This window comes from Mirounga angustirostris, unplaced genomic scaffold (assembly GCF_029215605.1).
Source record: "Mirounga angustirostris isolate CCGP_5_RB_7025 unplaced genomic scaffold, mMirAng1.0.hap1 SCAF_4, whole genome shotgun sequence".
NCBI lineage: Eukaryota > Metazoa > Chordata > Mammalia > Carnivora > Phocidae > Mirounga > Mirounga angustirostris.
In genome coordinates, this window is record NW_026991712.1 from 153,651,055 (window position 1) to 153,706,694 (window position 55,640).

General features: G+C 49.3%; 2 protein-coding genes across 9 annotated transcripts; both read left to right on the plus strand.

Moving 5' to 3' along the window:
• The first annotated feature begins 256 nt into the window (after positions 1-256).
• On the plus strand, positions 257-45,966 carry MKNK1 (MAPK interacting serine/threonine kinase 1). Of its 8 annotated transcripts, none has more exons than XM_064589202.1 (14): positions 257-365; positions 10,525-10,695; positions 17,135-17,189; positions 20,606-20,707; positions 23,633-23,730; positions 26,655-26,734; positions 28,306-28,379; positions 30,943-31,047; positions 34,405-34,460; positions 37,919-38,014; positions 39,716-39,910; positions 40,593-40,757; positions 42,009-42,052; positions 45,890-45,966. In XM_064589202.1, exons 2-14 carry the CDS (start codon positions 10,531-10,533, stop codon positions 45,900-45,902), a joined length of 1,248 nt encoding a protein of 415 aa, XP_064445272.1. In that variant the 5' UTR covers positions 257-365; positions 10,525-10,530; the 3' UTR covers positions 45,903-45,966. The 8 variants fall into 8 exon arrangements, with proteins under 8 accessions (XP_064445272.1, XP_045753719.1, XP_064445270.1 ...); XM_045897763.2 differs by lacking the exon at positions 45,890-45,966 and adding an exon at positions 43,361-44,684; XM_064589200.1 differs by lacking the exon at positions 45,890-45,966 and adding an exon at positions 43,422-44,684.
• Positions 45,967-47,425: 1,459 nt separating this feature from the next.
• KNCN (kinocilin) lies at positions 47,426-54,877 on the plus strand. The gene is made up of 5 exons (XM_045895427.3): positions 47,426-47,590; positions 50,236-50,503; positions 51,589-51,657; positions 52,344-52,418; positions 53,230-54,877. Exons 2-5 carry the CDS (start codon positions 50,353-50,355, stop codon positions 53,307-53,309), a joined length of 375 nt encoding a protein of 124 aa, XP_045751383.1. The 5' UTR covers positions 47,426-47,590; positions 50,236-50,352; the 3' UTR covers positions 53,310-54,877.
• Positions 54,878-55,640: the final 763 nt, after the last annotated feature.

Below are 55,640 nucleotides of genomic sequence, written 5' to 3' on the forward strand. Positions count from 1 at the left end.
CTTTAAAAATTCCATCCTGGCACACGGAAGCTCTCAGAAACTCTCGGTAAAGGGTAATTACACCTGCCGCCGCTTGGCCGCCTCCCTCCTGGCCCTTCCCCGACTTCGCGACCTTCACTCGGAAAACACACAGCGCGGAGAGAAGCGAAGCTCCACCCCCCGCCCCAGCAATCTTCCCGCCCCTCTCTAGCGCGTCTTCTCAGTTTACTTAGCTCGCCCCCACCCTTTCGCGCGGCGTAGCCATCAGGGCGCATGCGCAACTCCGCCCCTCTCCGGTCGGGCCCGCCCCTCGGGTCTAGTACCGCCTCTTCCGCGTTCTCGGAGCGACCTGCTGGTGGGTGCGCGCGACCGGTCCCGCCGCTGAGGTAAAGGCGACGCAGCGAGGTATCCCTCCGAGCAAAATGGGGCGGGGGTCTGTGAACGAGTCGGTGTGCCCGGGACAGGGCAGTCAGGGCCTTCAGAGTGGCCCGAGGTCACGATCCGATCGTGCTGCGGAGTGACCGTCGAAGGGAACGCTTCTTTAGGGCTCTCCTCAGGGACCCCGTCTGTGACCTGGCGGGGTTCCGTCTGTGGCGAGCTCAGGACGCGGCGTGATGCCCCCGGCCGGGGCTCAGCCGGTACCTGGGGTCAGGATTAGGTTGTGACAGGTGTCCGAGGTCGGAGCTCAGTCAGTGGCCAGTGTGAAACTCAGTCCCTCCCATGCTGTATGGCTGGGCTCAAGGCTCACAAAGTCCAACATCACGAATAGATTTTCACATGAGGAGTTTATCATCTATGTGCACTACCTTATTTTAAAGGTAACTGTTTTCATCCAAAAGCTCTTGACATGTGTGGGTTTGCTGTACAGTGAGGAGAGGTGATGCTGGGCGTATTCTCTTCTTAGGGAGTTTCCAGGTTACCTGTCAGATGGTCAGTGGCAGATTAGAGCCCTGCGCAGGTGACACGAATGAAATGTTGGACGTGCTTGACTTTGGGTTGGGTAGTCCCGGGTTTAGCTCTCCCCTCTGCCACTTCCTAGCTGTGTGCCCTTGAGTCATTTCCCCCCTCAGAGCTTCGGTTTGTCTTGTATAAAAAGGGCATAATAAGGGGCGCCTGGGTGGCTCAGTTGTTAAGCGTCTGCCTTCGGCTCAGGTCATGATTCCAGGGTCCTGGGATCGAGCCCCGCATCGGGCTTCCTGCTCGGCCGGGAGCCTGCTTCTCCCTCTCCCACCCCCCCTGCTTGTGTTCCCCTCTCTCTCTGTGTCTCTCTCTGTCAAATAAATAAAATCTTAAAAAAAAAAAAGGCATAATAAGGTCATTGTGAAGGTTGACTAGGATTACACGGGTCACCTTGTATGGCACCCATCACCAAATGGGTGTCGAAGACATGGCAGGTGTGATTTCTAGGAACTAGGTCATTTTGGATGGGAGTACTTTAGAGAGGCCCCTGGGGAAGAGTTGAGGTGCCCTAAGTCTTTTTTTTTTTTTTAAGATTTTATTTATTTGCGAGAGAGAGAATGAGAGACAGAGAGCATGAGAGGGAGGAGGGTCAGAAGGAGAAGCAGACTCCCTGCTGAGCAGGGAGCCTGAGGTGAGACTCGATCCCGGGACTCTGGGATCATGACCTGAGCCGAAGGCAGTCGCTTAACCAACTGAGCCACCCAGGCGCCCAAGGTGCCCTAAGTCTTGAAGCCTCCTTGGACTTTATAGTGGAACTTACCTTGCAGAATGGGAAGGGAACTAGTGCTTATTGCCCATGGCTCATGTGCCAAGCACTGCACTGGCTCGTTGATGTATACTGTCGCACTGGATCCTCAGCCATCGGCCATCGGCCTCAGCACCAGCCATCGGCCTGGTGCTTTCAGTCTCACTGCCCTTTGCTTCAGCCCCTCTGAAAAGGACAAGGCTGGAAGTGATGTAGAGACCCAGGATTGGGTTTTCATATGGAGCTGAACCAAGCTGGAGGCTTTGGCGTCCCCTTTCCCAGTTTCTCCCACCTCAGCTCTTCCCTTTCTGTGATCCCAGAGTCACTTGGGTTCTTGACTTTGGGAAACCTGTTACTCTTGTGCTGTAGCAGATTTTGATGGTTAGAGGGCTGGCAAGAGAGCACCTCTTAAACTTAGATTGCATGAAGCTGAACCTTGGCAGAGAGAAGCTCTGTGAACAGGACCTGTTGGATTCCAGCACACGCTTAGGAAGTGTCTGTGGTCTCCTGTTATGTGGTCTCACAGTAATCTAGTAATTTGGTTCCTTTTGCATCCTTTTCATGGGTGCCATGTGATCTTCCTTAGACAATGTTCTCATCATGTTATGTCTCTGCTCAGAAACCTTGGCAGGCTTCCTTGCCTACTATATAGAGTCTGGACTCCTCAGCCGCATAGACAAGTTCCCCCATAATCTGTTCCCAGACATCTCTCCTGCCTTGTTTCCCTTTGTTCTCCCAAACCTACCCTGTGCCTCAGTCAAAATAAACCGTTTTTGTTCCTTAAACACTCCCTCCATGTTCCTTTGCTTGCACTCTCTTCCTGACATTCCCTCTTCCTTCCCGTCTTTCAAGGTCAGTGTCTCATGTGACCTTCTCAGTGAAGCTTCTCTGATCCCCTTGCTGGATTAGTTGCCCTCCATCCCATTTTCTGTAGGGGGCGCTGAACTTCGGATATAGCTCTGATGACTGTCTACCTTGGGGTAGGTTACCCCATGTGTACTCTGAGTACACTGGCTAAGGGACCATGTCTGTTTCATCCCCCCTCTTCCTGGCACATAGTAGGCCTTTGCAGTGTTTGTGGTTGAATGAGTCATTAACATTTTTTATTTACTCACTTTGGTCTTTGTTTTATGAGCTTTCAGGTTCAGAGTGGGCCTTTGTGTTTTTCCTTCTCTTTGTGCCTAAGGAGAGCCCTAGTTTAGATTGATGATGCCCTGATTACAGGCATCAAAGGCAAGAAAGTGCAGGAATTCTGTACAAGGCAAGATTCTTCATTGCTGTTACTCTTCTCTTGCCTTTGCTGTGAGTTTTGTTGGAAGGAAGGTTGTGCTCTGTTCAAGGACCTGAACTGAGTGTGATACAGTTCATGCAGGGGAAAACTCACAGGTGGTTTATTAATCTGTTGTTCTGCCTTTGGCCTTGGTATTGGCCCTGGTCCTTCTCATTTGGGAACCTGCAACTACGAATTCACATTTTTCCTTGCCAACAGCTTCAGCATGTGGAACAGAAGGTTCTTTGATGATCATAGAGAAATACACATCGTTGATAGTAGAAGGAGCTTGGGAACCATCTGGTTCTACCTCTGATTTTACAGATGGGGAGAGGCCCCAAGAGGGGAAGGACTTGATTAAGACTGCACAAGGAATCAGTCAGTGGTGGAGATAGTACTAAAAGTGAGATAGTACTAAAAGTGAAAGTCCTGTTTTTTCCGGTCCGCTACCTTTTTAATATAATATCTAACATTTATTGAGCACTTACTATACAGCAGATGCTGTTTTCATGCTTTATATGTAACACCTTAAAATTCTGTTTGTAGGCTTGGAAACTGAGGCAGATAGAAATCATTCAGATCTACTTTCTGATTCCACAACTCTGATTTTTAATATGGTGGAAATGGCAGTCATCTCCTAACCAGTGGGTGGGAACAATTCTCCAGAGAGCTTGCTCCCAGATCATGCTACCTCTGTGAGTAAGAGATGTCCTCCTGGCAATGTCCCCCTGTATCCTGGGGAGATGTCTTGAGAGGAATCCGGAGTGCGTTGAAAGAATGGATGAAAAAAATGAAGCAAGCCAGTGAGTATTAGTTTATCATGTTTATCAAATGCAGTTTTAGAATAAACTTAGTCCAGGATCTTTCTGTAAAGATTCCCAGTCAAGGGTGACAAGATTCAATTCAATAAACACATATTGAGCTCTTGGTATGTACAAAACCCTGGTATTGAGAAGTATACACACAGGAAAACAACACATTTCCTGCCCTCCAATAAGTAATTGTCTTCTCAGAGCCTTCTCCCTCCAGTGTAGTTGGGAAGATAGAGAAGCACATAAATAACTGAAATCAGACTGACTGTGGTAAGGAATGTAAACAAAGTGGGAGTTTGGGAAAAGGAGAAATCAATCCCAGCATGACCAAAGGGAGTCTAGAAAAGGATTCCTGAAGATGGAAATTTTGCTGGGCTTTGGAAGAAGCTCATTCCTATGAGAAGCTGCAGTCTGAGCAGTGGTCTAGAGGTGGAAAGGAGGTGTGTGTGTGTGTGTGTGTGAGAGAGAGGAATGGAGCAGGTGTGTGTGTGTGTGTAGGAGAGGAATGGAGCAGGTGTGTGTGTGTGTGTGTGTGTGTGTGTGTGTGTGTGTGTGTGTAGGAGAGGAATGGACTTGGTAAAGAGAGGAAATAAGCTGAAATGGTAGGTTGTGGCCAAAATGTAGAGGGGAGTTGGGAGGAAAACATTAACATTTTTTGAGGGTCTGCTCTGCATTGTGGCTTACAATATGTTAGATGCTTTGCACACTATGATTTATTTAATCCTTACTATCCCACAATATGGGGATATTTTTCCCCGATTTAAAGATGAAGAAGCCAGGCCTCAGCAAGATTAAGGTGACTTGCCCAAGGTCAGGTAGTAAGTAAGTGGCAGAGCTTGGTCCAAACTTAGGGGTGTTGGATTTCAAAGACCTATGTTCTTTCCATTATGCTGCAAGGCTCCTAATACCATGACTAGGACTCTGTTTACTTTGGCTGCATAATGGAGGCCAGTCTGGAGCAAAAAAGTCCCAGAAGGAGGACATCAACGAGGAAGCTGTTGGAATAGTCCAGTTAAGGCTTAAACTGTGAACCACCAGCCTAATATGGAAGCTGCCTGGCCCAGGTGTGCTTGATTGGTTTAATGTGTGAGCATTTTTGGCAGCTGCTGTAGCACCATCAACCAAGTGCATTGCCATCTTTTGCTAGTAGAATTTCAGAATCAGTTTACAGAGGCTGCTGGCATCCTTGTGTTTCAGGCATAAGTTCTAATTGAGATTAGCAGTTCATTACAGAAGGGTCTGGGGAAAGAACTCATTTGGTAGATACCATTCCTTCATTTTCTCACCCTCAAATTCAACGAGAATCTATAATTGAGGAAAGAGATCCACACTTGGAGTTACTAGGCTGGTTCATTCAAGTCCTGGTTCTAATCATTATCATCTGTGAGTCCTTGATCTCAATTTCTTTCTCTGTAATATTAGGTCTATATGGGTTCACTTCTGAGATCTCTTCTCTTGCTAATGTCATGTGTTGCTTTGCTCTTCCTGGCTTGGGGTAGTGTAAGGAAGTGGCTGGGAATATGCACCTTGGATTCTGAGAGATTAGGCTTTAAATTCCAGCCTCTCATCCTTCTTCTGGATTGACAGTAGCTAGGTTATATATAGACTCCAGAGTTGGACTGGCTAGGTTTGAGTCCTGGCTCTACCACTTGCTCTGTGTGATTGGGGCAAGTTATTTAACCTTCCTGGCTCTCAGTTTCTTTATCTGTACAATGGGGGTACAAATATTACCTACCACATAGCGTTGTTATGAGAATTGATATAACTTATGTCAAACACTTAGCACAGGGCCCAGCACATAGTAGGTGCTCAATGAAAGTTAGCTTTAATAGTAATCATATTAACAATTATTATTAATTGTATATTTATTTGGGCAGTTTTCCCTACTGTCTTACTCTATCGCTGCCTTCTCTTGCCTTCCATTGCTTCATCAGGAAACTTTGAAATAATACATTGTTCTATCACAGAGCTGCAAAGTGTAACATGACAGAAAGTGCCTGCAGGAAAAGGATCAGTTAAGAGTCAGTGGCTCATTAGAAAATCTTACCTGACTTGTGTTTTCACTCACCTCTCTCCATAGTAAACAGGAACAGAGCAGCATACTTAATTCCCTTTTGCACAGCCTTCAACAAAAGTGCTAAGACCCTTCCAATTCACTTGCCAAAAAGTACAATAACAGTATCTCTGGAAAAATGGTGCCTAATTTGGTTCTTCTTTCTCTCCAGCTTAAACCCCTCTGACCTTAACTTAAGCCATTTCTTCTTGTTCCATTTTCCATTAATATGGAAAATTTCCTTCTGATTATAAAGGCAGGATGAGATCAAGATTTTCTCATGAGAACCTTTTGTGTACTTAAAGCCAGAATCGAGTTAGGCCTCCTCTTCTCTTCTCCAGGCTAAGCAGCCTTGGTTTCTTTTACCTCACTCTTAAAACCTATTTTCCGTTGCTTGGATCACATTGGTCATGCTTCTTTTCTTTCTTTTTGGTTTTTCTGTTTCTTGGCAGTGACCCAGACTGCTTAGTCTGCTAATAAGAGTCCAGCTAAAACAGTTTAAGGGAAGAATAACTTCAGGTGTTTTCATTCATTCATTAACATTTATTGAGTGAGTGCCCCGTGCCAGGCACTGTGCTAGGTGTAAGGTACCCAGAGAGGAATCATAGTCTGATCTCCCCGGCTCATAGGCTAAGGGGAGATGTGCAATCACATGTTACAGATGCTGTGATTGGACTATGCAGAAGTGTGGAGAGCTGGAAATTGTCGAGGGCAATTAGGTAGAAACAGATCATCCATTCGGCCTGGACTGTAGGTCAGGATTTCTGTAGAGGAATGGTAGGACATAATGCAGGAGGGGTAATCTGGGGCAAGGTTGTGGAGGCCCTGAGTGATAGCATAGGGGCTTGGTTATTCCAGGCAGTGAACACCTATTAGAAGTGTTGGAGCAAGGCAGTGACAGGCTTTTTTGGACCAAGGACAGAGATACCACAAGCCTTAGTCTTATCTGCCCTTCACGGATATTTTCATATTATTTGAAAATAATATGATGGATCCCTTGTTTGTATACAGGCTTTTTTGCTCTAAAACTTCTATAGAAAAACTAGTTCTTGAACTCTGGAAAAATTTCATTCCATATACAGGCAGGAAGTTCAGAAGAAATGAGAGGAAACTGGGTTCCCAGCCTATATAAGGCCCAGTGGCAGGCCGCTATGTGTAGGTGTGGTTTGGCCACATTCATCCTTTCCCAGCCGTATCCCAGGAAGAGGTCCAGGAAGGAGAAGAGGGCTCCAGTGCTCATTGGGGTATTTGGTAAGTGATGCTGAGAAGATTTAGGCAGTGTGAGAGTCAGAAGTTCTTTCTAAGGAGGAAAACAGACCCAGAGGAATTTGAAATGGTACCAGAAGGAATCAGGGCCAATCAGGCACTTAGAATCCTGGGTCATGAATCTGAAAACCTCCAAATTCTCTCTCTCTGCCTTTGTACTTTGCTGTCAGTTTATTCCTTCTGGTGCCCAGTTTTGGTTTATAGAGTGCGTTCCAGGGCCACACTGATCTGGGGAAGCCATATCTCAAGCTAGAGTCATAATTGCTATTTATTGAGTGCCTACTCTATGTGCCATTGTGCCATGAACTTGGAATACATTAGCTCATTTAATTCTCACAATAACCCTGCAGCATAGGTGTTCTTGCCCCCATTTTATAGATGATGATGGTGAAGCAGAGCAGTTAAGTATTATGTCCAAGACAACCTCATTAGTGAATAGGAAGGCCGGAGTCTGATTCTAGGCCCTCATGGCTCAAAATCCCATGCACTTTCTACCTCCCCAGCCCTTGAGTAGTTCCAAACAACAGAATAACACAAAATCCATAAATAAATTCTGAAGGTTATTTTTACTACAGGCCTGCTAGAGGTGGAAGTGAAACGAGGTGCGTTCGTGTGTGTATGTTCATGGAGTTGGTGAGGAGGGGAAATAATCTGGGTTGGCCTACAGGCTGTATCTGGCTTTACCACCTGTTTTGTATGAACTGCAAGCTAAGAATACTTCTTACATTTCTAAATGGTTGGGGGGAAAATTCAAGAGAAGATTAATATTTGTGATGGGAAAATTATCTAAAATCCAAATTCCAGGGGCGCCTGGGTGGCTCAGTTGGTTAAGCATCCAAGTCTTGCTTTCAGCTCAGGTCATGATCTCAGGGTCCTGAGATTGAGCCCCTCATTGAGCTGCATGCTCAGCAGGGAGTCTGCTTGAGATCCTCTTCCTCTCCCTCTGCCCCTCCCCCTCTCATGTGCTTGCTCTCTTTTCTCTCTCTCTAATTAATTAAAGGGGCGCCTGGGTGGTTCAGTCTGTTAAGCATCCGACTCTTGACTTCGGCTCAGGTCATGATCTCAGTGTTGTGGGATCAAGTCCTGTGGTTGCAGCGTGGAGTCTGCTTGTCTCTCTCCCTCTGTTCCTCACCCCACTCGTGCTGTCTCTTTCTGTCCCTAAAGCAAATAAATAAAATCTTTAAAAAAAATAAATAAAATCCATATAGAAACATAGCCACAATCATTCATTTACATATTGTCTATGGCTGCTTTCACTCTACAAAGGTAAAATTAAGTAGTCACAATAGAGATCATGCAACATAGAAAGCCTAAAATATTTACTATCGGCCTCTTTATAGAAAAAAAAAATTGGCCAACTCCTACTATAGGCAACAAGAAGGAACCTGTGGCAAGACTAAAGGCAAAGAGTTAAAGCTCAAAGGTGTTCAAGGTTGTCCCTGGAGATGTGGCCATAAGGAGAGGGAGTGTAACCTGAGCTTCTTTGGGCCCTGGAAATAGTTTCATTGGGCCACAGAGATTTGTTGGTGAATAAAAAGCACAATAGGAAAAATAATTGTGTATGCTAACACTCTCTATTGGACAATAAAGAAACATTTTATGGATGAAGTAATGTAGTCAGATATCTACTAGAGCCCTTTTTGAGCCAGATACTCTGTTAGATACTAGAAATACAAACATGAAAAAGATCCATCCCTGCCTTTGAGGAGCTTACAGCCTAGTGGACAAGCCACATATGTGTGTGAATACCCAGCTCTGTGTATTATCATAGCATGCCATGGATGTGATGAAATGCTGGGTGAAGTAGAAAAAAGTCAAGGACTGCTGTAATTTGTGGGATCACTTTCAGTAATTCGTGAGGGGCCCTGAAGGATGAATAGGTGTTCTTTTCAAGAAGCAGCATACCAGGCTGAGGGAAAGCCAGACCGTGTAAGCATTTGGAACGACGAGGTTGGAGGAGAAAGAGACAGTGGAAATGATTCAAACGACCTGTGTGGCTGGGCCCCTGGCAGGGTGATATAATCTGATGGAGAAGAAGGGAAAGGAGGAAGGATGAGGGTTGGGACAAGTCGAGTTTGGGACACATGATTTGAGGTCATGGTGAAACATATCCGGCTTCCAGTTAGAAAACCAGTTTAGAAATGTTAGCACAAGGGCCCAGAGTTCAGATTTTTTTTTTCAAGATTTTATTTATTCATTTGAGAGAGAGACAGAAAGAGCATGAGCAGGGGGAGGGGCAGAGGAAGAGGGACAAGCAGATTCCCCGCTGAGCATGGACATGGGGCTTCATCCCAGGACCCTGAGATCATGACCTGACCTGAGCCAAAGTCAGATGCTTAACTGATTGAGCCACCCAGGTGCCCCAGAACTCAGATTTAAACTGCATGTTCAGAGCTTTTCCACTGGAGAAAAGAGAAATAGGTACTCGTTTTGTAGGGAAGTTGGCAAATCACCTTTGACATATGATAGGTAGAGTCGAAAGATTGAAAATTACAGTGGACATATAGAAAATGAAGTTATCACATGGAAAACTAGCAATAATTATTCATTGGGCCTAAAACCTTGTTCGTGTTTATACCACCTGCTGTTCTTTGCATCTACTTTATCTTTCTGGCTCTGTTGCCTCCTGCCTGTGAGACCTGGACCTGGCCACTAAGAGATGGAGCCAGAGTTCATTCATCTCTAAAAACATGGATGACGGGTGCCTGGGTGGCTCAGTCGGATAAGCCTCTGCCTTCTGCTCAGCATGATCCCAGGGTCCTGGGATTGAGCCCTGCGTCGGGCTCCCTGCTCAGTGGGGAGCCTGCTTCTCCTTCTCCCTCCACCCCTCCCCTTGCTTATGTGCACGCACTCTCAAATAAATAAAATCTTTATTTTATTTTTTTTAAAGATTTTATTTATTTATTTGACAGAGACACAGCGAGAGAGGGAACACAAGCAGGGGGAGTGGGAGAGGGAGAAGCAGGCTCTCCACAGAGCAGGGAGCCCAATGTGGGACTCGATCCCAGGACCCTGGGACCATGACCTGAGCCGAAGGCAGAGGCTTAACGACTGAGCCACCCAGGCGCCCATAAATAAAATCTTAAAAAAAAATTAAAATGTCGATGACAGAGAATGTCAGCTTTTACCTTCCGCAGGACACTCCTCAGTGAACAGAGCTGTCCAGATCTGTCCTCCAGGTCCAAGTTTGGACTCCCACAGCGGAAACAGAATCTGAAAACTTTTACTCAGACCCTCGTTAAATCTTCAGATGTTTAGTATCAGCATTTTCAGATGCTCAAATACCTGATTTTAAAGACGGGAAATCTGTGATGGTCTTGTGTATATCTACTTACTGTGTGACACATAGGTTTGGGGGACACATAGGGTGATCTTTACCTTCTCTGGTCATTTTAAAGAAGTCAGATTTTTGTATCTTTTCTATTTCTGCTTTTTTAAGATTTTCATGCCAGATGAAGCAACAGCCAGTGGGGAAGTGAAGAATGCCTGCTACCTACAGAGACTATTGAAACACTTCCTGGAGCTGGAAGACAGCAGCCCTCCGACAGGAGCATTATCTCATTATTTCATTTCAGTTTACAGAGGATTTACTTCTCAGAAGTTGGGCAAGGTAAGATTGGATGCATATTTTGTTTAACATTTTAGATTGCTTTGGGTTGAAATTATCTGATACTTCCAGAGGAAAGGGTGGGTGGGAGATTTCGGTATTCAGTAGGCAGCTAGGATTAGCTGGGCTGCCTGGTGTGCCTAAGATAGTTATGTAGTAGGGATGAGCACATTTCTACCAGAACACAATGGGAGAGAAGGTCGTAAGGGAAACTGTGCAGTAAGTAAAACATATATATTTACTTGTAATTATAAAAGTAAAACAGCTGTGCCATAAATAACAAAATCAAATACAACAGAGGTATGAAAAGTATAATTCTGTACCTACCAAGTTTCGTTCTCCCAAAGTAACCATTGTTAATAATGACTTGAGATGTATCTTTCCAGGTTTTTTTTAACTTGTCATATTTGTGACATATATGATGCTCTTTTGAAGTGTTCTTGAATGCCTGAGGCTCCATCATGCCTGGCAGGTTAGAAATAATGCCTTAGTTGTAGGTTGGGTCAGATGAGGGTTGGGTGAGGATGGTTTGAGTCTGATCTGTGAGCCTTTTTACTCCTTTGCTGCTGTGTGTCACCCTTCTTCATTTTAGGTTCCCAGTGACACACCATCTTCCCCTCTCCCCATTCCTAACTAGCTCCCCTTCCTGAATTCTCCCCTTCTTTGATTTTAGTTCATAAACATATATTGAGGTCCCCCTCTGTGCTGGCTCCCTGCTGGGCAGAGGGGACAGAGAGATAATAGGCCCCGTCCCTGCCTTCAAAGAAGATGGACATCTCTGACTCCTCCACCATCTCCAGTCGCTCGGCAGGACTAAGACCAGTTCTGCCTCTGCGGCTTCATCCCCTCATCTCTTTCTCTTCCTTCCCACCCCTGCCTTAGTTACAGGCCTTCCTTGCCTTCTTCCCAGCCACAGAAGCCTCTCCTTGCTCTCCCAGTCCCCAGCCAGCTGCCCATTGGTTCTGCACATCACAACCGGTTTCACGGCCTAGTCCCTCCCCACTGTCTAGAATGGTGGTTCACAAGTGGGCTGTGCGGACCTTGGGGGTCCTTGAAACCTTTTCAGGGTATCTACCAGGTCAAAACTGTTTTTGTAACAGCACTAAGATGTTATTTGTTGTTGCAGAGCAATAGTGCCTTAGCATGAATCAAGGCAGTGGCCTGGAACTGTCCTTGCAGTCATTGTATTCCTCATTGCTATACTCTTAGTTTTCTTTGTTTTTTTTTTAAAGAAGGTCCTTATGAAGCAGTAAAAATTGCTAATTTTAGTGAATCTCAACCCTTGAGTACACATCTTTTTTATATTCTGTGTGACAAAGTGGAAATGCTCATAAAGCACTGTGTGCATACCGAGGTACGGTGGTTGTCTCAACGAAAAGCGTTTGTGGGATTGTTTGAATCACAAGCTGAACTAGCCACTCTTCATTTTTACTTGAAATAATGACTGAGGCTTGGTGAGGCTGCAGAGCCGATAGGGACCAGATGTTGGAAGGCCTTGTGGCCACATTAATAAGGTTGGGTGATCTGACTTCAGCCTGCCTTTTTCATCTTTTTATACTGTCCTGCTCACACAAATACAGTCCTTCCCTCTTGCTTGCTCTTTCTAAAGCACATACTTCTTTACCCGCTCTGTCCTTCCTCTGATTATTCCTTCCGCCAGGAGATGTGCTGACAGCTCTGAAGAGTCAGAACAGAGGAAGAAGATGGGCCTGACTCCAGACTTTTTCCCTCTGGAAATCTTGCTATCCCAGCCCTGTCTGAGGCCTGTTGTGAATCACCACCCTGCCGGCACTCTTGTGGGCCTCAGACTGCCAACTCTCACTGTAGCTGTGTGAGATACTGCAGTCTGCCTCTTTCTGGCTAGCCTGCCTACACACAGGACTCTTGGGAGAAACCTGTGAAATAGCCTAGCCCCCTGGAATCACACTCAGACTGTCCTTTGAGTGAGCTGATTACACAGGTGGCTCCTTTCATCTATCATGCCTTAAAGTTGACTAGCTTCTGTTTGAGTATACTTTTTCCTTGACCTTGTCCCCTACGTAGTAATGATACCATCAGAAACGACACCAACCAACCAATAGGTCAGATAGAAGAATGTAGCCTTGTACCTGATACCAGAACCTCCGTGAAATAATGTGGTTGGACTGGTTTGTAGCTCATCCTCCATAATATGCCAAAACACAAAATACAAAGTTATCTCCAAGTAAGACAAAGAAACTTCTGATAAATCAGATTTCAGATTAATATAATAATGGTAATGTGGTGATAATGCCTTTGTATTTGTGTAAGCTAGAGCAGGGCTGCCCAGCCTTCTTGACATCATAGCACACACAGAAAATTATATTCTTCAGCCCCATGAGGGGATCAGTGTCTCATTCACAGCACATCAGTAGGGAAACTCTGTGCTGAGGCTTCTAAATAAAAGCATTCTTTTTGGTGCCTGGCTAATTCTGACTGGCTACCCCTCCTGCCTTTCAGCATGAATGCCTCAATATAATATTAATAATAGTTGATATATGAAATAATATTAATAATATTAAATATACTACTAGTAACGTAATAGTTAAAAGCTTGGATTTTAAGCCAGTCTGTCTAGATTTAAATCCTAGCTCTGCCACTAACTAGCTTTGTGACCCTGGGCAAATTAATTACTTAATCTCTTTGTACCTCAATTTCTTCATCTGTAAAATGTAAAAATATCTCATAGGGTTGTGAAGATGAAAGAAGTTAGGATACGTAAAATGTGTTTGTAGGGGCGCCTGGGTGGCTCAGTCGTCAAGTGTCTGCCTTTGGCTCAGGTCATGATGCCAGGGTCCTGGGATCGAGCCCCGCATTGGGCTCCCTGCTCCGCGGGAAGCCTGCTTCTCCCTTACCCACTCCCCCTGCTTGTGTTCCCTCTCTCGCTGTGTCTCTCTCTGTGTCAAATAAATTTTAAAAAAAATGTGTTTGTCAAATGCTTGGGACATTGGCATCTGGTGAGCCCTGTGTGTGTGTGCTGGAGCTGGTAGCACTGTGCACTGCTCCTTCAGAGAAGTAAATGTCTATTTGTTGCCATTCGAACTGGTGTAAGGTGGTATCTCAGTGTGGTTTTGATTTGAACTTCCCTGGTGGCTAATGATGTTGAACATTTTTTCATGTGTCTGTTAGCCATTTGTATGTCTTCTTTGGAGAAGTGTCTGTTCGTGTCTTCTGCCCATTTTTTGACTTATTTGTTTTTTGGGTGTTGAGTTTGAGAAGTTCTTCATAGATCTTGGAAATCAGCACTTTGTCTGTAGTGTCATTTGCAAATATCTTCTCCCATTCCGTGGGTTGCCTCTTTGTTTTGTTGACTGTTTCCTTTGCTGTGCAGAAGCTTTTTATCTTGATGAAGTCCCAAAAGTTCATTTTCACTTTTGTTTCCCTTGTCAAATTGACAAGGCAAGAAACAACAAATGTTGGAGAGGATGTGGAGAAAGGGGAACCCTCTTAAACCGTTGGTGGGAATGCAAGTTGGTACAGCCACTTTGGAAAACAGTTTGGAGGTTCCTCAAAAATTTAAAAATAGAGCTACCCTATGACCCAGCAATTGCACTACTGGGTATTTACCCCAAAGATGCAGATGTAGTGAAAAGAAGGGCCACATGCACCCCAATGTTCAAAGCAGCAATGTCCACAATAGCCAAACTGTGGAAGGAGCCCAGATGCCCTTCAACGGACAAATCAATAAAGAAGATGTGGTCCATATATACAATGGAATATTACTTAGCCATCAGAAAGGATGAATACCCACAATTTGTATTGACATGGATGGAACTGGAGGGGATTATGCTAAGTGAAATAAGTCAAGCAGAGAAAGTCAATTATCATATGGTTTCACTTATATGTGGAACATAAGGAATAGCATGGAGGACATTAGGAGAAGGAAGGGAAAAATGAAGGGAGGGAAATCGGAGGGAGAGATGAACCATGAGAGACTATGGACTCTGGGAAACAAACAGGGTTTTAGAGGGGAGGGGGGAGGGGGGATTGGTTAGCCCAGTGATGGGTATTAAGGAGGGCACATATTGCATGGAGCATTGGGTGTTATACCCAAACAATGAATCATGGAACACTATATCAAAAACTAATGATATACTGTATGGTGACCAACATAATAAAATTTTAAAGAAAAGAGAGAAGTAAATGTCTGGGCTCCGTCTTCCCCTCCTCATTGCCTCCTCCTCAGCCTCCCATTTCTCAGTCTTGGCTCTTCCTTAAGAGTGTCTGCCCCCTTCCTTTGATTTTGTCAGGTCTCCATTATTTGGGGGCCTCCACCAGCTGGCGACTGAGGAGGTGACACAACAGATAATTGTACTCCTTAGGTTGTTCTCACCACTCTTCCTTCTCTGGAAAGCCCTTGTGACTGAGGGAAATAACTCTTATAGGTTGGGAAAAGGAGTGAACCATAGACTTTGAAAAGAACTCTGGAGGACTCGGGAAAGGAGCATGAAGTACATTTGCTGAGCTGAGTTAGCCAGCAAAGTTGTGTTCTTAGGGGGAAAATGATCATCTTGGGTATCACATGCCAGATGCAGGAGCTGCTCAGTTCTCTATAGGCTCCACCAAAACATGGAGAACAGATCTGCTGCTTTGGGGGGCAGTGTGGCTCATAAGACTTTTTGGAGAAGTGACAGTTCTTTCAGAGGTGGGCCTTGGGGTCACCGGTGGGGAGAACAGTGGATGAAGGGTACTTAATGTGTTGGGAATATCTGTTGCTATTGCAGTCCCACTGCGATAGGTGAGACTCCTCGGCCCCTCCTCAACGGCTCTGGGAGTTCTCTCGAATTCACACTGACCGGCCATGCTGCCTCTCTTCAGCCTTAGCACACGCTCTTTCTCCGTCCTTCTCCCCAGGCCTCGCCCTGGCCAGTTCCCACTCATCCTTCAGATGGCAGCTTAGCTGTCCCTTCCTCTAGTTACTAAGCTGAATTTGATGCCTGTCTTCTGCTCCACAGCACCTGGTACTTGCTGGCCATAAGGCACTTGTCCCACTCTACTGAAATTGTTTTATATGTCAGTGGATTTAAATTCCTAAGGGCAGAGAGACTGTCTTCTCTTGTATTCTTACTGTCTAGCACTGGACAATCCATAGATGCCCAGTAAATACAGTATTTGTTGAATGAGTAACTCATCAGTGCTTTCACATCATGTCTTCTTTGACCCTCACCACAGCCTCGTGGTGCAGGCAGCCCAGGCCTCTGACCTCTTTTGGTATCTCAAGAAACTGATACTTAGAGAAGCTAAGCAAGCCGCCAGAGTGCACACAGTGGTGGGGAGCCAGGATTTAAACTGGTATCTTGCAGGCTCAAATGCTCATTACATCATTTTGTTTTTTTACAAGGTTTTTCCTTTAAAAAAAATAGCATTTAAAAAAATTAAAATTAAAATAGTGTTTGTTGTTTTCAAGGCACCAATATTCCTGAAATGTTTTTTCCTCACTGATCATTGGATTTCAGTAGAGAGAAATCTAGATATGATTTTAAATACCGTATATTCAGATTCTAAATTCCAGTGTCTATTGGAGAAAAATTATTGTGTATTTTATTGAAAATAAAACTTGGCTAAAATAATAATAGCATTAAAAAGTAATACATTTCATTGTATCAAATTTGGAAAATGCTGAAAAATATAAAGCAGAAAATAAAAATCACCCCATCACACGAAGAAAACTACTATAGATTAGAAATGTCCTGGATGCAAAAGGTAGCATTGAGCTTGAATCCCAGTTAAACCACTGGCACTAACCAGATGTTTGGTGTTTAGTAGATTGTTTAACCTCTGAGCCTCGGTTTCCTCACCTGAAATATAACAAAATATTTACCTTGAGGGATTATTGTAAGAATTAGAATTATTATAATGTATGTAAAATACATAGCATGGTGCCTGGCGTATATTAGGCACTCTTTCAAGTTGTAGTAGTATTAACATTTTTGTGTATTTCTGTCTAATATGTCTACATACCTGTGCATACTCATAATTTTTAAGATGTATTCATTTATTTTAGGGAGAGCAAGCGAGTAGGGTGGGGAGGGGCAGAGGGAGAGGGAGAAAGAGAATCCCCAGCAAACTCCCCGCTGAGCGTGGAACCCAATGCGGGGCTCGGTCTCACGACCCTGAGATCATGATCTGAGCTGAAATCAAGAGTCGGACGCTTAACCAACAGAGACACCCAGGTGACCCATACATATATGTTTCTCCTGCACATTTATATCAGGTATGTCATTGGGTCCTCACAGGGTTGCTGAAAAGGGCGGATATTATTTTAAAACCTGTTCTGTAGATGAGAAGGCTGAGACTCTAAGAGGCAAAGTAACTTGGCATAGCCTTGGTGCCATGTCTGCTAATATCTGAGGCAGGATTTTCACTCTGGTCTCCTGTTGCCAAGCTCATGTCCTTCCCTGTCAACAGTGTGCTTCCTTTCCAGCTCCACCTCCACCAGTACACGGATGGTAGACCACCGAGTCCTAACCAAGGGGAAGGTAAGGACTAGAGGTAGTAGAAGTACTGGGAGCCTGCACACCAGCTGGAGTCTGTCTGAAGACTTAAAAGAAGTGCTCGTTTCCTCTTCTGAAATCACAAACACATTGCCCAATTCTATAGCAGAGACCAGGCTTCTGGCTAGAAAGTCAAGGGCCACAGGGCTTTTTCTTAGGAAGAGTTTGTCAGAGAACTCATAGAACAGAATAGCCTCACTCTGCAGTCTGTAGGGCAGAGGTGGACCCACATTTCTTTCGGTGCATGCACTTGTTACCTAAAGGGCTTGGGTGACATGCACTGCAACTAACACTAAGTATGTGCAGCATTTCCTATCATTTCATTTCAGTGCACATTTTCTGAGGGTTGGTATGTATCTGACACTGTGCCATGGCTTATAGGAGATGCAGAGATGAACAGGCAACAGTCCTGGCCTTTAGGAACACTGGGGAGAGAGAGCTCAAGGCCAGATCCCACCAGTGCTCTAATGGTACTTCTAGCAGGGTGTTTAGGAGCAGAGGAGGAGCACTATTAGTTCTGTGCAGTGAAGCCATCTATTTGCCTGGTACCTAACTGATTTCCAAAGTGTTTGTACAAACTGAACTCGTTCAAAGGGGTGGAGACTGGGGGTGGGGGAGCAGAGACTTTTGAGCTGGGTTGTAGTGGTTGCAGTGAGAGGAAGTCTCTGGCCAAGGGAAGGAGGTGAGCCGAGGACCAGCTTGATTGTGGAGCCTTATGCCCCGAGGGAGCTTTTTTTTTTAAGATTTTATTTATTTATTTGACAGAGAGAGGGAACACAAGCAGGGGGAGGGGAGAGGGAGAAGCAGGCTTCCCGCAGAACAGGGAGCCCGATGCGGGACTCGATCCTGGGACTCTGGGATCATGACCTGAGCCGAAGGCAGACGCTAAACGACTGAGCCACCCAGGCACCCCCTGAGGAAGCTTTCATCCAGTGTTTGCATGCTTAATAAATTAAGGTCCCATAGACCCTGCCAGTGGACTGTCTGCAATAGAATAGAGATTATGGACAGGCTCCAGATGGGGAACCTATCAACCCCTTGGTAAGATTATGACACCACTCCCTCTCCCCTCCCCCCATGTAAACAGGGAAGTTAAACATGGTTTTTTTTTTTTTCCACTTCACTGCCTTCCTACATTTTTTTCTTCCTAGTTTCAAAAACAACTCTCCTTCAACAAGTTCTGTTTCCAAGGAAAATCTTAACCATTTGTCCCTTCTGGCGTACCCTCTTCCATTGAAATCCATGCAGAATAGACCAGGTACTCTATTTTTTTGTGTGTGAAGCCATAAAATCTGATATTGAATATGCGGCAGTGCTCAGAGGTACGATTCTTCCACAAGAGGCTCCCTCAGCCCTGCTGTGGTAAAAACCAAGTATAAATTGCCTCTAACAGGGTTTTCTAGCTAGAGTCGTAAGTATGTCTGAGCATCCCCTGTGAATTATAATGCTTCCAGCTCTCTTGCTGCTCCTCTGCATTGCCTACCTTTTGGCTGTTTTGCTTGTCCTTAGGCCCTCCGTCTGAGTGCAGGCAGAGGAAGGAGAAAGAGAAGGGAATCCAGAATCAGTCCAGTCTGCACTTGCCTCGCAGCCCTGAGAAGAAAACGGATTGGCACTGGACTGCACACAACGGCAGGGCGAGAGGGACAGTGGCCCCTCCTCCTCAGCCTGCTGTCCCAGTGGCCAGTGCCCCTCCCTGGGCTCCTGAAGAGCCCGCTGGGTTTCATTTCTGTAGAATTTCTCACTGTGTTGGGCAGCTTTTTCCCTTTAACTCACCTTAGTGAGGGTGGATATTGGGTGCTGATATTTAAGTTGGATTCTTTGAATTCATAGTGTGTTGCTGTCCCCAGATAGATCTTGTGTTTGAAACTATTGGCCAGAGTAATATTTTGAGATCCTCTGTGGATTCCTTTTATCCACGTGCTTATTTGTTCTCTAAAGTATAATTGAAAATCTGCTGTCGTCAGATCCAAAAATGAGAGGAAGAATGCACCTAAACTGAGCTGTCAGACACTTGGCTGCCTAACCATACTTTCTGGATTATGGTGCGGAAAGTGCCATCGTTCTGTGTGCTCTCTCCTAATGGATGTTGTGTACTTGCTTCTGAGAACACTACAGAGACGTGCTTCGGCCCTAATCAATCTTCCTGAGCAGACTTGCCATTTTTCTGACCGTGTTCAGCCAGGGTCCTCTGAGAAGAAAGTGGGCCTTTCCCCTTGATGGGCAAAGAGCCAGCTTCCATTTCAAAATCTCTTAGAAAAAAAAAATCCAACAAGCCAGAGCCTGTGTTTATTGAAGGTTGGTCTAAAAGTCTCTCACACTGCATGCCCCATCAGCACCCAAGTGCCTCTATTTTAGAAGGATGTAAAGGTTTAATCACCCTGGTGGGGATTTAGACCCAGAGACTTCAGAGAAATCTTAATATTTCTAACTGCAGGCAAAGAGTATTAAGGCTCACTCTGGATCAGGGGCATGACATGTTCTATAAGTAATTTATCTTTAACAGGGGAAGGCCCTTACTAGAGTGTCTTAGAAACAGTGCCCTGATTGGGCCCTGGTTCCCTGTTCCTCCTTTCTCTTTCCCCCTCTCAGTCTCCTGTTTATTCTTTCCATCCCTACCCTTTCCTGCCTGGTGTGCCCAGTGTCGAAATGTCTGCCTCACAAATCTGCCCTTTAACATGGGGAGCCTCCCTTTAACCTGCTGGCCAGTGAGAGATAGTAATGTTTTTGCAATAAATGACCTTATCCAGCAGCCCGATGTAGACCTGTCAACTGCAGACTTCTCAGGCTTCTGAATAGACCCTAACTGCATCCTCTCAAATAAGAGGACGCTCGGGCTTCCACAGGTACTCAGGTCTGTGTTCCTAGACCTGAAGTAATTTAGGGCCATCCTCAAAGCCATCCCCTGCCCTGTTGTACCTCCACCGAAGGCCTGTGAATCCCTGTGCACATCCACTCGGATGTCCCTGAGCATATGATTTCATTTGCATGGGCCCCTCCCAAGCCCATGCCCTTGCTTAGCTCCCTGGGTCTTGCCTTTCTGGTGCTGAGGCAGGAGGACGTCACAGGTGCGATTCTGCTTATGGCTTCATTGTTTTTGTTGGGAACTACAGTTTGACTGGTGGCAGATCTAAATCCATATACTAATGAGCTTGGTTAAAGCAGGCTCTGCTATCCTCTTTTAATCTAGCCTGTCTAAGTTCCTTTCCACAGTTAATGATCTCCAATAATGGCTTTGCCTTTAGTTTTGCCTCCTGGGTCAAACAAATCAATAGTTCTCACAGATATTTAAAAACCATCAGTGTAAAGCTCCTGGGTCCCCCCACCCCCCTTTTTTTCCCTTCTGGGTGAACTTATGACTTGACCGGTATAGTGATATTTCCCTTATATCTCTTTTTCCCCAGAGATGGGCAGCAGTGAACCCCTTCCCATTGCAGAGGGTGACAAGAGGAAAAAGAAGAAGCGGAAGGCCCGGGCCACTGACTCCTTACCAGGGAAGTTTGAAGGTTGGTCACACGACTCCTCAGATCTGGGCCTGTGGCTCCCCGAGCACGGGAGGAGCATCCAGGTGGCCCATAGGTCTAGATCAGAGCATGCGTCATCTGAGAGTCAGCTTGTGCTTATCTGTGTGACAGAGATGAAAGGTGGGATGACAGAGCTCTCGGATGGTGCACTCTGAATGGTTTCAGCACTTCACCAGGGGATAGAAAGACCAATCCGTCACTTTGGATATGGCGTGAGATTACTTGGTGCAGTTCGGCCCTTTTCTGATGTGATCTTTGTCCCGGCTGTTCCTGGAGGAGCTGCTGAGAGGTAGAACCACTGTGTAAAAGGATGAGAGAACACCAAGGGCCATGGCTCCAAATGAAAGTTAAATCTTCTAGAAACAGAGGAGTTGACTCCTAGAGATCACAGCTACTTGTGCTGTATGCGTTTGACTCCATTTTTTTTTTTTTAAAGATTTTATTTATTTGACAGAGAGAGACACAGCGAGAGAGGGGAACACAAGCAGGGGTAGTGGGAGAGGGAGAAGCAGGCTCCTCCCACGGAGCAGGGAGCCCGATGCGGAGCTCGACCCCAGGACCCCGGGACCATGACCCGAGCTGAAGGCAGACGCCCAGCGACTGAGCCACCCAGGCGTCCCTCCATTTTTTTTTTTTTTAAGATTTTATTTATTTATTTGACAGAGAGACACAGCGAAAGAGGGAACACGAGCAGGGGGAGTGGGAGAGGGAGAAGCAGGCCTCCCACAGAGCAGGGAGCCCGACGCGGGGCTCGACCCCAGGACCCCGGGACCACGACCCAAACAGAAGGCAGACGCCCAACGACTGAGCCACCCAGGCGTCCCTCCGTTTTTTTTTTTTTTTTAAGATTTTATTTATTTATTTGACAGAGAGAGACACAGCTAGAGAGGGAACACAAGCAGGGGGAGTGGGAAAGGGAGAAGCAGGCTTCCCGCCGAGCAGGGAGCCCGACGCAGGGCTTGATCCCAGGACCCTGGGATCATGACCTGAGCAGAAGGCAGACGCTCAACGACTGAGCCACCCAGGCGCCCCTTGACTCCATTTTAAGAGCACATGCTGTGTTCAGGGGATACGGTGTTGGATCATCAAAGATTTTGAACACTGTGTGAGGCACAGGCTCAGTGCTGGTCCTGTCATCGCTGGGCATGCGATGGCATGAGGTGAATCATTGTACAATTTTGCAAAGGACTGGAGGGTCAGTAGCTACTCCAGGAGTGACGTGCCCCCTTCACCTATTATGTTTCTTTCATTGTGAAGCCTGAAATAGCTTCCCCTCATGGTCCCTCTTTCCAACGTGGCAGATAGACTAGTGAATTGATTGTTTCGTAGAGTGGTTCTAATAACAAGCCCTTTATGAATCAGGGATATTGGACTTCCAACGACCAACCTATCCTGACATGCACGAAAGGCTAATACCAATGTATCCTTTGTGAGAGAAGCATGTCATTTAAAATACTTAGAAACAACAGTGTGCATGCTTATAAACAGCTGCAAGACCATGCCGTGTTGGACTGGAGAAGGTACTTAGTGTAGGGTTTGTCTATTTGTTTGTCTTTAACTTAAACTGTAGATATATGTGTAAAGGGGTGGGGTGGACAAAAGTCTCGAGGTTTTTAGAATAGTTTCCAAATCAACACAAGAGTATATCCGTTATTCAAGGATGGCTTGTACAATTATAGGCCTCTCATGCTAGGAGTGATAAAATCTAATTTCATGGTTTAAAAGTGTTTTGCTCACCCTGTGGGTTTAAATGCTGGGCTGCCTCAAGAGGAAACACTGAAGAATGGAGGTCAAGGGAGGAGGAGGTCAGCTCAGCAGAGGCCATGATGGAGCTGTGGCTTCCTTTGAAAGGGGCTCAAAGAGTCTGTGCTATTTGTGAGCTTGGGCAGGTCACCTAAATGTTCTTTCACCCCAGGCCTATTACTCCGTTAGAACCGCCCTGAGTCAGCACCCTAAAAACCTCAAGGTGTCCGTTTGCATCCTACTTCTGTCTCCTGTTTCCTGTGGGTGACTTCTGGAAACTTCTCAGAAACCTCCAGTGACTTCTGTGTGTGGTATACAGTAAAACAGTGCTTCATTCCCCTTTGTGTCACCAGTGCCTAGCACAGCGCTGGGCACAGAGCAGGTGCTCAACCAATAAGTAAATGAGTGAGTCATGTCCACTGAAATCACACTCCTTCTCTGAGGATCCCCTAGTTTCCCTACACAGATTTAACCTTTCCCTCCCCCTGCTTTTTTTTTTTTTTAAACTGTGTCTTGTCCTTTTATGATAGGACTTACTAGTGCCTGGTTTATTCTGGAGTCACTTGTCTGCATGTCTGTCTTCCCCACTGGACTGTGACCCTCAAAGGGCAGGGACTATATTTTATTCCTCACTCTGTCTCTATTATGAATTTAATATGTTGTGTGGCACATAGTAGGTACTCAGGGAGCATGGGCCGAATTGAAACTCTTTCACTGACCTCATCTTTAAAATGAGGAATAGAGGGACGCCTGGGTGGCTCAGTTGGTTAAGCAACTGCCTTCGGCCCAGGTCATGATCCTGGAGTCCCGGGATCGAGTCCCACATCGGGCTCCCTGCTCGGCAGGGAGTCTGCTTCTCCCTCTGACCCTCCTCCCTCTCATGCTCTCTGTCTCTCATTCTCTCTCTCTCAAATAAATAAATAAAATCTAAAAAAATTTAAAAAAAAATGAGGAATAGGATGCCTTCGATGTGGTCTGGTTGTTGAGAAACTGAGTCCTGCGATGGCTGGAGAGTTAATGGTCTTCCCTGCCACTGAGCACTACAGAGTCCCTGTGTGTGCCCATGCTGTCACACCAGGGAAGCGGAGTGACAAAAGCTCTTCCTCCATCTGAACTTGCAAAAGCGTGACTTATCGTTATTCCTCTCACCCATTTTACCTCTAGATATGTACAAGCTGACCTCTGAATTGCTTGGAGAGGGAGCCTATGCCAAAGTTCAAGGTGCTGTGAGCCTGCAGAATGGCAAAGAGTATGCGGTCAAAGTGAGTGTCTCATCTGGATGCCAGACTTGACTTCCCATGCAGTCAGTCCTAGCTGGGCCTAAGCCAGATACATTTCATATTCTGCAGTATGGCAACTCCAAAGCGGGACTCACTGGATTCAACTCTTTGTTTCTCTACTTACTTGCCGTGTAACATTAGGCAAGTTACTTAACACTTCTGTCCTTTGGTTTCCGTCTCTGTAAAATGGGTGTAATCATGGGAACTATAGAGTATTGATGTGGGGATAGAGTATGTGTAAAGTGCGTAGAACAATGTCTAGCTGCTGCTTCTTATTCTGAAAAATGGAGCAAACTTCACAGAGTGGACAACCAGATTTGGAATTAGAAGGCCAATCCGAATCTCTGTTTTACCAAACTACTGCTTGACTTTGGGCAAGTCGCTGAACCTCCTTTAGCCTCAGTTCCCACATCTCTAAAATGAGGATAACAACACCCGGCCTTCCTGTCTCAACGGAGTGGTTATGAAGATGAAAATAAAAATGAACTGGAAGTAGAAACACTACCAATTACACAATGCTATAAAGTGATGCACGGTATCACCATAATGAGGACTGAGCACTCAGCTCTGGGGCAGGAGAGATGGCTCCTTGCTACATGACCTTGTGGTGACTCACCCTACCCCTCGGTGCTTCCATTTGCCAGCTCTAGATGGAAGAAGGGATGGATCTGGAGCATTGGTTCTCAAAGTGTAGTTCCTGCATGAGCAGTATCAGCATTGCCTGGGTACTTGTCAGAAATACAAATTATCTGGCCCTATCCCAGACCTACTAAGTCAGAAACCAGGGGTGGGCCCAGCAATATGATTTTAGCCAGGTCTCCAAGTGGTTCTGATACTTGCTGAAGTTCGGAAAGCCCTGATATAGGGCTGTTTTACATTCAGTGTGGAGCAGAATCATCTGGAGAGCTAATAGCACAGAGACCCAGTTTTCTTGGTAGAGGATAGGGCCTGGGTCTTTGTATTTTTTATGCCGTTCCCCAGGTGATTCTTATACCCACCAGAGTTTGGGAACCACGGATCTAGAAACAAGGTCTCATTAAATCCAAGGGGGCAATTCAGATGTATTTCACATCATCCACCTGAGCCTGCAGGTCTAAGTGCTGTCTCATACAGGCAAACCCAGCCAAATTGGCTCCTGAGAGAAGTGTTTCTTCCTGTGACCAACTGGCCATAGTCCCAGCTGCGGGTTAATAAAGGGGAACACTTCTGCTTAAGCCACATTCCCTTTTGTTGGAGTGTTGCTTCATATGGTAACAAAAGTACTACCTCAATTCCTTTTTGGAAACATCAGTATAAATTACAAGTAATTTTTTAAAAATATGCTTAAGTGTGGTAATAAGCCACAAATATAAGTTGATTTTCAAAGGTTTGGGGACATTTATGCATCCATCCAGACCTTTTTCTTCAGGGTTGGATCATAAAGAGGAAAACCCGGCCCTCTGTGCCCCTGGGCATCTTTGGTGCAAACACTGAACCCTGGCTTGGTAATTCTTTGGTTTGAGCAGTTCAACCCACATCTCATATCTCTCCTGTCCCTTGGAAGCTCCCTAGAGATGGTCTACTTCTCCCAGCATGGCCCCACAACATTGGGTTTTATTAGGGCTTCCCTATAGGCATCCTAATGATGAATCCTAGAGTCTCAGGGTTGAAACGGAGTTTCAGGATAATCTGGTCCTGAATTTCTTCCATAACTCCTCAAATAATTGTCCATGTTCTGCGCCCTAACCTCTGATAGCAGGAGCCCGTTACTTCTGCAGAGAAAATAATACCATTGCTGAATAGCTTGCTGCTAGAAGATTCTTCCTGACTTTGATCTGAAATGCTAGGTAAATGAGTGAGTTAAATAGCTTCTGTGCCCCAGCACTGCACCTCTCTGACTGCTTAGAATGTGGGCCCACTGTGGTTTACTACCAGATGTGGACTTGTATAGAATATTACACCTGGTCCTGGGTGTTTGTGCTGTAACACACGGGAGTGGTTTGAAGTATTCTACGCAGCGGTCTGGGAATGAAGGAGCAGGGTGTTACCATCTGTGCTGCCCACTCCATACGTGGGACCGTAAGGCAGAGCCAGCTCTGCAGAAGGCTTTCCCCCAGGCTCTACTCGCAATGGTTTGGGGCTCTTGATGGGTCTGTGGAGATGTTCAGAGTTAGCCAGTCCCTGCTTAAACCACGTGCTCATCTATTGGCTCACCCATGCCTTCAGTTCCTACTTGCCAAGCATCTCCAGGTACAGGTGGGAGAGACAGTGTCTCTAGGTTCCTTGAGAGAAACTGCATGGGACATAGACAGGGATAGGATAGCAAGGGCTTTGGAGGCAGCTCTGGACTTGAGTGCCAACACTTTTACCACTTATCAGAGCTGTGGACAAAATGTTTGACCTCTTCCTGTCTTTTGGATTGCGCTGTAAGAACTAACTGAGACTGTGTACCTGAGTTACTGCCAAAGGGCACGTTCTCTGCAGAACTGCAGGTGTAGAGTCTGAGCTGGGCCTTGGAGCTTTAGTTCCTCTCCACTGCGTCCTCCAGCCCCCTTGCTCTTCCTCCAACCCTGGAAGATCCTTCAGTGGAGGTTGTAAATCTCACCCTTAAGACAGGAAGAGATGCCCTTGAGGTAGGACCTGGGTAGAGGTAGCTCTTTATCTTCTTGCTGGCTGCCTCAGTGTCCCCATAGGCTTCCACAGTATTTGCTTGGCCAGAGTCAAAATAGGCCCCAGCCAGGCTGGAAAGCTTGGGCCGGTCTCGTGTGTTGCTGGCAGAGTCACGGTGCCTGTGTCACCAAGACCTCCTCCACGCTCGCACTTGAAACTGGATGTGGGCTGAATTGGGCCTTGCATTCTCCCAGAGGGCTCCCGCTGAGAGGTGTTTCAAGGTCAGGTGGGTATGACAGATTTTATTCTTTCCATAGATCATCGAAAAACAAGCAGGGCACAGCCGGAGTAGGGTATTTCGAGAGGTGGAGACGCTCTATCAGTGTCAAGGAAACAAGTGAGTACAGTCTTGGGTTACTTGCTGCTTCTCTTGGGAGGATGCTTAGCTGTAGAAAAGGTCATTTCTTACCACCTCCTGACCCCAGCATTTAGCTCACATGCCTTGGCCACAACTGCAGAGGATTCCTTCTGCCTTTCCGTGTTTAAGAGAGAGAGGGGAGAGGAGACGCGGCAGGAGCCTTTGCTTCCGTTCAGGCTGAAGTACTGTAAATAACAACCCAGGCAAGCTGGAAGAGAGAGCGATCCGAATGAGGGGCTGGGAGAAGATGGGGTTCCCTCCTTCAAGTGCCTGTGGGAACAAGGCTGACCGAGTGTCGCCCGGCACACACCGTGAGGGCCCAGCTTTCATGACTAGATGAGGACAATGAGAGCTAGTACGAATACCACCGTGTTCTGTACCCAGCATGTTAGCGTGTGTGCGGCCGCCGCTCAGGCTCCGGGCGCCCGCCTAGCACTCTGCGGGCCAGCTGGGCCAAGGTGGTCTCCGCCCCCGCCTCAGCCGGCTCACCACCAGCTCCAAATGAGTGCTTCTCCCGCGGTGGCTTTCAATCAGGGTCACCTCTAAGACTCTGCTTCTCCCCTCTTCCCTGCACAGCAGGGTCAGCGGGGAGCCAGTGACCAGGTATTGATGGCTTTGTCATTAAGCTTGGAGGATGGGGGCTGCTGTTGATTTAACTCCAGGCGCTGCTTCTACAATCTTCTTTCAAATCAGGCCATTTTAGTCATCTTATTTAGAAGCCGTCACACTAGTGAAAGCCTGGTGTCTCCCAAAGTGGTCAGCATTTTTTGATGAGGGACAGATTTTTATTTTCAGCCCTGCAGCTTCTGAGTTCAGCATTGGAGCCTCTACTTGGTTTATTTCGTTCTTTAAAAGAAAAAAAGCCCCCAACACGTCCGATATCCAGGCCGGCGGCTTTCCTCCTGAGTTCCGAGACGACCTTGTTGGCGGCGCGGGGTAATGCTCAGGCCGACGGAGAGTGCTCACCGGAGAATGCTCACCGGGGAAGGCCGCAAGTGCTATGGCGGCTGGGAACGCGGCCGTTTCATTAAGCAGCGCTTAGCAGTTAGGGTCTAGCGGTGCCCACGTTGGGCCCCAAGTCTATTTGACAGATGTTTCCATTTTCTCCAGGCAATGTAAATACTGCCCTGTGATTTATGGGCAAGAGGGAGGGCAAGTAATTATTTGCTGCTTGCCTCCAGGACACACACCTACTATTCAGTGTTATTAGCCGCAATTGCTTCCAGTCGGCTGCAGATTTTATTCAGTTTAATGTGACCGGGACTTTTTTATAACTCTACCTAGTGGGTTTTAGGGTTGGGGTTTGACAGCACAGACTTGGTGAAAACACCAGAGACTGAACATTATGGAAAGATAAGGTGACCTGAGTCTTGCTAACACCATTGGCTACTTCTCAAACATGGGTCTTTAATAAGCATTCTGATTTCAGGTTGATTTCTGCCCTGCGACAGGGCATTGTATATTTTTTTCATTGTATATTTGTAAGTGGGCTTTAATATATAATACCATTTCCCTTTTTTTCCCTTTCCTCCTGTTTTTTCCTATTTAAGGAACATTTTGGAGCTGATTGAGTTCTTTGAAGATGACACAAGGTTTTACTTGGTCTTTGAGAAATTGCAAGGAGGTACTTACTGTTGAGTATGTGTTTGGACTTCTGATTAAGACCCAGGGTGGTGATCATCCATCATGAATCCCAGAGACTTCTAAAATGAGTCAAGCTAATAAAAAGGATGAAGGACTTAAAACTGCCCTTGATTTGGGAGAAGGGAGGCCGGAGGGAAGGATGTTAATTAGCATTTTGCAGAGCCTAGAATGTCACCTGTGTGGACATTCTATAAATGCCTTCTCATTGTAATAGGACTCATGTATAGATACATTTAGGCATCAATTTATCAATCCATTGTTTTGATGTGTTCACTATTTAAACTAATTATGGGGTGGAAACTCTTGCATACGTTGTGAAGTCCAGAAAGGCTCACCAGAGGAGAGGAAGGTCCCATGGCTTAGGAAGTAGACCCAGGATAGAGAGGAGGCCTGAGGATCTGTATCCTTCAGATGGAAAGATGCCACTCTTGACCATCACCATTGCTGCCATCACCCACACCCACAGTCACTAGAACGTGTACTCAGGTTGCTTTTCTGACATAGAGAATGGGATAGAGCAGCCCTTGCCCTCACCGTCACTCACCCAGCCTGAGGACAGATTTGCAGGGTGCAGGTTAGGGAGGATATCTGGAGCTGAGTGGGGGGCCATGTGGAGGGGTTTGGTGGTTAAGGGAGCATGCTCTAGACCCAGCAAAGCTGGATTTAAGTGTAGCTCCATCACTTACTAGCTGTGTGACTTTGGGCAAGTCACATAACCTTTCTAAACAGTGTTCTCATCTGTAAAATAGGGATCATGACAGCACTTACCTCTTTCAGTAGCTCTGAAGATGCAGTGAGATCATTCATGTGACATGCTTGGCACAGTGCCCTATGGGCACTAAGGGTCCAATAAATGTCAGCTATTAATATTATTAAAACAATTGGGTATGCCAAAGGCTATCTTAGAAGTGGGTAGCATATTACTGTCTATCTGCCCTTTTAACAAATTTGGAAGCAAGAGACTCACTACAGTAGAGCAAATATGAGACTAGCCAGGAGCCAGTTATCTGGGAATGTTCCCTAGCATGCCGGGATCCTTTCATTGTTTAATCTGACAAGTGGAAGATCTTTTATCCCTTCCCTATGCCAAAACCCAGCAATAAGTAAATATGTGCCATTTTTAAAAAAGATTTATTTATTTGAGAGAGAGCGAGCAGGGGGAGGGGCAGAGGGAGAGGAAGAGAGAGAGAATCTCAAGCAGACTCCACGCTGGGCACAGAGCTCCATCTCAGAACCCTGAGATCATGACCTGAGCCAAAATCAAGAGTTGGATGCTCAACCGACTGAGCCACCCAGGCGCCCCTGTGCCATTTTTAAGATGCAGAGATAACCCCTCCAGCCCAGAAATACTGACTTCCAGTCATGAGCACAGAGCACATGGAGCCAGGCCATGTGCTCATGCCCTTGCCCTGCTCAGCACCACCAAGACATTACATTTAAAATGCTGGGGATCATCTGTAAATGTATTGCTTAGAGTGCAGCCCTGCTGAGGCCAGAGCCATTGCAGTAGGTAAGGAGACTGGTTGATTCAGGGCAGCCCATGCCCCCAGCAGTCAGACTACACATCCAGTTGAGGGGCAGTCTATACAGGTTCTAAGGCCAGACTTACTGGGCTTAAGTCCTGATGCCTCCACTTACTGGTGTGTCATCTTGAGCAAGTTGCTTAGCCATTCTTGGCTTCAGGTTCCCCATCTATAAAACGGAGATAACTATATTTTGTACAATTTGCACAGTTGTGGTTAAGGCTAAGATAATCTATTTGAAGACTACTACATAGTGCCTGGCACATAGTAACTACTCAATAAATGTTAGCCGTTGCCAACAAAAAATAATATTATTAATAATAAATAGGAAAGTCAGAGGGAAAGCACTTTTCCCCCTTTTTCTAGACTTTCTAGACCTTTACATATCTGTTGAGGGTGTGGCATTTCTGTTTGAAAGCTTGTGCTCTTGTTTGGATCTGAGATCAGATGCAGAGGAGGAAATGTTCCTATGGAGAGGCCCCCCAACCTCATGTGGATTCACTTTTAGTTCTTTCTTATTTCAGAAGCCAGATCTGCCTCAATGGCATTAATATTTTTGGTCATGCAAATAGTTTTCTCTCCCTTCTGTGCTCATCATGGGCAGGCACAGAAGATGGCAGTCCAGTTCTGTTCAGTCCAGTTTTTTTTTTAAGATTTTATTATTTGACACAGAGAGATGGTAAGAGAGAGAGCACAAGCAGGGGGAGCGGCAGGCAGAGGGAGAGGGAGAAGCAGGCTTCCCGCTGAGCAGGGAGCCCAATGCGGCACTCGATCCCAGGACTCTGGGATCACGACCTGAGCCGAAGGCAGTTGCTTAACCAACTGAGCCACCCTGGCGCCCCATGTTCAGTCCAGTTTTGTGCTGGTAGCTCCTCTGTGCCAAGTACCACACTTGGTGCTGGACATTTAGTGATGAATAAGGCTGTGTCCCCACCCCAAACTTGTGCAGACTTGACCTCTGAGAACTTATACTTCCTAGGGCCCGAAACGTCATACCTGTGTGTCTCTTCTGCTCCCCAGGCTCCATCCTGGCCCACATCCAGAAGCAGAAGCACTTCAATGAGCGAGAAGCCAGCCGAGTGGTACGGGATGTGGCCACTGCGCTTGACTTCCTGCACACCAAAGGTGAACCAGGCCTTTGCCTCGGTGATTGGGTTGGACCGGCCAGCCTCTGGGGACGGAAGGGGAGGGGCAGATCAGGCAGAGAACTAGGCCGGGAGCTAGTGCAGTTCACAGCCCCACGCATGAGGGTGAGGGAGTGAGCCAGAATGGTGCTGGGCTTTGGATTTGGATGGCAGGCAGATGTGGTGCTATTAAGAAGGGTAGAGACACGGGAGAAAGAACGGGGGGAAAAAGACTAAATTTCATGACGAATAAGATGTATGAGTGTGTGGGTATGGATGATCTCCTTTTCCTGTCCTAGAAGGATGCAAGCCTCATCATAATACTATTCTAGTATAAATATTTGGGTGTTTTCTAGTTTTTGTTTTTAAAGATTTTATTTATTTACTTGACACAGAGAGAGACAGCGAGAGAGGGAACACAAGCATGGGGAGTGGGAAAGGGAGAAGCAGGCTTCCTGCCGAGCAGGGAGCCCGATGCGGGGCTTGATCCCAGGACCCTGAGATCATAACCTGAGCCGAAGGCAGTTGCTTAACCAACTGAGCCACCCAGGTGCCCCTTCTCGTTTTGTTTTGTTTTGTTTTGTTTTGTTTTTTTAACTCAGGACCCTGTGATTAAGATCTGAGCTGAGATCACTTAACCAATTAAGCCACTCAGGCACACCCTTCTAGTCTTTTAAAATATGTCACCTGTATCTCTCTTTTCAAAATCAGCATGATAGTATATATCTAGTTTTATATCTTGTTCACAATAAATGGAAAATGCATTTTTCTACTAACGTGGTTAAGTTTGAGGTATCTGTTGAACATGATGGTAAATTGCAGGTTGCTGTTGTCTGAATTACACTTCAGTTTACAGTCCCTTATCTAAGACTGATCGTTTAAGAACTTTGATAGTGAATTAAATCTTTTTACAAATTGTTTTTGTATTTCCATAAATATGTCTGATGGTTACATTTTTAAAACGTGCCTAACAGCAGTGCCATGGAAAAACGAGTTCTAGCGTTACCTTTTTACCAGCTATGTGCTCTCTCAGTAATGATGTCTTCCCGCAGAATTACAGTGAGAAGAGAGGTAATTACTTCATCAACAGTAGTTAAACGCTGCTCTGGTTAGCGTGCGGCACTATTCTCGCTCGCTTACAGAGCGGTGTGGGCCTGTGTCTGAATCGTGTATGTATAACACAGTTGGGGCACAGTGCCCGGCATGTAGTAGTTCTGCAAGAGTGTTCCTTCCTCCACCCTGATCCGCCGCCAGACAGAAAGCATTTCCATTCCTAATATTAATTCCCTTAAAATAAAGCCATCTGTCTGGTGATGGGAGGGGGTGGATTGAATAGTTGGTAACTTAGCTCTGCTCCCTTCCCCACTGTGGATATTGGCCGGCCACATAGGTTGTGAGAGCCCCAGGCCACTTCTAGGCGCTCTGGGCACACATCCCACCTTGTGCCAGCAGCTCAGTGCATGCTGGAGGCATGTGTGCAGGGAGTTCAGCCTCACTGGTCCTACCTCGTTTCCTCCTGTGGCTGAAGGGAGATCTCCACGCTGACAGTGGCCACGTTGGACGCCTGACTGGCACATGGGATGCAAGTTCCTAGAAGGGGTGTTTGTACTTTCCCCAGCATGATGAATAGCACTAGTTCTGTTTCTGAAAGCCGGGATGCATGTAGGTAACACCTGCTTGACAAAGATTTACAACTGTTCCCCAAGCTGCCTCTGCAGATTGCAAAACTGGGTCACGCTTTTTGCAAGACCCATACCTTAGAGGGGGGCAGAGGCGGTTTTATTTTTTATTTATTTATTTTGAGGCAGTAAAGGGAACAGAGTTGGTGTGGTGTTAGGAGTTCTGAAGTGCTTGCTAACATCTAGCGGACCAGCTGCCCATGTGACTTGAAGTTGGGGTGAAAAACAATTTCTAGCTGAACTTGGCTGTTTTCTAAATAACTTCACACTGGGAAGATGGATTGGGCAGGAATGGGTCAGCCCGGAAACAAGTTCCGCACTTTTAAATACTGGACATGCTGCAGCTTAACCTCTGGGAAATGAAGCAGAGCAGCTCGATGGCCGGCGTGTTCACAGAGGCAGGTCCGTTATTCCGGCATGGCGCTCAGTTCTCAGGCTGGGGGACAACTGGGCCATTGGCACCCATTTGGAGAGCAAGGCTCCATGTGTGGCTCGTGATCCTTCTGTGGGAGCACTTGCTGTAATGGAAAATATCTTTCACTTTTAGTGCAGCAAGCTGTAGCCCGACTCAATTTGTACAGCCTGGACTGAGTTGCTCTGGGTTCTCATTCAATTAGGTGACTGATGAAGTTACTTAGCCTGCTAGAGCTCAGGTTTTCCCTCCCTGGTGAAGTGCCTCGGGTGGGCTGGGCCTCTGCCTCCTAGCGGGAAATCGGAGGGCGGCCTGAGAAGTTGGTCATCAAGGGAGTTTTAGGAAAGCAGATTCTGCTTTTTCCTATGACTCCGTGAATCCTCTGCTACTTTCCAGTACTTCTGAGCACCAGCTCTTTGGCTCTTGCTCAACCTTCCAGCCCTTCTGTCTCTGCATTGTGCATTCTGCAGAAGGAAAGAGAGATGGAGTTTCTGTGTCCACCACGCCCTATGAGTTGGTTCTCTGTCCCTGTCTTTGGTCAGAAGGTGGCTTTTCCCCACGTGCCTTCTTGGCCAGGTCAGCAGCTTTTAACCCCTCATGGAGTAAGCTGCTGCCTGTGTCTCCTTCAGGAAGTCTCGCCAAAATGCAGAGGAGGGAGGTGTCTCTTAAGAACAGTACCCTCGAGCCAAAGCAGTCCTTGCTGTGCTTCCGACAGGACTGTCTTGGACATGCAGAGCAGGTGAGAAGGGGATTGGACAAGCTTTGGAAGATTTGTTAACTAACACTTGGTCCTCTGAACATGCAGGGAGTCCCACCTAGGGAATCATTTTTTTTTAAGTCAGCCACACAAGAAGAAATGAGGTAGAGCAGCTTCAGCCCCCTGAGATGCTCTTAAACAAGGCAATGATTATTTCTGCATTGCGGTTTCAAGCATGGCCATTTGCAGGGCTCTTCGCTCTGCTTCATATTAGGCTTCTTATTCTTGGTTGTCACTGCAGTGCTGAGAGGTGGGCTAGCTGGGATTCATTTAGCCCCCTTCTTATCCCTGCCCGACTTCTAAAGCTTCGGCTTCAAAAGAACTTGCAGAATCAACGGTGCTTTTGGTTCGTCTCTGGTTACTTCTGCCTCCTGCAGCTCGTTGATTTTTTAATGTACCATAATTGGGAATTAATCTGCGAACAACAGCATTTGGAAAAAATTAATTGTGTGTGGAATGTTTGATAATTATGTGCATATGTTAACCATTTCTTTGCTCTTGTCATTTCAGGCATCGCTCACCGCGATCTGAAGCCGGAAAATATACTGTGTGAGTCTCCAGAAAAGGTACTTAGGGCTGACTTGTTGGGGGTCACAGTTTACACTGAAGTGGGGAAGCCACCTCTATTTTCAGTTGGGTCGTTAGCAGTTCTCTCAGCCTCAGGTACCAACCTGCACTGATTACTATGGACACATGAGAATGTTAGACCAAATGTGTAGTGTTTCTGCATTCTAAATCGGGTTAATCCCTGTCTCTTCTTTGCTCTTTATCAACAGTGTGATTGGCTTACACCTGAGAGTTTGTAAAACTCTGCACGAAATGAATGTTTTCTAGCCCAGTGCACCTGTCTTTAGAGCAGCTGGTGTGAGCCATAAACAACTCAATCTTCTGTGAAGCCAATCTTTGCCTAGAAAGGATGTTTATGCTACGGTGTATGCCAGCTAATGCCCACCACTTGAAGTACTAATTAGGAAGCAAGTTCCTGAAAAGGGTTTCTGTTTCCATTTTTATTTCCAAAGATGCCCATTAAAAAGCAAACATATAGATTGGGTGTTGAACAGATGCATCCTATTTTAAACTTTACCTTAACCTACCAGTAAATGGAAGTGTTTGCACTTCCGTAAGCATATAAGAATTTGACAGATTCTGTGTTTGTGTGGAGGGATTGAGGCCCTGGTGGTTTTGCTGGCACACATTCATGGCTCTGTGTGTATGTATATGGGTGCGTATGTATGAACACACATTGTCAGTCTGAATTAAGGGATAGCCCATAAACAGAAACGGCTGCAAGAGAATGTGGTGAATGTAAGCTGCTCCTTACAGCTCTTTTGTGGGGAGTAGTAATACATTACCTCAAATAAGATCTTGTGATTTCCTGTCAGTGGCTCTGGCATAAGACTTTATAATTTGTCACCATTATCATTATGATTATTAATAATAATTATAGTTAACATTTCTTGAGTACTTACATTGTGCCAGGCACTTATTAAGTATTTGTAAAATCTCATGAGGTGTAGGTACTATTACTATTCTCATTGTATGGATGATGAAACTGAAGCTCAGGTAGATTAAGAAGCCTGTCCAAAGTCACTCAGCTGGTAAGTAGTAGGGTATATAGATTAAAACTAAGGTAGTCAATCTGGCCCCAGAACTCCACAGACACTCTGATCTACTCTCTTGCCTCCAGTTCACAATATGCTTTCATGGCTTTTGTCCTTTCATTTGATCTTGATGGCTCAGGATTACTGCCCCTTTTCTATGGTTGAAAAACTAAAACTAAGAGCAACCCAAGCATCAAAAGACATTATCCAGAAAATGAAAAGATAAGCCGAGAATGGGAGAAAATATTTGCAAAGCATATATATGATAAGGGTTTAATATCCAAAATATAAAGAACTTCTAAAACTCAACATCAAAAAGACAACCCAATTTTAAAAATGGGCAAAGAACTTGAATAGACATTTCCCCCAAAAAGTACACAGATAGCCAATAGCGTATGAAAAGATGCTCAACATCCTTGGTCATTAGGGAAATGTTGATCAAAACCACCATTAGGGGCACCTGAGTGGCTCAGTTGGTTAAGCATCTGCCTTCAGCTCAGGTCATGATCCCAGAGTCCTGGGATCAGGCCCCACATGGGGCTCCCTGCTCAGCGGGACTGTGCTTCTCCTTCTCTCTCTGCTCCTCCTCCCGCTCATGCTCCCTCTCTCTCTCTCAAATAAATAAATAAAATCTTAAAAAAAAAAAAATTAGACACCACCTCACAGCTGCTAGGATGGTTAGAATTTTAAAAAGAAGAAAAAACCAGAGAAGAGCAAATGCTGATGAGGCTGTGGAGAAATTGGAACCCATGGCCAGTGGGAACAGGAAATGGTGTGGCCACGGTGGAAAGCAGCATGGCAGTTCCTCACCAAGCTAAACAGGATTACCATACCACTCAGCAGTTCCACACCTATGTATATACCCAAAAGAATTGAATACAGAGGTTTGAACTTGAACATCAGTGTTCATTGGAGCATTATTCACAACAGCCAAAGCTGGAAACAACCCAAGTGTCCATCAATAGGTAAATGGATAAACAAAATGTTGTCCCTCCATACAATGGAATATTGTTCAGCCACCCAACGGTAGAAGTTCTGATCCACACTACACCATGGACGAACCTTGAAAGCAGTATGCTAAGTGAAATAAGCCAGACACAAAAAGGCAGATATTGTGTGATTCCAGTTAATGAAACATCTGAAATAGCCAAATTCATAGACAGAAAGTAGATGAGATATTTACTGGGTAGAGGGGGGAATGGGGAGTTTCTACCTGATGGTTTCTGTTTGGGATGATGGAAAACTTTTGGAAACAGATCCTGGGGATGGTTGAATAACAGTGTGGCTGTAATTAGTGCCACTGAATTATACATTCAAAAATGGCTAAAGTGGATTATTTTATTTTATATATGTTTTATCACAATAAAAAAAAGAGGTTAAGTGAAAAAGAAGGGTATAACAGAGAAGGAGGAGGAAGGGAGGGGAGAGGAAAGAAAGGAAGGGAGGAAGGGAAGTTGAGAGACTTTCGGCTTCCCCAGCAGGTCAGCGGCTGAGCTGGGACTCCCACAACCAGCATTTCTGAGGGGCTCACTGTGTTGCTTCCACCATGCAGGCCATTCTCCTGCATGCACGCGAGGTGCCCTCCTGGTCAGCTCTGGAGATGACTCACGCTGTCTGTGGTTTCAGGGGCAACATCCAGTTTGGGTGACCAGCCCTCCCAGTTTGCTCGGGCCCGAGGGGTGTCCCAGGATACACAGCTTTCAGTGCTGCAACCAACAAAGTCCCAAGCAAGCAAAGATGAGTTGGTCACCGCAAGCCACCTGAGGTGGTACCGTCCACTGAATGGGCCACAAAGAACCTTTCAGGAATACATATTTACTTCTCTGATTCTGCAGCCTACACCATCATTTGTCATTTGTGGGCAAGATTTCTGAAGGTTTGCTGCTCGTTTTACTAAGTGCGCAGCAGCCTGGCACCACGTAGCACGCACATTTTCTCTTAGGAAGTGAGGAAAGAGCGTGGGGCAGAGGACACCTCAGGATAAATTCTCAGGTGATTTTTTTTTTTTAAAGATTTTATTTATTTATTTAAATAGAGCGAGAGAGCACAAGCAGGGGGAGCAGTAGAAGGAGAGGGAGAAGCAGGCTTCCCGCTGAGCAAGGAGCCCGATGCAGGGCTCGATCCCAGGACCCTGGGATCATGCACTGAGCCGAAGGCAGACACTTAACCATCTGAGCCACCCAGGCGCCCCTCTCAGGTGATTTCTAACCCAAGGACAGTAAACATGACATGGCAGAAAAAGCTGGGCTTTGGCATGGCAGCCGTAGAGAGAGAGAGAGAGAGTATGTGTGCAATAGTTAGAGCCAGCGAGTGAGAGGGGAAGGAGCGAGGGAGGGTGAGTGACTGTGTCATAGTCACATTGGTCTCCTGGTGTCCTTGGGTTTCTTATATTTGTAACCTTTGCTTTTTGTGTTCCTTTTCAGGTGTCTCCGGTGAAAATCTGTGACTTTGACTTGGGCAGTGGGGTGAAGTTGAACAACTCCTGCACCCCCATAACCACACCAGAGCTGACCACTCCAGTACGTATGGCTGGGCACCCTGTACCACCTCCTTCAGGACTCCTGTACCCTTGGAGTACCCCCAACCCAAAGCTGGAGTCCAGAACAGAGAGCTAAGGAAGGAAAACCTAGTGTTTCTGCCTGAGTTGTCATTTGGCCACTTTGTGAGCCACCCCCACCCACCCCATCAGGGCTTAGTTGCTAATGAAACTGACATGGGAGCTTTTTGTTTGGGGCAGGTCCTCTGCCAATGATGAGACAAATTGTATCTGTGGGAACAGGCTGAGGGCTGACTCCTGACCCAGGTAAAGACAGACACTAGCCCAGGCCAGCCCTTTGCACCTGAGCACACGATAGCTCTGAGTCCCACTCTCCCTAGCAGCGTCTCAGCACATCCCCCTCTGATGGAGGAGGGGCAATGTGGTCTCTCTGGCCAGAATTGAGAGGTCCCAGCTCTCCGCATGTAGGATCATTTGCCTGAGTTATCCTGTTGCTTCCTTCACTTCACATTTCATGCCCAGATGTGCAGCTGGGAGCTGTTCTTCCTTAGACATCTCTTGTACATACCCAATGTACTATAATTATTATGAGTCTTTTGAGATTTGCATGTTTCATAAGTGATTTTTCCTAATAACCTTTTTTAAGACATGCATTTCAATGTGTTTGTATCTTACTCTAATTGACATTATTAGAAATGTTTCTGTATTAGCTTCTACTACACTGAGGTACCTTGTTCTCAAAGTCATTAACTCTAATTGCCAATAATATGGAAAATGTCCTTTCTCCACTTCCTGTCTTCCCATCTAATTAGTTGTGTGTGTTGGGGGCCAGGGAGGCATCTCTTGGCAAGGCTGCAGTAAGGAAGAGGGGAGCAAAAAGAATTTGTTTTGTTTTTATCAGCATCTTATATGCAAGGATGGAAGGAAAGAATCCCGAATTCTTGTACTGGGATTTGAAACCAAATCCCTGCCCCCTCCTCGTCCTTCGTTTTCCCATCTATAAATGGGAGAAGTGGGGAGATTGGATTTGTTCTAAGAGCTTTCCCAGCTTGGATGGACTCTTAATTCTGAATTCTTATACCTCCTTGGTCTAAGCTGGCAGAGAAGCTTGGCAGGGACTTCACTTTAAGAACTCCTTGTCTTATGGGGGCGCCTGGGTGGCTCAGTCAGTTAAGTGTCCAACTCTTGATCTCAGCTCAGATCTTGATCTCAGGGTCGTGAGTTCAAGCCCTGTGCTGAGCATGGAGCCTACTTAAAATTAAAAAAAAAAAAATGAAGAAGAAGAAAAAGAAAGAAAGAAAAAAAAAGAACTACTCGCTTTATGGGACTGGATGTCCACAGACCCCCTCCCGGACCCGTGCCCCTGGTACATTGAAATGCCTGTACATTAGGTGACTGTCTGCAGAGAACTGAGCAGCTTCTTGACCAGGTGCCTCTGCCTACTGGAGAAGGACCTGGAAAGATGGGAAGGTGACCTGGAACTGGTCATGTGGATCATGGGGAGCACTAGGACTCCATTTACAAACGCTCAGTTAGCCCAGCTTTTCCAGGTGCCTTGGTGGTATCAGGTGAGCCCTCTGGCCGGCTTTCCTGGCAACTCCTTGCTCTTCGGTGCCATCCTCCTGCTGAACTCCCATGACATTATGCTCTTTGCCATCTCCTCTCCCTGTGACTAAGCCTCTCTCTTCTCTACCATTTCCCCTCCCAACCTTGGCCCCCACAGTGTGGCTCTGCAGAGTACATGGCCCCGGAGGTGGTGGAGGTCTTCAGGGACGAGGCCACCTTTTACGACAAGCGCTGTGACCTGTGGAGCCTGGGCGTAGTCCTCTACATCATGCTGAGCGGCTATCCCCCCTTCGTAGGTCACTGTGGGACCGACTGTGGCTGGGACCGGGGAGAGGTCTGCAGGGTGTGCCAGGTAAGCACAGCTCAGGGACCCGCTGCACGGGGCCTGCCAGGGGGTCAGCGTGGTTGGGGCATGCCCAACAGGACTGGGCTGGGAGGTGTTCCTGCTCCGGAAGGGGGTCTCTAGTGCCTCTTTCCCCTTCTGTCCAAGGGCCCACGACAGGGTGAGAGAGAGACAGGCTTAGCTGGGAGTTCAGGGGAGAGCTGTTAGAGCAGACCATACCTGAGCTGAGCCTTCATACATGAGTCTTGCCCAAGAAATAGAAGCAGGAGTGGCAGTACCAGCCAAGACATGGAGGAGTGAGACAGCTGCATGTGTATGGGGGAAGAAGAGTAGAAGTGTAAGGTTGGCAGTGGGGGGAGCTATAACTGGACAGATTGCCAGGAGCCCATTTGTGGGGGCCCCATATGAAGGGCTGAGGAATTTGGGCTGTGTTCCCTAGTTGGCATTCCCCAGGTGTCACCTGCCCAGCCCTCCAAGTAGCTTAGCCATCTCTGCCCGACAGGGGCATTCTGTGTGGTGTGATGACTTAGCAGGGATGGGGAGCCAGGGAGGGCCCTGGCCTGTAGCATCCCCAGGCCACGAGCTGCAGCTTCAGCTAAAGCCAAGGGGACCCAGGGTGACCAAATCAATGGCAGGCACATTCCGCTTATTCCCTGGTAGCGTGGCCTCAGGAGGAATCTTCTTTACCTAGAACAAGCTGTTCGAGAGCATCCAAGAAGGCAAGTATGAGTTTCCTGACAAGGACTGGGCACACATCTCCAGCGAGGCCAAAGACCTCATCTCCAAGCTCCTGGTTCGAGATGCAAAGCAGAGACTGAGTGCTGCCCAAGTTCTGCAGCACCCTTGGGTGCAGGGGGTGAGTAACCCGGGGAGGGGCGGCAGTCCACCTCCTGAGGCCTGTAGCATGGCCGTGAGGAAGCTTTTAGAGTAGCGAGTACTGGACAGCAGCCCAGGTGGCTGACCTCAGCTGGAGGGAGACCAGCTTCAGTCCCTGCCCATGTGGAGTGAAGTGGCCACTGGCGTAGCCCCGGAAGGAGCCCCTTACTGGTCATAGACTTGGCTCTAACCTTGGCCTCGGACTAGGCTCCTAACTGAGCCTTGCCTCTCAGGAATGAGCAGAGGCCTCTGGGGGATTTGGCACACGCATCTACCACTGGCAGAGGCACACATTCTCGGAAGCAGCCTGGTGTTGGCGTTTGGGGCCTGTGGCACCCTCCCCTCAGACAGACACGTCATGAGCTGAGAATGCTCAGAAGCAGGGCCTTGCTTCCCTGCTTGCAGTGAGGATGCATTCGGGGCACAAAGGTTCTCCTCGTGGTTCTGGGGTGCAGCTTGCCTAAAAGGCAAATGGCGGTGTTTTCCTCAAACAAAGGATCTAGGTCTTTACCAGAAAACATTTTCAACCATCCTCCTTAGTTAGGCATGTTACCTGACTTCTGCCCCTCCAAGGGGTCTGCCAGACCTCCTGTGATTTACCGTGTCATTGGTCTGCCAGGCCCTCGCCAGCCTCGGTGGCCCTTCCAGTGGAAAGAAACAAACATTGCCAGCCCCATGTTATAGGGGGGACCCAATCTAAGAATTTCTGAGTGGCTGATTCCTAGCCACCCAAGAGTTGCTAAATTTACTGAGCACCTACCCCATGCCAGACTCTGGTGATACTGGGATGAGTAAGACCCAATCCCTGTCTTCTTACTCTAATGGGGAGGGGGAGACAAGGGAATAAATTATGGGATCGTGTAACAAATGCTTATCAAAAGTGCTAGGGGCACAAAAGGACGAGGTTCCACCTCTGCTTGGACAGGGGTAGGGAGGTGGCAGGGGTGGGAGAATGAATGCTTCTCAGGGGAAGTGACCCTTGAGCTGGGTCTTGGAGGATAAAGAAGACTTTGCCAGGCAAAGGGAGTGAATCTCCATGCAGAATCAGCTGGGTTCAAGCTGTCCTTTCTTGCTCTCTCCTTGGAAGGTCTGACCCTGCAGGCAAGCTTGGCCAAGTGTCTGTGCTGGGCCAGGAGTCTGTAGTAGCCTACCCACTCTGCACTGGTGTGGGTCGGGCAGCTCTTGAAGGAGGGAGCAGTGCTTACCCCCACATCTGTCCTTCCCATTCTAGCAAGCTCCAGAAAGGGGACTCCCCACGCCGCAAGTCCTCCAGAGGTAAATGCTCCAACCACACCTGATGCCCTTCTTGCTTTGGCTTTGACTTTCCCTCAAACTCTCAGCCACGTTGGGGTGGAGGTGGGGTAGGGAGCCTAGCTCTAGGCTCAGATGTCATCCTCCTGAAGGGGCTCCCCGGCCTGCCCTCTTTCCCCTCTTCTCTGCTGCCACCTGACGGCCTCCCCTGCCCTCCAGCTCCTTCAAGGCCCCTCAGGTGCTGTTTGCAGGAGAAAAAACTGTTTCCATGTCTGCTTGCATCTAACTAGAAATCACCATTTATAGCCCAAAGACCTTATCTGTAGGTCACCCCAAGGTTCCCTCCCTCAGCTGCGGGTTGGTGACAGTAGCAGGAGGGGGCACTGTGAGGCAGTAGGACCAGTTGTCCTGTCACCACTAGACACAGTAATAGTAATGACCACGCTATAGTAAATGCATACCACACGCAGGATATGGTGCTAAGGGCGTTACAGAGATTCTATTCATAATCTTTATGATAAATTTAAAGGAAAGGTGTTCCTATTACCCCATTTTATGGATGAGAAAACCAAGAATAGAGATTGAGGTAACTCACTCAGGGCCACACAGTTGCCTTGGGGAGTTGGACTTTGAACCTGGATCGTTTGACTCTGGTGCCCTTTAACACCAGACCGTGTTCCTAGTGAGCACTGCCCTATTCCCAAAGGACCAGGGCTACCACACTGTGGGAAGCCCTCCAGGGAGCCACCTCATGACCAGGTGCTGGGAGTCACACGGGAAGTCTTACATCACTGTAATCGCCACTGGGGTGAGCCAGAATGCTGCTGCCGGGGGTGGGCCGGCCTGATTCTCTGGAGCTGCGTCCAGGTGCCTTGAGGCTCCGAACCTGTGGTCCACCTTAGAAGATGTATCCAGTAGACCCACGTGCCTGCTGTATGCTAGCCCGGCTGGGCCCCGGGATACAGACACAAGGGCCCGGCCCCTGCTCTTGGAGCTCCCCACCCTGACGGGGGAGGGGGATACATGGGGGCGCGCTTCATGTGCCAGGCCCTTCCTCTGGGAGAGCTGGGTGCAGAGCGTGGGAGCGCGGAGGAGGGTGCTCTGAACAGAAGGGGACATTTGTCCCAACTCCTAAGTCCAAGGACTGTAGTTGAGGCTCAAAGCCATTGCAGCCTCAGTGAAATCAGATTGCAAACCTGGGCAAGAACGACTCTGCGGGGGGGGGGCAGGGGAGGGAGGAGCAGCCCAGAAAAAGCCTCGGGGGGTGCGGGAGTGGGCTGGCCAGGGCGCTGAGCCCTGCTTCCCTCTGCTCTGTGCTGCCTGCCCCTGTAGAAATAGCAGCACGATGGACCTGACGCTCTTCGCAGCTGAGGCCATCGCCCTTAACCGCCAGCTTTCTCAGCGCGAGGAAGACGAGCTGGCAGAGGAGTCCGAGTCGCTGGTCGAGGGCCTCTGCTCTGTGAGGCTCTCCCCTCCCTGCAAGTCGCGCCTGGCCCGCCGGAGGGCCCTGGCCCAGGCAGGCCGCAGAGGCGACCCGGAACCGTGCCCAACTCCCGCCGCACTCTGACCCACTCCGGCCACGGCTTCCCGGACCTCGGCCCGCCCGGTGCAGCCAAAGTCTGCAGAGCACGCAGAGGAAGCTGCTCCGTGGCCCCCCGTCCTGGCCAAGGCCCTGAGGTTCCCACCCAACCCCCCATCTCCCCGGAGTCTTCAAGGGAAAAGCTCCATCCGGAGGGGTTATCTTTGAAAAGGAAAGCAATCACTTGTCACTTTGCATAATCGCCTGCGGCAGGGACATCTCTGCCGGGCTCCCGCCCACCTGCTCACCCGCCTGCAGATCCAGGATCCGCCTGCTCTCCTGGGCGGGCGGGCAGCAGCGGGCTGGGGCTGCGGCCTTCAGGGAGCCAGGATTGAGAAGCGGCAGTTGACAGAGGCTCTTGACTCTCCCTACACTGTCACTGCCCCCCCCCACCCCCCGCTGGTCCTTCCTTTGTCCTCCGGATGTCCTCCCCTCGGCTGAGTGAAGCCATCCCCTCAATTCAGGAAAGGGCAGGGAGCCTTCCGCGTTCAGGAGGCCAGATCGGTCTTCCAGTCTGTGGTACGGGAGAAGCACATAATCTTTCTTTGCTGGGACCAAAACGTGTCCCTCATTTATCATCCTCTTCCTTGTTTGGGATTGCTGCTGAAGTCCGTATTATTTCGTTTAAAAAAATGTTTGTTTTTTTAACCATGCACTTGCAGCAAAGATGGGACTTTAAACTCCCACTGCAAGCCAGCGGATTTTCCAGAACATGTCATGGCGTGCTCTTCCTTGAATGTCCATGCATGTGGAAGGTTTTATTCAGCTGTTTCCTGTTATTCTAATTGGTTTTAAGCTGTTAAGATGACGAGTGACTTAGAGGCTGTGTCTGCTGGAGGGCAGCACCAGTCCAGGGCAGTTAGAAGGGGCTCCGTGCCCGATGTAGCACCAGATCGCAGGCAGCCCTGGTCCGAGCCATGTGCCGGCCTGCTGCCAGAGAGCCTGAGGGCGCATCTGGTCCCCCGAGAAGCCGAGCTGCCCAGCTGCCTAAAGAAAATGGATCTGTACAAGTCAGACAGACACACAGCAGTGCTATTATACAGTGTGCTTGTTTTAATAAAACTGTTTTAAATTCTAGCTGTGGCCTTTCTGGTGGTCCTTTCCTCCCCTGTGAACCTGAGAGGGAGACAGGCCTTCTGGAGCGGGGCCGGGTCCAGCCCAGTGGGGAGAAGGTGCCCCTAATTGGGACCTCTAAATCTAGCCCCTCACTGGATCCACAAAACAAGGTGAAGGAGAGATCATTGCTTTTCTTTTTTAGGCGAGGAAATGAAGTTCCTCAACATTGGTCAGTCTCCTATTCTGTGCCAGGACCCAGAAAGGAGTGAGAAACAGCCTCTGTCCTGTAGGGTCTCCCTGTCAGGTGGAAGACGAGGCATCAGCAGCCGTCACACAAACCGGCTTCAAACAACGCCTTAATGGGTGTGCCCTGTGCCCAGGCCAGCCACGCGCCCAAGCAGGAGCGAAGGTCCCCTCAGTCTGGAGCAGCACTAAGCCTTTCTTGAGGATCTGTTGTGTGCCCAGGACTTGCCAGAGTTAGAACGAAGAAAACTGGTGCCTCACGTCTGCAGCTCTCGTGTTCACCATGCAAAGGGCTTTTGTGTGCTTTGTCCTGTGTCACCCTCAGAACCACACTGGAGAGGGCTGGGGTGGGAAGGGGCTTTAGAAGTTCCCAAGCCGGAGCAGGAGGGAGGTCTGAAGGCCAGGGCAGCAGACAAGGTGCTGCCGGCAGCTTCTCTCCCTGGGGAGAGGGGAGATAGGGTCAGCGGCTCCTCAGTCTGGGGGCCATCCGGCAGCATCAGTGCCTCCATCTTGACGCTGACATCCTTTCTGATGACAGTCTTCCCTTTGCAGCAACTGTCAGCACCCTCCCATCCCTGCTTCTCGCTGGAGGCGGATGGGCTGGAAAAACAGGCCTGCAGAATCTAAGCCTTTTGGCCCAAAGTCTCCCAGTCCCTGGGGACTACCAGGGTATGAGTTTTGTCCCGACTCCAGCCCCAGCCCATCAGTCCTTCGGGTTGGCCAGCTGAGAGGTGATTTCCAGGGGCTTCCTGGGCTCGTTCTGGGTAGAGCTCCAGCCAGCTCTCAGGCCTCCGTGCCTTTGCTCAGGCGCTGCCCTCTACCAGCCCGCCTCCCCACCCTGGGCCACCTGGCGAGGCCGCTGTCATCCTTCCCGGCTCTGCTTCAATGCTACGGCGCCTCCTTCGGTTTTGTTCGTGTTGTCATGCGCTAAGCAACAGCCGCTGGCGGAGAAATGTCCAGGCATTATCTCCTTTAATTTTCAGAGCCATCGTGTGAGGTGAGGTACCATTACGTCACCCCACTTAGAACTGATCGGAGAAAGAAAGACCTTGATGTACAGGTAGGAAGACAGAACCGGGATTCTCCGCAGAGAGACGTGGGACACAGCCGTGCTGCCCAACTTCAGATGCCAGCTCTGCCACTTAACTAGCTGTGAGCCCTGGGCAAGCGACTCAGTCTCTGAGGGCAGCAGTTCCTTCAACCAAAAATTGGGGCTGCTAGGGCTTACCTCCTGGTCCTGTTGTGAAATGAGGATTAAATGTCGAGTGGTTAGAGCAGTTCCGGGCGCGCACGGCCAGCGCGCGGGCCAGGGTTGGCTCCGGCAGTTATGGTCCTTCCTACTGCCGTCTCCTCAGCACAGGGCACAGTCCCTCTACTCGGAGCCAGCGACGGAGACCAGTTTCCCCCCCTTTCCTTGGCATGTGTGGAGATGGATCTGCGCTTTCCAGATGGGCCCGGCCTCTGGCCCTTTGTGGGGTTCTGCCAACAGGGTGCTCTGCCCCTCTGGGCTGCGGTCCCTGTCCCCAAGGGGCAGCTGTCTGCGTTTGGGGATCAGGGGTCCTGGGTTCTAGTCCTGCCACTCTTCACTGGGTGACCTTGGGAAGTCCCCTGCCCTTTTTGAGGCCCGGGCCATGTGCCTGGCTCTACTAGGCAGGGGGAGGTATGGCAGACCCACTGAGGGAGGCTCTGGGGCCTGGAACTGTGGCGGCCAGTCCCTTGGCTCTAGGGCTCAGGTGTGGACCGGGCCTTAGGAGGAAGCTGGTCCCAGCCAGCCGGCGTGTTCCAGACCTCAGGCCTCCTGCCTCTAACCCAGTTAGCAGGACTCCTGTCTAACCCCTGTCTGGGGGCCTGGGCACAGGAGCCAAGCCTTCCTCCCTCCAGATGTCCACCCGCCTGAGCTCTCGGGGGCCGCTTCTCCCTGCTGGCCGAATGCCTCTCACCAGACCCCGCTCCCGAACAGCAGTGCCCTGGTCCCATGCCAGCTCCCCGGAGCCAGGAGCCAGGTCCCCCCTCAGCTGGCACTCTTGTTGCCATGGTAGCAGTTGCCTTGGAAGCCACTTCCCCGAGTTCAGCTTCTGAACAGTCTGGGAAAGCGGCCCGTCCCCCAGGGGACCGGGGCATTAATCACGCTCTTTTCCAGGGTCCTTACCCCTCAAGGAAAATAAACGGAACTAAACCACACTGAGGCCTTTTCACCCCCTCCTCCTCCCCAGCCCATGCCAGCCTTGGACTCGGCACCTCTGGGGAGGAAAGAGCATAGGCACGCACTCTGGCCCGGACCTCGCCGGGAAACAGATTTTGTGGCAGAACTCAGCTGTGACCTGGGCCCTACGCACCTCCAACGCGCCGACCCAGATCCAGAGGCCTCGGGGACCCAGGCTTCAGCGAGGAGGGCTCTGAGGCTTGCGAGGTGGGGAACAGGTGGGGCAATCATCCTCTAGTGACTCGGGCTTCCACCTCCTGTACCTATGATAGGAAGCACATCACCCAAGGACAAGTTTGTGTTTTCTTTCTCGCAGATGAAACAGCCTGTATTGAGGAAAGAATAAGCAAGCCTCCCTCTCTACATTTCCAATCAACAGGAGAGCAGGCATCACAAAGGTTTCAAGTAGCCTTTAATGACACTCCCCTGTCAAGAGGGAAAAGATGGAGGCCTTGACTGAACACAGTGTCTCCCTCTGACGGTATGGTTGCCAATTCCTCCCACCTCAAATAGAACAAGTTAGAAATTCAGGGACAGAGAAATGCTACTTCCCAGCTGAGCACAGAATCTGGACACCGAAGTTCTCTCAAGGACTCTGGGGCCATCCTTCCACTCCCCATGTCTCAGTTTCCCCATCTATTCCATAAGGAGCTTGGATGGGTTTGTAGTTCTGTGATCTTGTAACTGATAATGCTTTCCTGTGTCTCTCCTCCATATTTCCTCTTATGTCTCTGGGCCCTGAGGGATTTACAAGGTCAAAACAAAACCAAAACCAAAAACAAAACCCTCTAATTTCGAATTTGGTCTCGTTTTTAGAGGTTACAGTGTTCTTCTGGGGTCTGAAACTCACAATGCACAGGCCTCCCTGCCTCCAGCCTCTGCCATCGGCATCCGCCTTCACCAGGTGGGCAAAGTGAGGTTCAGGAGGTGAGCGGCTGGCCAGGTCCCACAGTGTGAGGTGCCCTGTCCTGCTGATGGTGTGGGGGCCGCCCTCAGCCTTACGCCCCTGCCCAGCTAGTTATGCAAACACTTACTGGGGGTGAGGTGTTGAGATTCCCAGAGCTCAACATCTCAGGAACACATTGTCATAGACAATTATTTTGACAGCTCCTTCTAAAACTAGTCAGTGGGGGATCAATTACGTGTGACAGAGACATGGGCTGTCATTTGATGCCTAATTAGAGGAATAATCAGACCTCGTCCTGGAGAGCGGCACAGGGGACGTTGACCGCAGCTGCTGTAGCTGGGGAATCCCCACCTCCGGGGGCTTCCTCTTATGGGGGCCCGGAACACAGCCAGGGGGCCACTGGCGCTCTGCAGTCCCCCTCCTCTCTGTGTACCTTTGAGTTCACACCTGTCCTTGCCCAGGCCCCTCTCCAGCCTCCCGGCAGTGCCTTACCTCCGCTGAAGCTCAGTCCGGTGACCCTGGCCTTCTCAGGCCCCCACCCCTGCCCAAGGAAAGCCCCTTGTTAGAGACGGAGGTCCCACGGGGCCCATGGCCCTCCTCCCTGCTGGCCTGAGGTGGTCCTGCGGGCCCAGGCCCTCCCTGAGCTCTGCCTTGTGTTCAGAAGCCAGGTCCTCTCGGGGCATTCTGTGGGGCTCACTCCCTGAACCGGCCCGTGAGGGGCTCACAGTCTACAGAGGAGGCAGAGAACAGGACAGATGATGGGGGAGCAGTGGTAGGCAGCCCACCCACTCAGGCACCATCAGGAATGGCTTTACAGACTTGGGGCTGGCCGAGCAGACACTCAGCAGAAGGGCAGCAGCAGAGAAGGGGCAGAGCGAGGGGCAGGGGTCCCTGTGGAGGCGGAGGGCCGTGGCCTGGCTATGTTGGGTGGCAGACATCGTGGGGAGACAGAGGCACGCACAGAGGCCAGTGGGGCTGGTGATGGGACCCTGGGAAGAGGGCCCAGATGCCTAAGTGCAGGCATAGGACCAGGTCCAGATTCGGGGATCAGGGAGGCCCTGATCCTTCAAGGTCCAGAGAATGCAGTAGATGGCGAGGGCCGGGTCTGGGGATGGGTTAGGGCTGGGCTGGGCTACCACTGCCCAGCCTTGAATTGGTGGGTCCTGCAAGTACGTTAGACAGGAGGTGCTAGCCATGTCCCCTGGCCACTGGCACCCAGTCCCTGCCAATCCTTCTCCCCATATTTGTTTCCTCCTACCCCATCTCCTCCCCCTCCCCCATCTGCTTCCTGCTCTTCCTTCTCAGCCCCCTGCCAGGGATCCCAGGAGGGCTGGGGGGCTCGCCCTCTCAGCCCATTGGCAACTAAGGGGGTGGATACCAAGCCTACCTGAGGAGAAGGAGGTCCCCTGAAATCAGCCTCAAACCAGGACCCCTCAGCCCTGCTCCCTGTAGGAGACCGGAGGTTGACAGGCTGGCAGAGGGGCAAGGGGAAGAGCACGAACTCAGTGGAATACCTCTTTCTCTCCTCCTGTCCCAGTCACTGTTCCTGTCTCTCCTGTCCCAGTCGCTGAGCCTCCTCCAGGTCCCCTCCCATGCCCGCCTCTGAGTCCCTAGCAGAAGCCCCGTGTGCCAAATGGCAGAAGAGCGCAGAGTGGGCCCTGAGAATGTGGCCAGGGAGTCTCCTCACATCCCTGGCTGCGAAGCCGCACGGGAAGCCGCCAGTCTATCCTACCCCCTCAGGAACCAGCAGCGGAACCTGGGCTGAGAGCCCCAGCTGGCCTCTGGGGCAGGCAGCAGCTCACATTGCAGCCTCATGAATAACTCAGGACCTCCCAGCTGCCTGCATCTCCGAGGAACCCGTGGCCCCTGGACCAACCTCCTCCACTGCTTTAAACTTTAATAGGCCAAGGCCCAGTGGCAGCCGAGCAGGCTCCAGACAGCAAGGGCAGGATGTCCTGGGCAGAGCAGCTCAGGCTGAGCCCTCCTGAGAGGAAGCTAACAGGGGGGACCCGGTGGGACAGGAAGGCTCCCCAGGACTCTGACAGCCAAGGCAGGATGTGATCAGGCAAGAGTCCCAAGAGTGGCCTCCAGATTCAGGGGCCTTCATGAGAGGAAGAGTAGGCTGGCGTGACCTGGCAGGGATTCTAGGTCAGGGTGCGGCTGGGGGCCCCTAGGGGAGCGGTGGGATAGGGTTACTAGCCCCGAATCTTCCTGCCCAGAAATTCCCACTCTGAAGGTGGAGCTCCAACAAAGACACATCCAAGAGAACCGAGCCCTCCAGGGCTTTCCTGGGGACAGGCGCCACCGGCTGCAGGAAGTACCCTGGGCAGGCCTGCATGGACATCCCCATCAGCAGCAGAGACTTCCGCTGCCTACAGCTGGCCTGTGTGGCCCTCGGCCTGGTGGCCGGCAGCATCATCATTGGTGTGTCCGTGTCCAAAGCTGCAGCTGCCGTGGGTGGCATCTTTATTGGCGCCGCCGGTCTGGGTGAGCAGGTGCCGGGCTCAGAGAGGGAGCAGGGGCATGGTCCGGTGAATGAGAAATGGAGGGAAGGGCTGGTTCAACAGGAATTGGTTGGGGAGGACGGAAGCTAGAGGTGTGAGCAAGGCAGCTGTCGGGGCGCGGGGAGGCAGAGGAGGGTTGGGGTGAGGTTCCTTCTGCCAGGGATAAGGACACTGTGGAGAAGGGAGCTGGCTGCCACACTCCTCTTTGGCTGCTCCCCCTCTGGTCCTCTAGGTCCAAGCTCTGGGCCCTTGGGTTTTTGGTGGAATTCATCAGCCTGTTGGGGGTGGGTTGACAGGGGGCAGGTAAAAGAGTTCAGAGGTCCCAACGGGACACTCTGTGAGCCAAGATAAGATCCAACTTTCCTGGTATACCTTGGCAGGGCTTCTGTCTGACTCTCCAGGCATCTGACCATCTGTCTATCTGGGCCAGTCCCACTGATATCCCCACAACGATGCTGAGTACCATCCCTCTCCCCACTCCACCACACTGGGGCAAAAGCAGAGCCAGAAGCACCCGGCTGGTGGGTTCTTGGCATCCGGATCTGCAAACTCCTGCCAAAGGCCACAAACACTTGGTCTGCGGATAAAATGGGGGTGGGTAGGGCACCATCCACTCTTCTGCTAAGCCCTCCCCAGGTCTGGGTGGGAAGGAGCCTGCTCAGGAGCTCCCAGTCCTGCCCTACGGGGGGGTGGGGCAAAGGAGAGTCGGTGGTGATGTCCGCTGGGCCCACTTCCAGCCGGCCGAGAAGGAAGGAAGCCAACCATGCTAATCACCTGGGCAGGCTGGAGCCAGGAGCCTGGGCCTTCACAGCCTGGAGCCCCTTCCCCAGATAGGCACGACTCCCTGCCCCCGCTTAGGGCTGGGTGTTGGGGGGCCGCCCCCTCCCAACACTCACAGGCTCACATTTATGCACCCACAGTCCCAACCTACACACTCATGCTCCTCCCACGCACACCCATATCCCCCTCAGAAAACACCCCCAGGCTCACAGCCTACCCACAGCTTCATGCAGCCGGCACTAACCAGGCCCCTTCCCCATCACAGAACCCCTCTGTCTCTCTTCTCAGGGCTCCTCATCTTGGCCTACCCGTTCCTAAAGGCTCGGTTCAACCTGGACCACATTCTGCCCACCATAGGTGAGTCCTCCCCCAGCCCCCAGCAGAGCCCTCTTCCAGGGACCGCTGGGTGAGACCCATTGTGTGTAAGTCTGTGGCACACTGTGCGGTGGAGCCGAGCCCATGTGTGTGACTGCTCCTGGCTGTGTGTGTGTGTGTGTGTGTGCACGCGCTCGTGCGCACAAGGTGCGGTGTGCGGGCGTTGCCATGACTACCGTGCAGCGGACTCCAGCCTGTTGCTACAAATGTGCCTCAGCCAGCTCAGAGCACCCAGAACTCCCATCTCCCCCCGAGAGTTTCCAACTCCCCCAAAGCCTCCAAGATCTCCAGATAAGCCCATTTCATTCCGTGAGCCCCCATAAACACCCTCTACCACTCCTAAGACCTCAGGACCCCTGTATAGCTCCTCAACTCATCTCTGCCCCCCACATACATGCTACCATCTCCATCAATCCTGGGGGGCTTTATATATTCCTAGTTCTCCCCATGATGCCCACCTCCTTAAAAAGTCTGCCCTCCTCCCCTTCAAGGGCCCGTTTCTTCCAACTCCACTCCCTAATCATGTGGGACACCTCCAGGAATGTGGTGGAGCAAAGACAGCAGCAGGGATGGAGATGAGACAGCAGGAAGGACTTCCCTTCCCAAAGCAAGACTTGATCTGAGAATGGCTTAGTAACCATGGGGCCTGGGGTGGTCTTATCCCACAGGGAGCCTGAGAATCCACCCCCACCCAGGGCCAGACCATGGGGAGGGAAGATCCAGTGCCAATGGCAATAAAGAGGGTAAGTTTTAAAAATTCCAGTCCATCTTCCATCTTTGCTCTTTGGCTGAGCAGCTCTGTGAGACCCTGGGAGAAGCCTTGAGAGGCACGCAGAAGGGACGTCCCCAGTCACCGGGAGCCAGCATATCAGGCAGTTCTGCCATGTGTTTGGTCAAAACCCCTCTTGCTCCAAGCTGAGCCGGGCCCCTCTTGTTTGACTTCAGGCCTTCTCCCTCATGCCCACCATGGACACTGGGACCATCCCTAGGTCCCATGCCCCAGTTTACATTTTCACTCTCTTCTCCAATGACGGAATCCAACTCTCAGAGCTGGTACCTGAAATGGAACATCTTCCTCCTCTCCCATCTCCACACACTGGAAAATTCTAGGGCAGGAGTTTCTCAAAGATGGCCCCAGCCCACAGCATCTACCACCAGTGGAGGATGCCTAATCCCAGCAAAAGGTCCCCTTCCAGACCCTGCTCCAAACACTTACGTATGTTAGTTTGTTCCATTCTCAAAACAACCACATAAGGAAGGTACTGTAATTAGGCCCACTTTATATGTGGGGCAACTGAGGCACAGGGAGATTAAGTCAGGCAACTAGGAAGTGGTGGGGCCAGACCTGAAACCAGGTATTTGGCCCCAGAGTCCTCTCTCTAACCACCCCCACCATGCTGCTGTCCTCTTGAAGGGCCATTCTGACCATCTGTGCCTCTTTAAATTCAGCAGAAATGGTCCCCTGGGATGCCCCTCTCTCCCCCGTGGTCCCTCTGGGTTGCTCTGCTCCGGAGTCTGTCTGCTCAGGTGGCCCTGTCCTGGTCTCTCCCCCAGGAACCCGCAGCAGCCTGTCCACGGTGAGCAGAACACTGGAGAAGCTGAAGCCAGGGGCCCGGGGGACTGGGGAGGGCTGAGGCAGGGGCTGAGGGGCTACACCCTGCCCTCCCTGCCTGCTACCCTGATCTCACAGCCCTCCTGGGTCCAAACCAGAGGTGAACCGGGCCCTGGAGACACCAGCCCTGCATTCGCTTGGGCAAAGCTCTTGCAAATGGATTCCATGTGGCAGCATTGGGCAGGGCCTGAAGCGGGGTACTGCTGGACGTTCCACAGGGGGCCCTTGTATCAGGATTTTGACCTGGTTTTTTCTCTCTGGACTGCAGCTCAGCATCCTTCCCTTTTTGATCTACTCACTGGTTTCTCTGGAATTTGGGGCCAGAGATATCTCAGTCTCTTGCTCCAGGCTGGCCACAGAAATGAACCACAGGGGGCGCCTGGGTGGCTCAGTTGGTTAAGCGACTGCCTTCGGCTCAGGTCATGATCCCAGAGTCCCGGGATCGAGTTCCGCATCGAGCTCCCTGCTCGGCAGGGAGTCTGCTTCTCCCTCTGACCTTCCTCCCTCTCATGCTCTCTGTCTCTCATTCTCTCTCTCTCAAATAAATAAATAAAATCTTTAAAAAAAAAAAAAAGAAATGAACCACAGGCCCACAGCAACCACAGATGGGATCCCTCAGCCCTTAAGGCCTGGCCCTGGGCCTCTAGAGCTCACTGGCTAGGTGGAGGGGCTGGACCAGATTTTTTCAGGTTCGCAAAAACTCTGGGCAACTCCTCAGGGACAGGCTCTTTGCAGCAGTGAACCGGATAGGAGCATGGCCTGGACAGACAAAATGGTCACTGCCATGACGCGGAGGCCATTTGAGGCACCGACCCAGAGGCTTCCAGGAGGAGGTGGCTCCTGAGCTGAGTCCTGTCCTGACTCTTGTATGTGACTCCACCCTTCAAGGCTTTTGGTGATCTGACTCCAGACAAGACGCCAGCCTTCCCTCTTCGCCCCCGCCCTCTCACTGCTCCTGAACAATCTCAAACATTCCAGCCTCCAAGCTTTGGCTTGTGTTCTCTTGGAGGCCTCCCATTCCTCTCTGCCCACCTCGGGGGCTCAGTCGGTTAAGTGTCCATCTTCAGTTCAGGTCATGATCCCGGTGATCAAGCTCCGCATCGGGCTCCCTGCTCAGCGGGGAGCCAGCTTCTCCCTCCGCCCCTTACCCTTTCCATGCTCTCTCTCTCTCAAAAATGAATAAATAAAATCTTAAAAAAAAAAAAAAAAAGCGGGCGCCTGAGTGGCTCAGTCGGTTAAGCAACTGCCTTCGCTCAGGTCATGATCCTGGAGTCCCGGGATCGAGTCCCGCATCGGGCTCCCTGCTCAGCAGGAAGTCTGCTTCTCCCTCTGACGCTCCCCCATCTCATGCTCTCTCTGTCTCTATCTCATTCTCTCTCTCAAAATAAATAAATAAAATCTTTAAAAAAAAAAAAAAAAGCCCCCACCTTGAAAGGCCCAGTTCCAAGGATCCCCTTAACACAACACCCTCCTCATCCCCTTCCTTTGTCTGTGCCTCCCTCTCTCCACAGTGGCCAGGCAGGCTGAAGGCTTCTTTTTCACAGAACAATTACTAATCCTACTAAAACCTACTGTACGTTGCCCTTTTCTGGTCACTGTCAGGGCACACAGTAGGTGCTCAATAAATGTCAGCGGCTTAGGGGCACCTGGGTGGCTCAGTCGATTAAGCGTCTGCCTTCAGCTCAGGTCATGATCCTGGGGTCCTGGGATCGAGCCCCGCATTGGGCTCCCTGCTCGGCGGGAAGCCTGCTTCTCCCTCTGCCCCTTCCCCCTGCTTGTGCTCGCTCTCTCTCTCTCTGTGTCAAAAAAACTCTTTTAAAAAGCTGTTAGTGGCTTAAATTTAATGGAAAAACAATCCCCAGTCTTTCCCTGGAGATCCACGTCAAGACCCATGTACCCACAGGGTTTGGGGCAAGGAGGACCTGGCCCAGGTGTGTGTGGCTGTGCAGAAGACGTGGCTACGCCCTCCACGCCCCTCCTCACTCACCTACACCCTCAGGGTGGAGCAGGGTCTGACCTCCACAGAACCATCTGCTCCATGAGGCTTCTGTCCTGGTTTCTGAGCAGAGGACAAGCTGGGAAGAGTCTCATTCTTCAAGGATCAGTGCAGATGACACCTCCTCTCAGAAGCCTCCCCTGACTTCATTGTGCTCCCCCAGCCCCAGGGCTTCTGTCCATCACAGCCCACATCACTCTGAGTGGTCCCTGTCTACTTCCTCCTCTCGAGAGCCCGGGCCAGAGGACCAGGCCCACAGGTACCCAGTGAATGTTGTAAAACCAAACCAAAAGTGGCAGAGACCACGTCATTGTACAGATGGGAAAGCTGAGGCCCTCCAGAGAAAGGGACTTCATC

What these genes read in the sequence shown, in the direction of transcription:
- MKNK1 (XM_045897763.2), top strand. Translation starts at nt 10,531, where the DNA reads ATGCCAGATGAAGCAACAGCCAGTGGGGAAGTGAAGAATGCCTGCTAC. An exon ending in CTTTGAGAAATTGCAAGGAG is followed by an intron (nt 28,380 to 30,942) that starts GTACTTACTGTT and finishes TCTGCTCCCCAG; the next exon opens with GCTCCATCCTGGCCCACATC. An exon ending in CACCAGAGCTGACCACTCCA is followed by an intron (nt 38,015 to 39,715) that starts GTACGTATGGCT and finishes TGGCCCCCACAG; the next exon opens with TGTGGCTCTGCAGAGTACAT.
- KNCN (XM_045895427.3), top strand. Translation starts at nt 50,353, where the DNA reads ATGGACATCCCCATCAGCAGCAGAGACTTCCGCTGCCTACAGCTGGCC. An exon ending in CCACATTCTGCCCACCATAG is followed by an intron (nt 51,658 to 52,343) that starts GTGAGTCCTCCC and finishes CTTATCCCACAG; the next exon opens with GGAGCCTGAGAATCCACCCC. An exon ending in TGCCAATGGCAATAAAGAGG is followed by an intron (nt 52,419 to 53,229) that starts GTAAGTTTTAAA and finishes TCTCTCCCCCAG; the next exon opens with GAACCCGCAGCAGCCTGTCC.